Source organism: Henckelia pumila, chromosome 2, assembly GCF_033568475.1.
Source record: "Henckelia pumila isolate YLH828 chromosome 2, ASM3356847v2, whole genome shotgun sequence".
Taxonomy (NCBI): domain Eukaryota; kingdom Viridiplantae; phylum Streptophyta; class Magnoliopsida; order Lamiales; family Gesneriaceae; genus Henckelia; species Henckelia pumila.
Genome location: NC_133121.1, coordinates 93,700,168 through 93,772,256, shown reverse-complemented (window position 1 = coordinate 93,772,256; position 72,089 = coordinate 93,700,168). Strand labels below are relative to the sequence as shown.

The following is a 72,089-nucleotide window of genomic DNA, read 5'->3' as shown; positions in this document are numbered from 1 at the left end:
TGTAATGACTATAGGTCCAAAAAAGTTGCGTTTATTTAGCGAATCCAATTCAACATGGATGATATCTTTCCTTTTACCCAACCCTGCCGATTTTTACATTCACCAAAAAATTTTGGTTCATGATCTTCATTCTCATTTATGATGTCAAATGCCACATTGTAAGAAAATATCTCATCGATTTCTTCTACATCGTTTCGGTTCCATATTTTTCCAGTATTAATATAATTGATAAAGATTTCACGATTCTCGTCAGTTTATGGTTCTGACAGAACATTTTCATCATCATGTGTTTTTTATGGAACATCATTCTCTATTTTGTGATCATCATGTTTATCTATGCATTTTATTTCCCGAGGATTTTTATCCTTGGAACCGACTGGTCTTCTCTGCTTCAAGATTATTATGTAACGCCCCAAATTTATCTTAATTTACTTTATTTGAGATAATCATAGATTATAGAGTTCAAGAGCCGACTTGATCTTGATCAGGAACTATTTTGCAAATTTCAAAATATTTCAGGGACTAAAATGCAAATTTGGGATTTGTTATATTATTTGGCACTTGGTTGACTTCTCCATCACTTCATCACCTTCCCCATTTCGTTCCTTCACCATTGAAGCCGCCCCAAACGCCTTCCAAGCTTTCAGATTTGAGTTTCCGGTCGATCCGTCCGTTGGAATTTATTTCTGAAGGCAGTTTAGCGATCACGGTTGCGAGAGCTTCATTCTATAGTAAGTATTTCTCCGATCAGTTATATTTTATTTTCCGGATGTTGTTAGAATCGATTGAGTTTTGAGTATGTTTTTCTTGGCAGAGTTCTGATCGTTTATTCTCTGTCGATTTCGAAATAGAGCGTCGTTTGGATTTGTTATGAATTTTCAGATGATTTTTGAGAATTTGGGTTTTTAGATTTGTTGGTTTTGAATTGTTATGGATGTTTTGATCTTGATTGGAGTTGGTATCGATATTATACTGTTGTCTGCGTTTCCGATTTGATCAGAATATAGCCGTTATGTCGCCGGTTTGAGTTTTTGGACTATAGTTTGGTTTGGATTGATTTGAACCGTTTTCAGTCAAACGTGGATGTCGATATTGATCTCGAGCCTTTATTATCTCTTTTGCAGATTCGTTTGAAGGTCGTTGAGTTGCGAGGTTGCAGGAGTTGTATCGTTTTAGAGATTGTAGCCGGTTGGATCATCGACGTTTGAAAGAGGTATAAGACGACTTAGACGGGAATGGAACGAGTAACTTGAATTCGATTTGATTCGAGTGTTCCGAATAAATCACATACTTGCATGATAATTGAATTACTTGAAGTTATTGAATGAGTTATGATTTTCATTGCATTCATATTGAGCCAAATGATTTATTTCATTTTGATTTAGACGTTCTGAGAATTATAGCGGGGGCATTGGCAGGCGATTTACTGCAATGACCGACTTAACTCTCTATAGTTGATGCAGAGTTTAGAAGATTGAAATATGAACTATCCACCTCGAAGGGATAGTCGGTGTGATTTGTGTGATATTTTATACACGGGATCCCAATAAGAGGAAGAGAATAACCGGAGTACCTTTTGATTATCCAGACTTGATAATCCCGAATTTTTAAAGTCATGCATATCATTTTAATTCCGCATTTGAATGGCATTCTTATGTATATATTAAGTTGATATATTATGTGGAAGTTGATGCATATCATGTTGTGATATGTTTATGTGAGATTGCATGTTAGTCTCTTTTACTGGGAATACTATTTTCACCGGATTATCCGGCTGTTGTCTTGTCTTTGTATGTGTGCTTGGAAACAGGTGGGGTAGGACCGAGTCATAGATCGCATGGCTAGATCGGGATTGAGACGATAGAAGTGGGACTTTGGTTTAGAGTTGTTTAGCATGTCGAACTCGTAATGTTTGAAAGTTTGAATAACTTGTCAATTCATGTCTAAATTTTATTATCGAAGAATGGAGTCGAGAATTATGTTAGATTTTGGTATTGTATGGAAAGCATGCTTTTATCAATGAATTATTTATTGCATGTATTTTATTATACCTTGAGTAGTTCTTGATTGGATGGCATGTTGAAAATCGAGTTAGGAAGCCTTTGAATTATTCTGGGCATTTTCTGCCCAGGTGGTCTGCGCATGCGCGAGCGCGAGCCTTTTCTTTGGTTGCTGATTTCCTCAACCGCGTGCGCACGCGTTTTTCCCTCACGCGGGAGCGAGTTGATGGCTTGGGTTCTGTTTGATAAGCCTGCGCGCGCGCGTGGCCCTTTTAAAGATTTTTTTTAATTATTTATTGTTTGGACCTTGGATTATTGTATGCATTATTATTAGTATTATCCGAGATTAGATGTTTAGAATCCGAGGTCTCACATTAAGTGGTATCAGAGCGATAACTTCTTGGTTGAACTAGAGTGAGCGGGGTAGATCGAGTCCGCTTGAATTGGCTTCTCGCATGTTTTTGAGTTATTTAATTGATTTATTAAATACGATGAGAGCATGTTTTATTATTGAGAATTATTTGAATTACATGACTATGTGATTTAAATTTATAAAGCATGATCTACTTGAGATATAAATGTTTTTGTTTATCGACTGGTATCCGATTTTCTGAGAGGTTGAAAGGGCACCGATTGGTAGCGATTGAGATATCTTGTGTCCTAACCTCTGATTATCAGATGGGTCCTCGTCGAGTTATTAACAGAAACCCACCGCCAGTTACTCCTCAGAATGAGCAAGCTAGTACTTAACTTGAGCAGATGGATGCCACAGCGACACCTATGGAAACCTTGCTGAAGAAGTTTCAGTCGTTTAACCCGACTTTGTTGCTAGGTACAGAGAATCTTGTTGACTGTGAGAGCTGGTTGGACGACATTGATCGGTTGTTTGATTCCCTTGACTATTCTGATGACCGTAGAACTAGGTTAGTCATTCATCAGCTTCGTGGTGTTGCAAAGAACTGGTGGATCACGACGAAGAGATCTATGGAGAACCGAGGTACAGCTATTAACTGAAATCTTTTTAAATCTGAGTTTTATAAGCGATTTTTCCCAGTTTCGTACCGAAATGATAAGGGAGCCTAGTTTGCAAATCTGAGGTAGGGGAATTTGAATATTGAGGAGTATGTGGCCAAGTTTGATATTTTGCTGAGATTTTCACCGCACATTGCCGACAACGAAGAAGCAAAAGCTGATCAGTTCATTAATGGTCTGAACCCTGATATCTTCACGTTGGTAAATACTGCTAGGCCTGATAACTTTGCGGATGACATGAATCATGCAAAAGGAGCTGAAGCAGGTTTGTGGAGACAGAGAGGGGGTCAGTTTGTGCCTCAACAGCAGCAGGAACAGTTCCAGGCACAACATTCTCAATATCAGAACCAACCGTCCCAATACCATAATTAATCTTTTCAGTTTCAGAATCAACCACCGAGATCTGAGGGTGGAAGAAGTTTAGGTAATAAGAAGGATTACTATCTTCCGAAGGGAAAACAGTTTAAGAAGCACGAAAGCAATTCTTCAAGCTCTAGTGGCTCGAGGCAGTATGGATCAAGACAGAGTTCGGGTCAGTCAGCCATGTCTTGTGCCAATTGCGGAGGTCGTCACTCCAGTGATTAGTGTAGAGGTATTTTTTGAAGCTGTTATATCTGTAACCAGGCAGGGAACTTTGCCAGAGCATGTCCTCGACGTGTCCTTGAGCAAGCACAGAGTGTAAGTTCTTTGAGACAGTCAGCTCAGCCTCAGCGACAAGCATCTATGGTCCACTCTTTCCAACCTCAGAAGCAGAATACACAAGAAGTAATTAGTATGCGAACCAGCCTCCCAAACAGCAGGCACGAGTTTTTGCTCTGTCTAAGGATCCGCAGACTCAGGCTGCACCCGAGAATGACATAACAAGTAAACGTTCAATTTTGGTTTTCCTACTCTTATTGACTGATAGATACTGGTGAGTCTCTTGCCTTCTTATTTAAGAATCTGTTTAATGTTTATCGTGCTCCTTAACTTTGGTTAAGTCATTCGAATTGACGAACACTCCTGTAGTGTTGTTAAATTTATATTAACCGGATCTTACAGAAGAATTAGTTGAGACTATGAATTCTTATCGATGATTTCTTATCTTTTTGGAATAAGAATTGTACTTATCTTTCAGAGCTTTTGAGAATCGTATAGCAGATTGTGGTGCCGAGCAGTTGTATGCTATTCTTCGATGTCTGAATTCTATTTGGATCGAGTGGTCTTCCTCGATTTATGATCTGGTGATGATTAGCGCTCCAGTATACTGATTTTCGATACTGATGATCTTTCAGTACTTGACATTCTTCTTATCGAGATTTTGGGATGTATTCTTATTCAGAGGAATCACGCTCTAGTCTAGCCATCAAGACAGCTGAAGACGCTCGATACTCAATGTTTGAATCTGGACTTTGAGCTTGCAACGATCTTATTGATTAGAAGATCTGTCATCTATTGCCTTATGAGGAGATTTCCGTGATCTTTTCTAATCTTAAGATTTGGAGTAATTGTTTTCGCAGACGGAGCTGATTTGGAGGCAGAGAAGAGGATTAGATTGTATGAGATTTCTGACTGCGAATCTTTATCTGAGGAATTGTATGCAACAACTGATGTTTTAAGTTGTTTTTATTTTATCTACTATCTGATTTCGATTGACCGATTGTTGGAATCTGCTACCGTATTCCATACAGAATGAATTTTAGTCAATACCAGAGGATTGATATTTTGTCAATAGTCGTCAGGTGTCTTGTTTTGCCGAAGTCTGTCAGTTTAGACAGATATCCTCGATGCACTCGTTCTTTCGGCATAGACTTCGAAGAGACTTTTGTTGTTTGATTTAAACTTATTTCAGTTCAATATCCTCAGAACGACGGACAGGCAGATCAGATGAGTCAAACTTTGGAGGATATGCCATGTGTAGTAGGGCTCTACTTAGCACTAGTTGGCAAAATTCTTGTTCTTGTGGAGACTTCGTACAACGACAGCTATCAGATGAATTATTGGAGGCACCTTTCAAGGCTTGTACGAGAAGAGATGAAGATCTCTGTGTTTTTGAGATGATTTTCTGTGTCACATGGGTTGGAACCAGGGATGATTCGATTGTGACTGAGCAAAGGAAGATTATTCTGACGAGAATGAATCGACTTTTGATTGACGGACTTGAAGGAGTAATTTGAGAGACAGAGTTCGTGTTAGAACCATGTTTGATTTCGAGGACGAAGTCTTTTCTTAGAGGAGGAGAATTTTAACGCCCCAAATTTATCTTAATTGAATTTATTTGAGATAATCAGAGATTACAGAGTTCAAGAGCCGACTTGATCTTGATCAGGGACTATTTTGGCAAATTTTGGATTTTTCATGGACTAAAATGCAAATTTAGGATTTGTTATATTATTTGGCACTTGGTTGACTTCTCCATCACTTCATCACCTTCCCCATTTCGTTTCTTCACCATTGAAGCAGCCCCAAACGCCTTCCAATCTTTCAGATTTGAGTTTTCGGTCGATCCGTCCGTTGGAATTTATTTCTGAAGGCAGTTTAGCGTTCACGGCTGCGAGAGTTTCGTTCTATAGTAAGTATTTCTCCAATCGGTTATACTTCATTTTCTGGATGTTGTTAGAATCGATTGAGTTTCGAGTATGTTGTTCTTGGCAGAGTTTTGATCATTTATTCTCTATCGGTTTCGAAATAGAGCTTTGTTCGGATTTGTTATGAATTTTCAGATGATTTTCGAGAATTTGGGTTTTGAGATTTGTTGGTTTTGAATTGTTATGGATGTTTTGATCTTGATTGGAGTTGGAATTGATACTATACTGTTGTCTGCGTTTTCGGTTTGATCAGAATATAGCCGTTATGCCGCCGGTTTGAGTTTTTGGACTATAGTTTGGTTTGGATTGATTTGAACCGTTTTCAGTCAAACGTGGATGTCGATATTGATCTCGATCCTTTATTATCTCTTTTGCAGATTCGTTTGAAGGTCGTTGAGTTGCGAGGTTTCAGGAGTTGTATCGTTTTAGAGATTTTAGCCGGTTGGAGCATCAACGTTTGAAAGAGGTATAAGACGACTTAGACTGGAATGGAACGAATAACTCGAATCCGACTTGATTCGAGTGTTCCGAAGAAATCACATACTTGCATGATAATTGAATTACTTGAATTTATTGAATGAGTTATGATTTGCATTGCATTCATATTGAGCCAAATAATTTATTTCATTTTGATTTAAACGTTCTGAGAATTATAGCAGGGGGCATTGGCAGGCGATTTATTGCAATGACCGACTTAACTCTCTATAGTTGCTGCAGAGTCTAGAAGATTGAAATATGCACTATCCACCTCGAAGGGAGATTCGGTGTGATTTGTGTGATATTTTATCCTCGAGATCCCAATAAGAGGAAGAGAATAACCGGAGTACCTTTTGATTATCCAGACTTGATAATCCCGGACTTTTAAAGTCATGCATATCATTTTAATTCCGTAATTGAATGGATTTCATATGTATATCTTGAGTTGATATATTATGTGAAAGTTGAAGCATATCATGTTGTGATATGTTTATGTGATATTGCATGTTAGTCTCTTTTACTGGAAATATTATTCTCACCGGATTATTCGGTTGTTGTCTTGTATTTGTATGTGTGCTTGGCAACAGGTGCGGCAGACCGAGCCAGAGATCACGTGGCTAGATCGGGATTGAGACGATAGAAGTGGGACTTCGGTTTAGAGTCGTTTAGCGTGTCGAACTTGTAATGTTTGAAAGTTTGAATAACTTGTCAATTCATGTCTAAATTGTATTATCGAAGAATGGAGTCGAGAATTATGTTGGATTTTGGTATTGTATGGAAAGCATGCTTATCATTGAATTATGTATTGCATGTATTTTATTATAACTTGAGTAGTTCTTGATTGGATGGCATGTTGAAAATCGAGTTCGGAAGCCTTTGAATTATTCTGGGAATTTTCTGCCCAGGTGGCCTGCGCGCGCACGAGGGACTCTCTCACGCGAGCGCGAGCCTTTCCTTTGGTTGCTGGTTTCCTCAACCGCGCTCGCGCCCGTTTTTCCCTCGCGCGGGCGCGAGTTGATGGCTCGGGTTCTGTTTGATAAGCCTGCGCGCGCGCGCGCGCGAGATGCTTAGCTCGCGCGAGCGCGTGGCCTTTTTAAAGAATTTTTTTTATTATTTATTGTTTGGACCTGGGATTATTGTATGCATTATTATTAGTATTATCCATGATTAGATGTTTAGAATCCGAGGTCTCACATTTTTTGACATCATGAGTGTCTTTAATTTGTTTCTTTGGAATTTCAATTCGAACAGGAGCATTTACAGCAAGTATATATGATTTAGTTACCTCTATTGTGTCTGCAAATGCATCTGTTATTTGATTTGTTATTCTTTGCAAGTGCACAATTTGTTGTACATCCTTTTCACATTGTTTAGTTCTTGGATCCAGATGTAACAATGATGGTACATACTATGTAATTTTTTTTTCGATGTGTTTCTTTCCACCCCTAACATTGGAAATATTTCTTCATTAAAATTACAATCATCAAAACGTGATGTAACCACATCGCCTGTCTGAGACTCAAGATATCGAATGATTGATGGGATATCATAACCGATATAAATGCTGATCTTTATTTGAGATCCCATTTTTTTTCTTTGAGGTGGTGCAATAGGCACATATACCATACATCCAAAAATTCTGAGATGAGAAATGTCTGGTTTTTTACCAAATGCACGCTGCAATGAGGAGTATTTATGATATGCACTTGTTCTGATGCGAATTAATGCTGCAGCATGTAAAATTGCATGTTCCCATATAGAAATAGGGAGTTTTGTTTTCATAATCATTGGTCTAGCAATCAGTTGTAGACGTTTAATCAATGATTCAGCTAATTTATTTTGTGTATGTACGTGAGCAACAAGATGTTCAACAGTGATTCCCTTTGACATACAATAATCATTGAAAGTTTGGGAAGTAAATTCTCCAGCATTATCAAGTATTATTTTCTTGATTGTATAATCGGGAAATTGATTCCGCAATTTTATTATTTGAGTCATTAATCTTTAAAATGTCACATTTCGAGTTGATAATAAACATACATGTGACCATCTGCTAGAGGCATCGATCAATGTCATAAAGTATCGAAATGGTCCACATGTTGAATGAATTGGTCCACAAATATCACCCTGAATATGTTCAATAAACATGGGTGATTCAGTTTGGATTTTAGCTGGTGATGATCTTATAATAAATTTTCCAATAGAACATGCTTTACATTGAAACTTATTATTCTAAAAGATCTTCTGGTCTTTCAGCAGATGACCATGTGTATTTTCTATAATTTTTTGTATCATTATTGAACCAGGATGTCACAATCGATCATGTCAATTGATTAATATTGAATAATTATTAACCATCATGTTTGATTCAATTTGACTTATATGCGTATAATGCAATCCAGTAAGGAGCATTGATAGTTTTTCAACTGCATATTTTTTTTCTGATTTATATGTGGTAAGACACATATATTTTTGATTTCCTTGAGTTATTGTCTCAGAATCATATCCATGGGATATATGTCATTAAAACTCAACAAATTTTTTTTCGATTGTGGCGAATATAAAGCACCATTTATCAGAAATTTTGTACCATTAGGTAATAAAAAATGTGCTTTACCATAACCTTCAATCAAGTCTACAGGACTTGATATTGTATTCATCATTTTTTTGTTGGTTTTAGTTCGAAGAAATATCTTTTTATCTCAGAGAATAGTGTGCATCGTACCACTATCAGGTATGCAAACTTCCATGGGATTAGTTCCTTGTTTAGCTTTGCTCATACCGTTTTCCATATCGAACTTCAAAAAATATACAGTAAATAAAAATTAATGACAATACATATGCAAAATATAACATATTTCATAATTATACAATAAAACAATAACACATGAATACATGAAAAATACAATATGTTACATTCTTGTTTCACCAATATATTAATCAATTTCCGAGAAATATTAATCAATTTTCGAGAAATCATTAAGAAAATCAGCAGCATCAAAATGAGTTGAATCACTCAAGCGGCCACTTTGTTCAGCGAAATTGGTCTCTTTTTCTTTTTCCTTTGATTCTTTATAGAGCTTACAAAGGTTCTCAGGGGCTCGACAAATACGAGACCAATGTCCTAGAGTGCTGCATCTAAAACAAGAACTTTCAAACCGTTTTGAGTGGTTTTCATTAATACTCGTGTTCTCATGATGCTTTTTTGGTGGGTGGTTCGTGATTCCTTTTTGAGATGAGTTATAAAAGTAACTATCTCGATTGTTTTTAAAAACCACGGTCGCGACCACGACGCGGTCATTTCTACGTCCACGTCCACGTCCCCGACCTCGACCTCGACTACGACAAAATCTTGTCTATAACTTTGATTTTGGTTTCCAAATTTAAATTCATTTTTGCTTACGACATTTAATTACTTCTGGAAATGTCGTTGATCCAGTGGATCGGGTCTGATGATTTCTCATTAGTAATTCGTTGTTCTTTTCCGGCACGAGAAAGCATGCGATGAGTTCAGAATATCTCGAAAATCCACGCACTCTATAATGTTGTTGCAGAGTTATATTTGATGCGTTGAATGTGGAAAATATTTTCTCAATAATTTCCATTTCAGTAACCTCATGTCCACAAAATTTTAATTGTGAGACTATCCAACACATCGCAGAGTTATAATCACTGACTTTTTTAAAGTTTTGGAATCTTAATGTATTATTTCATTCATCACGGGCGGTCAGAAGTATAACTTTCTTTATATGCTCAAATCTTTCCTTCAATCCTTTCCATAAAACCTCTAGGTATTTTTCTGTGAGATACTCATATTTCAATCCTTCATCAAGATGTCGGCGTAAGAAAATCATATGATTTATCTTGTGAGGATGATATATTATTTTTTTTGATAGTATCATTAAGACCCAATGAATCAAGATGCATTTCTACATCGAGAGGACATGGCATATAATTTTTTCCCGTAATATCGAGCGCAACGAATTCAAGCTTTGCCAAATTTGACATGGTGGTACTAGAAAAATAACAATGTATTTTATTAGTTAATTTCCATAAATATAACAATACAAATAACGAATAAAATATGAGTTCAAGCATACTTAAAAATAAAAAAAAAATCACGAGTCGGATATTCACCGATAAATACAAGACTCGTGAGTATGATAATCATAATAGTTATAAAAAATAGCCTTGAAAATGCCATCTTCATTTTTTTTTGAAAATTATAAGAGAAATAATTTTTGAGAGAAATAGTAAGTTTGGTGTGATTGAAATGTGTTTGAGTGATCATATTTATAGGACAAAAACTTACCGTTTATGACTGTTTATGACCGTTAGTATATATACACAATAAAAATATATAAGCAGTAATATATAATATAATCATATCACGTTATTATAATGTGGTGTCATAGTCATCTTTTTATATAATAATAACATGAAATTATACAAATATAGTTAGTATATATACATAATAAATATATATAAGTAGTGATATATAATATTATCATATCACGTTATTATAATGTGGTGTCATAGACATATTTTTATATAATAACATGAAATTATACAAATATAGTTAGTATATATACACAATAAAAATATATAAGCAGTAATAATATATAATATAATCATATCACGTTATTATAATGTGGTGTCATAGACAACTTTTTATATAATAACATGAAATTATATAAATTTAGTTAGTATAGAGTCAGATATTGTATATCGCATCACATTATTATAATGAGTTGTCATAGACTCCTTTTATATAATAGTGTGAAATTATACAAATATAATTAATATATTATAATATATATTATACAATAAAAATATATAAGCAGTAATATATAATTCACATCATGTTATTATAATGAGGTGTAATAGACTATTTTTATATAATAATATGATGTTATATATTAAAATATATACACAGTAAAAATATATAAACAGTAAAATAAATATTCTTACTTGTTGAATATTTTTGTCTTTCCTTGTGATTTATAGCTTGGAAAATTATAGAGAACCTTCGAGCGATCGTGCTGATAACGTGTTATAAAAAGTAAAAATTCATGGTAAAAAGGTAAATCCTCAAAAACTCAAAATATATCAAACTCCACACTTTATAAAATTTTCTCTCTACTCAATTGTGTTTTTCATCACAAATGTTGAGGCCTATTTATAGATCCTTATTTGAGATTAGTCCAAAAATAAATACATCATCACTTACATCATCACACTAATATTCAATATTCAACTCTAATAATTTTCAACATTAAACTCTAATAATATATTTTCAACAAATATGTATATATACCCCAAATTATAGTTTTGTATATTTGGTCAATATGTCTATGGAAAATATTATATTATATTATCTATCTATACTATATATAAAGCTATAAAGCAAAAATAACGTAGTGGTTTCTTGGTATTTTTTTTAAAAAAAAATCCACAAAACTATCAAATTGCAAAAAAATAATAATAATAAAATCAAATACTTGAAAAAATATATTTATATTATATACACACAGGACATATTTGTATATAATATTACAGACACAATGAGTGTGCAGTTTGGCTAATATTATATATTTATACTATTAATTAAGAGAGAGGTGTGAATACTAACTAACTTTTGGTGAAACTTTTTTTAATATATCAATAATACCCTTAATTAGTTTTTTTTCGTTTTTTAAATTTTTATTTACCTTTTTGTTACAAATATTTTTATTTTATAATTTAATTACAAATATTTAGAAAACAAAAATAAAATTATGATTGTACGAACACGCAACGCGTGCTTCAAGATGCTAGTATAACTTAAAACTCTGACTTAAATCTGACGCAATGTCAATCTAACAAGAAAATTCGTTTCAGGTCAATAGAAAATCGCGTTAGGGACAAGCGCTTTTAATTATTTTGTTTATCTTAAAAAAAAATAATTACCGCGAAAGAAACTCTACATTTGGTTCGTCGCTTCCATTCAGACTTATCCGAATTCCAGGGTTCCGTGCTCTGCTGTCGATCATTCATCGAACCCTAGTTCTCGGATCGGGTACGCTCTTTCGTTTCAATTTTGTTTCCAATCGCATCAGATCTCTTCAATTCATCGTAATTCTTCCGTAATCCGTTTAAATTTCTTATTTTTGTTTTCTTTTCTCCAATTGATCAAACTGTTTGGCTTGTTAGAGCTGTTGATTTGTTAAATACTGGTTCATACGGATTTGAATTTCGTTGTCTGTGAGTTCTGTTGACATCTGTTCGTTCATACAGTACAGCGATTTGAATTGTGGGATCTGTGGCAACACTGAATCGTTCTTTCAAGTCTGAAATCGTATTAATCTCCAGGGCTATTCTATTTCCCCTTTCCGTGGTGTTCTCGTCATAAGAATTTCATGATATTGCAGGAACCACTAATTGTTATCTCTTATTTACATTCATGTACCAACTTTGTTTTTTTTTTAAGAAACAAATTATTTGCTCAAAAGTTTATTTTTCCTCTTTGATTCCTAGAGTCTTAGACATAATAAAATCTTCTTGTGGCTCATTTTATATTTGCTATGTTATTTAATCAGGTCTGAACACGTAAGTTTAGTCCAGGGTTGTTGCATTCGTCACATCAACCAAGTTTCATGTCTGATCTTGACATCCAGATACCTACAACCTTCGGTATGTTGTTCGTTACACATGTTTTTAGCAAACTATTATCTGTTGGGAATTGATTAAAGGGGCTGCTTTACTTGGATTCATTGACCTAATCTGTAGATGCTTTTGCTGATGCAAATGCTGAGAATTCTGGTGCCGGATCAAAGGACTACGTTCATATTCGTATACAACAACGTAATGGTCGTAAAAGCCTGACAACTGTTCAAGGATTGAAGAAAGAGTTCAGCTATAACAAAATCCTCAAGGATCTTAAGAAGGAGTTTTGCTGCAATGGAACTGTTGTTCAGGACCCTGAGCTAGGCCAGGTTTACACTTTGCTCGAGTTGGATGAAATCTGTAATTTTTCCCTTCCTTCGATTCTGAGATATGATTGTGACCTTTTTTTGTGAAGGTTATTCAGCTTCAAGGTGATCAACGCAAAAACGTTTCTTCCTTTCTTGTTCAGGTGATTGATGGCTCGGCTCTTCCCCACCCCCTTTACATTTCATGCATGGAACCAAAATAACTCAAATAAACAAGCTTAAATAAAAAATGTCTATGAATATCTGCCTTATTTTAGTCCATTTATCCCATGCAGGCTGGAATTGTGAAGAAGGAGCATATCAAGATTCATGGTTTCTGAGCTGCTTCGACCATCTTTATATCTTGGCTGTTTGCTATCGTGTCTGTGCAGTGTAATACTATCGTCAGTCGCACGTATTTAACTTATACAGGTCGTGTGATGTTAACAAGATGCTTTTGGTTGCAGTGGATGTGAAAAATAGTGATGCTTGTTATTCAAAGTTCTTTATGTATTCCGTTTTACTACATTTGTTCCCATGTCTTATTATGTCCTGCGAACTTAATTTGATGAAAATGGTTGGTACGAGGTTCTTTATTTTCATGCTTATTATTTCATGCAATTCGCATGGAATCGTCTTCTTAGATGATTGATTTCCATAGAAAATTGATCTGGTGGCGAGTTTAATGGATGTTACTGATATTTGTGTTATGAGATTAATAGGTATTGCCAACTGGACAAGTGGTTAGGCGCATGCTTGATTCAGTTTGGTGACGTTTGTTGACTCGATGTGGATATGAATCCAGAGTACATGTGAGACCCATCCATTCCAGATGGAGAAGTATGTTTTCAGAGTATGAGAATTTGCATTCACCTCTTTAACCAAAAAAAACCGCAAATGTAAACAGAAAAGATGGGACATCTAACCGAGTCGAAAACCTAATTTTTTTTATTATGGATACACATGTTAAAAAATTAGAACTTAAAATAGAAGTTTGTATGATTCAATTTCGGACTATGGAGGTACAAATCGAACTAATAAAAAAAATTGAAATTTAATTAGATTAATTAATTTTATTTTTATGTTTTTATACATTTTATATATTTTATAAAATGATATTCAGTTAATTAAGTATTAATTTTTTTTAATTTGTAGATGATTAATATTATTGAATTTATATTTAAATAATTTATGAAAAATTAACTTCAAAGACTGTATTATATTTTAAAACATTTTTTGAATACTAATGTAAATACATATTTTTTAATACTAATTTAAACACTTGGTCTAACCGAATAAACTGAGTCGAATAAGCAACCGTCAGTAAAACCTAACTAAAATTAAATGATCCGGGTAGTGTGTTGGTGAAGCTTATCATTTTATTATCTTTATTTTTCTCCTACTGACCCAAAATAATACAAATTATTTAATGTTTAAGATATTTATATATTTACATTTTATATTTCACCAAATTTAATTAATTATATATGATTACAAAATTATAATAAAAAATAATTTATATATATTATTATTATTAAGTTTGATTCACCTAGAATAACAAATTTTTATTTACGATAAATTTTTAAAATATGGTAAAAAAAAAAACCCTTTCGATTTATTAAAAGTGCTTCATTTTTTAAATAAATAAAATTGAATTTATTTTAATAAATTTTTAACTTATCCATAACTAACATATCTTATTGTCTTTTTTTTTTTGACATCAACATATCTTATTGTCTTATTAAAACCTTTTGAATTATTAAAAACTAGTATTTTCGTGCACGTAAAGTTCGTGTTTTTCTAAGAAAAACAAAGAAAAAAATAAATTATAATTTTTTAAAAAAAAATACAAAAACTATAGTGTTTTTTGTAAATAAATAGTCACTTAAACGTAACAAATGCATTAATTTTATATGTGAATGTCATTTTCGTAAATAAAAAAACACACTAAAGATCACAAATTCAATGTCATTGTGATAAATAAAAAAATATTTACTGTAAAAAAAAGATAAAATCATATAAAATGACGAATTTGCCTAATAATTTGATTTTATTGTGAATTAAGTTAGGATATAATCAAAATTTGATCTCAAGTTTCTCCAATTAATTAAAATTTAATTAATTAAATGGTCTTACTATAATAATATAGTAAGATATTTATTTATCTTGTCTATATTTTTAAAAATTTTAGATGACTATAATACTATTATTAATAGAAAATATATGGAAAATTTTCAAAAATAACAAAATTATCATATATATATATATATATATAAACAGAAAAGTTAATAGAAACCAACATTTTACCACTCAAAATTCTTTTTTTAAAATAGTAGAAACATCAACATTAAATTTTAAAATATAAATAAAGATATAATTGAATTTAAAATCACAGATAAATATAATATTAAAGATTAAAAAATGATATTATGAGTGATAAGCTATTTAAACTAAAAATGTTAAAATATAGAGAAAAATATGTTTGAATTTTCTAAAAAAAATAAAGTTTTTGTAATAAAAAAAAATTGTTATAAATATATTATTATTGTAGATGATTGTCTTATTAAAGATTTGTGATCAAGATAAATATGTCAAGATAATATTTGTAAAAATTTGTATCTTGTAATTTTTTCCTATAAATAGGGGTGATTGAGTTCAATTAAAATTGCACCTCAGTATTGACTCATATTAATTCTCTCTCATCTCATGAATTCTCTCTACTCATCTCTCTATTTCTATTATGATTTATAACACGTTATCAGCACGACGTTGTAATCAACTGAAAATGAAAATAATTGATATATTGGTGTCCATGAAATATCATGAATATGTTGATGACTATAAAGTAGCATAACATGATTTTATGTTGAGAATTTGAAGAAATTCATGATCATGATACAATATACTGAGAATTTTGAATCAGCACGATGTTGTAATCAACTGAAAATGAAAACAATTTATATATTGGTGCCCATTAAATATCATGAATATGTTGATGACTATAAAGTAGCATAACATGATTTTATATTGAGAATTTGAAGAAATTCATGATCATGATACAATATACTGAGAATTTTGAGAGATTCATGATTTCAATTTTGATATATCGAAAGATATTCATAAATTCATGATATAATATATTGAATATTGAGATATTCAAAATTAAGATATGATATAATATCAAATATATTGAAAATCTAAAAAAGATTCCTAGTTATAATATTATATATTGAGAATCTGAATAGATTCATGATAAAGACGTGATATATGATTTCGTATATTGAAAAAGTGAAGAAATCATGATTGATATCTGATATGATATCATGTCAAAATAAATCAATATTGAAATATTGATAAAAATATGCAAGATTTGATCATATTCATGAAGAATATTAATATAAGATCCAAAATTTGGAAATATTCTCGAAAAATATGATTTTTGGTTGTTGAAGATCTTATGAATTAAGAAATTTAATACAATTTCTCAAAGAATATCGATATATGATCTAAACTTGTCAATATCCATAAGAAAAAATTATTAAAGATATATATCAAAAGATATTGACTTGGTATCGATTCAAATCATATATTTGTTTTTAATGCTCTAGAAGAAGCATGATATATTATTTGTCACTATTTTTATGAATAGCGACTTGATGTTCAATGATAAATTGCATAGGATATTGATTGATAATTATGAATGTGCGGTAGTAAGATCGCAACACTATCAACTGAAAAACAAAAATAAATGTTAAACCCAATGAATTGAACCATCATCTATATTGGGCAACGACGATGATGTATTGATGGTAGCCTATGCATGATGATGTCAATGGGTTGATTTCTGATTAACTTCAAGTCATTTTATTTATTTATTAAACTAATTTATTTTTGATAAATTAATTTTGAATTTGTTTAAACTAAATTGTGAAAAACTCTAGCATGTGTTTTGATTAACATAAATTATTTTGATGATATAAAATAGATCTACAAATTTTGTGAATATATTCTATTGGTCAATATATTGCATTAAATATTAATTATGAAATTTGATGATTTGAGAATTTTTATATTTTAAGGATATATCGGGTTGTTACATCTTTATTCCATAAAATTTGATAATGAATTTAAATTACTCAATTTTGATTGTGGATATAAATTTTGAACTCTTTCAAAATTATTCTATTAATTTATAAATGGATGATAAAATATTTTACCACATATTATCTTACATGTTTTGCAAATGTAGGAATAAAAATTCAATGTGAAATGATACTCGTAATAGATCGAATGTTATTGTTAAATGTAAAAGATCTACTTGGTGCATACAAGAATTTAAAAAAGGTACATTTGATTTTTCAATTTCAATTTTTCTAATATCTTATTTATTATATTTTGTTCAAGAAAAACAATTATAAAAGATGTCTGATTAATGGTGTCCGTTCTTTTAAGAGAATGTGACAGTGCCAATGAACACAGTTGAGACACTGTAGTTTAATTCTTCAAGGAAGAATATGTTATCTCGGGCTAATTGCATAAATATCCCCTGTGAAAAGTCTAAAAGTCATAAAACCACCTAAGAAATATTAATTGGCTAATGCATCCCTCAGTTTTCTAAAATTTAGCGCATTTCACCCCTATGTTATACAAACTCGGGCACATTATACCCTTTCATAGGGGTTTTTATGCTAATTTTTTTAAAACATAGGGTATAACATGCTATTAATTTTACACATGGTGTTTTATGCCTTTTTAACTTTTCACAGGGGATGTTGATGCAATTAGCCCATGTTATCTCATATAAAAAGAGATATGAATCATGAATGTCACAAATTATTGAAATATACGTCATAATCAAGTATTGTACTAAACGTACATCGGTATCTCATATCACTATCGTACCTGAAGTATGTAAAATATTTATTGATATCTATCAAGCAAGATATAAAAGTTTGTGGAGACCGTTATGTCTACCCAAATCATATGTTTCATCGTATGTTGATTGAATGTTTGAAAGATTTATAAAATCGCTTGATTAACGATGAAAAAATATGATGTGCTTCATATTATAAATAGTGATACATAATAATGACGTATAGTTATTTTTAAATCTAGTAGATATTCGTTTGGTTTAAATAGTATATTACAAATCAATATTTCTAGAAGAGCTAAAGAGCTCCAAAAGTATCATTGATACAAATACTTTCAAAGTTTGACATAATTTATTGAATTGAGAATTCAAATTATATAAATAGTTGAAAAACTATTGATAGTGCACAAAGATATTGATGAATAAGCCAAAAAATTTTGGATCAAAAGATCCAGAAGATTTTATGAATTCTTATTGGCTTATCAAATTTGATATCACTATCATTAGCTCAAATTGATAGAAAATCCCCATATTATCTGGAATAATAAATAATGTGGGCCCACAAAGCGCAACATGATGTTTGCGAAAATACGTATTGAGAAAAAATTCCAGAATATATAATCACAAGCTTGATAAAAAAAGAGGATATGCATATCAATTTTATGATTATAAATACGTTGGTTTAGTTGATTTATTTTGCCTTCAATCAACTACTAAACCATGAGAATAAATACGTCATAGTTGGGGATATCTGAAATATATTATGTCAAATGATTATGTATAGAAAGTTAATGTTTGTGCGAGAAATGTACTACATAAATCTTTTGAAGAGATTTTAAATATGTTGGAAATAAATTGGATCTTATGATCAATTATTTTGAGCAATGAGATTTTATGACGCGAAATTCTCATTTGTTATTCTTGTAAAACAATGTTTCCAACATTGAGGGGGAGAAATTAGAAGCTACAAAAATATTTTTGAGATCGATCCCAATTAAATATAAAGTGAACATGATGTTCAAAGTTTAAATCTCGAAATATATTATTTGATCTTGTGTATAAGATCATTTATACTGTTTAGCTTCATTTATGTTCAAGTTGAACAATTTAAATCGTCTTCAGTGGCGAAGAACCCCTTAAAGAAATTGAGTGAATATCTCAATGTGAAAAGAATAATGGAGGCTGGTCGTTGTGAAAAGAAATTAATGTCCTGCAGGACCATATCTTATATTACTTGCAAGTAAATGAAAAAGATGCTAGAAGCATGAACGACCAATTATTTCAATGAATCCAAGTTTGATTATATTATTCCTGAAGAATAACAATTATATTTAAAGATAAGATTTCACAAATTATTTGGGATCGAAATGATATAATCATTAATGTGTTTTTTGCTATTTTGCAAAATAATGACTGTTAATAACAAATGATTGACTAGTGACATGTGACATATGAGCAAATATTAGCAAAGTTTCTTAAATTATTTCAAGCGGATTATGAGAAAATATTCGCACCTATCATGGATGCACTTATTTGATAGTGCTATATATAGAATCATCTTCGAAGGATTTGATGCTCAAAATATTATTTTTGTCAACTTGAAAAAGAATAAAATATATTTGGTTTTGAAGTATAATATCTTTGACAAAATCAGCATCTAAATCAATTTTTGGCAAATAAGTGCATAAGATTGAAATATTAAGAATTAGTAATTTCAAGTGATGCTTGCAAGAGGGGAAACAATCAAAGTTGTACTCTTTTTCTCTTGTCTATGATTTTTCCCGCGTGGTTTTTTATAACAAGGTTTTAGTGAGGCAATTAACAAGTATCGCGAGATGTCTTACTCTTTTCTCCTTCATTAGGATTTTGTCCCACTAGATTTTTCCTGATAAGGTTTTAACAAGGCGCATCTATCGTCGGGAAGACATCCAAAGAAAGTATATGTTGTTGTACTCTTTTTTCTTCGTTCAGATTTTTTCACGGGGTTTTACTGTCAAGGTTTTAACGAGGCAACACTTAAGTCCCGATGAAGTTCCCAAACATACATCTTGCCAAATTGAGATTTTGAAGAATCGATTGCTTGTGCAAATAATCATCTAAGGGGAGTGTTATAAATATATTATTGTAGATGATTATCTTATTAAAGATTTGTGATCAAGATAAATATGTCAAGATAATATTTGTAAAGATTTGTATCTTATAATCTTTTCCTATAAATAGGGGTGATTGAGTTCAATGAAAATTGCACCTGAGTATTGACTCATATAAATTCTATCTCATGAATTCTCTCTACTCATCTCTCTATTTCTATTATGATTTATAACAAAGTTTTAATTTTTGCCTTTAATAGGCGGTTGTTTTGCCTATACGTATATGTACATATAAACAACAGAAATTCAAAAAAATGATATCATGGCTGATACAATATTTAATTTAAAAATTATAAAATATAGATAATCATAAATTGAATTTAAGCAAAATTTAAAATAGACTTTGTTGGGATCGAAATGTGTGTAGAGGTGGGTGAATACGCACTTTTAAAATATTTTCAATTACAATATCTCGTTCTTGAAATGTTCATAAATGAACGGCGAGTATCAAGAGATTATATTGAGTTTGGTTACAAAACCAAGCGAAGAACACTCAACATAACCCTCTAAAAACCGGTTAAATATTTTGAAAATTGTTTGAAAATATTGCAAGTTAAAACAATAAATCATTTTGTTTTAACCATTTATCAAACACTTTGTATGCAAGATTTTGATATTTTAAAGAACACATAAAATACTTTAAAAAATCATCCAAATTAAACAGTAACAATAAATAAATTCAATGAAAGAAAGAAACGCGAATTTGTTTCTGGAAGTTCGAAAGTTAAATCCTTCTACATATTTACTTCTTTGGTTTCAGAAAGATTGGACTAGAAATTTTGATTTATACAAGCTTGTTAGAATCAAGTGCTTACCATTAGACCAAAATATATAGCTGTTGATCTCAAAAAAAAAAAAAAAGATATAGCTGTTAGCCAAAGCACAACTTTATTTCTTATATGTTGGGATTCGTGATTCTCGCATCCAAGAACGCAACAGAATTTATTGAATATTTGTCATACAAATATCTCTTGGATGTCGTATGTATCTAATAATCAATCCATTCATAAGGTATTTAGAACTAAATTACCTTAAGCGATAAACGCTTGACACCAACTATTTCGATTTTAAAGCGGATATAGTTCTTCTTGTAAATATCTACGAACGATCAACTGGATACGCCAAACTTTCAATCAATCAAGTCCACGATTGATTATCTTGTTCATCCTCTTGATCGAACTAGAAACCAAAAGGATGTTTTTCGTAAAGATTTAAAAATCGAGCGGCACACAAATTCCAACACTTGGAATATGGGTGGCCGATATTTGGTTTACAAGTGGAGTGAGTTCTGACTTGCATGCGCCCATATATTTATAGATGAGAGATTATCCTAGTCCTACTAGGAATCTTTCAAACTCTAATAGGTTTCCTACAATTTATTCTAATTCAACTAGTATTAATTATATTCTAATGTGATTTGACTCTCTAAGCACATGCATTTTTAACCCATAAATAAAATATCATCATAATTCTGATCGACGATTCACTATCACCGATATGACGAGTTTAACTTACTCGTTATTATGACACCAAGTCCAAAATTTCAAAATCACCGATCCAAATTAGTCAACTTCATAATTTGATCATTTCAACTGAAAAATTCCAAAAATGGAATTTATTTATAAATTCTTTTTGTTTTAACCATTTATCAAACACTTTGTATGCAAGATTTTGATATTTTAAAGAACACACAAAATACTTTAACAAATCATCCAAATTAAACAATAACAATAAATAAATTCAATGAAAGAAAGAAACGCGAATTTGTTTCTGAAAGTTCGAAATTTAAATCCTTCTACATATTCACTTCTTTGGTTTCAAAAAGATTGGACTAGAAATTTTGATTTATACAAGCTTGTTAGAATCAAATGCTTACCATTAGACCAAAATATATAGCTGTTGATCTCAAAAAAAAAAAAAAGATATAGTTGTTAGCCAAAGCACAACTTTATTTTCTTATATGTTGGGATTCGTGATTCTCGCATCCAAGAACGCAACAGAATTTATTAAATATTTGTCATACAAATATCTCTTGGATGTCGTATGTATCTAATAATCAATCCATTCATAAGGTATTTAGAACTAAATTACCTTAAGCGATAAACGCTTGGCACCAACTATTTCGATTTTAAAGCGGATATAGTTCTTCTTGTAAATCTCTACGAACGATCATCTGGATACGTCAAACTTTCAATCAATCAAGTCCACGATTGATTATCTTGTTCATCCTCTTGATCGCACTAGAAACCAAAAGGATGTTTTTCGTAAAGATTTAAAAAATCGAGCGGCACACAAATTCCAACACTTGGAATATGGGTGGCCGATATTTGGTTTACAAGTGGAGTGAGTTCTGACTTGCATGCGCCCATATTTATAGATGAGAGATTATCCTAGTCCTACTAGGAATCTTTCAAACTCTAATAGGTTTCCTACAATTTATTCTATTCAACTAGTATTAATTATATTCTAATGTGATTTGACTCTCTAAGCACATGCATTTTTAACCCATAAATAAAATATCATCATAATTCTGATCGACGATTCACTATCACCGATATGACGAGTTTAACTTACTCGTTATTATGACACCAAGTCCAAAATTTCAAAATCACCGATCCAACTTAGTCAACTTCATAATTTGATCATTTCAACTGAAAAATTCCAAAAATGGAATTTATTTATAAATTTTTTTATAAGTTTTTTATATTTGATCCTATCAAATTTTTTTCGCCAACTTCAACTCCTTGAATTGACCATCTCAACGGAAACAAGAAAACAAATACTTGTGTGACCCTCAATGATTCAGGGATACAACTAGTCGTGAGTTCACAACTCCTTGTGATTCAGGACACCGTTCTTTATGCGGGATTATCCTGATTGGCCTCATCCTACACATCAACTCTTTGATTATATAATGTCAGAACTCATTTCTGATTGAACTCATCGAATCATGGTAAGAACGTCTAGTATCATCGCACCATGATTCCCTAGGTATCACTGACAGTGACTGCAAAAACCTTTCGAATACGGTTATAGTACAGTACGGTCTCTTCATCTCATATATCTTGATCGAATCTTCAACCATTGGTGCATTGAGGATGTTTGGCTAAACGTATTAAAAATAAACTATAACTTAAAAAACTTATAAGCTGTTTTAGGAGCTTTTAAGGTGTCAGATCTTATTCTAAATTTTTTTTAAAATTTTTTGGATGAATTTATTTTAAATAACTCAAAGATGTTGATGTGTTTGGTATTATAAGACTTTTTATTATTAAAATTAAAAAAAAATGTTTTAATAATATGAAGGTAATGTAAGTAATTGTATATATGTAAATAGTTTTAGAATTTTATTATAAATGTTAAACTTGTATTAAAAAAAATAATTATTTTTTTAATAAAAAAATAAAATTATTTTATATATTATGTTAATGTGATAAATGAATGTCCTCTAAGTTTTTAAATTAATGTGAAAAATGGGTGGATGGCATGGTGGGCATGTAACAAAATGCACAAGGATAATATGGAGAATAAATTATTAAGATAAGAATTTTTTTTAAAAAAACAATAGATGTTGAATTTTTTTCTTTTAAAAAAAACACTTTATTAAGTTGTTAAACAATTTATTTTGATAACTTGTAAGCTAATTTTTTTTAAAATAATAAATTAGCTAAACAATTTAAAGAGCTTATTGGCTTCGCCAAACACACTCTAACCATAATGAATTTCAAATGATTCCAACATTCTAAGAATTTGAAATTTATTAATTTATGATTACCTCGATCATTGTGTAAATAAATATAAAATGAATGTACCTGTAAAAAAAATATAAAGATGAACTTGAATTTTTTGTTGTAAGTCATATAAACAATAAAAATAAATTTAAATTCATTGATTCAAATTTTTTCATCCAAACGCATCCTCTTAATTTTTTTATATTTTAATTATTTATTCAAACATTCAAACTTACTAATTTTTATCACTAATTATATAAAAATAACACTTTGTGTATCACACATATAAAATATTATTTTAACTGTACAATCACTCATCGCGTAGATGGATATTGTTTATCTCTACTATCTGTACTATTTTATAATAGTTGAGGGTATTAGAAAAACTGTTTTTGGGGTGTCGTGAACACACTAAAAATTATTTTCCATTTTACCCTTCTCTTAAGTTTTTTTAAAAAGTCTCTTAAATAAATTTACACAAAACTTCTCCACTAAAAAAACTCAACGATAGTAAAAAATTAAAAAAAATATATAATTATTTTATAAAATTGGATTTTCGATTCAAAGTTATATATATATATATATATATATATATATATATATATTATGTTACACACGCAACGCGTGTGCTGTAGTGACTAATTTATCATAAAACAAGAGAACCTTAAATTACATTTGGTTTCTTTTATATAATATATCTTATCCACCTTAAAAGAATCTTTTAAATTTATAAAAGTGTATATTTATCTTTTTCTATGTAATATCTATGCCATTAAAAGATTTTAGATAACATTAATAATATATATATATATTGCAAAAATAAAATAATTATTAATCCAACTGTAAGCACATTACGTGCACTAGGACACTAATAATTAATTTTATTTTTATTTTTTTTGTTGCGGTGGGTTTTTCGGTACGTGGTGTAGTTGCAGAATATTATTAACGATGATAATATGAAAATTTTCGTTTTTATGCATTTAGCTTTAAATTTCGTTACATAGATTATACACACACATATATATATATATATATATATATATATATTCTTGAAATAATTAAAATTAAACTAAAAACTATTTCTTTTATTACTAGTAAAAACATTAATGTTTTAAAAGCTCTAGACGGTAGGCTGACGGCGGTAAACTAAAAACTATTTCTTTTATTGCTAGTAAAAACCATTAATGTTTTAAAAAGCTCTAGACGATAGGCAGACGGCGACCTACCGCTTAGCGCCTAGCTACCTAGGCAGGCCTAGGCGGTTTTTTTTAAAACTTAAATAATAAATAACTTGAAATATTTATGAATTTTACTATAAAATCTAATTTTTATGTCTTATGTTTTTCACTTTTTGTACGAAAATCTTATAAATTTTAATAATAATAATAATAACAATAACAACAACATAAATATTAATAGATATCAAGTCTTCGGGCTAATTGCATTAATTTTCCCTGTAAAAAGTCTAAAAGTCATAAAACTCCCTAAGAAATATTAATAGGTTAATGCATACCTCAGTTTTTTAAAATGTAGCACATTTCACCCCTATGTTATACAAACTCGGGCACATTTATACCCTTTTATAGGGATTTTTATGCTAATTTTTTAAAACATAGGGTCTAACATGCTATTAATTTTACATAGGATGTTTTATATCTTTTAGACTTTTCACAGGGGTCTGGATACAATTAGCCCCAAGTCTTCATATGTAATATGAGATTTAATTTTTTTGATTGATTGATTTTCTGCGTTTTTTTTTGTGTGTTTGTTTCTCGGTTCGCGTTTTTTTATACTTTTTTATTTTTAATTTTTTAAATAAAAAATAATAACCAACCGCCTAGGAGGATTTCTGTTAGCTTAGACCGAAGGCAACGCCTAAATGCATATCGTAGCAAAATTTTGTTTGTTATCCGAAAGGGAAAAAAAATATTTCCTAAAAGAATTCTTTTTTTTTTTTCCCTTTCTTTTTTCTGGAATGGTTTCCTACAAGAATTCAAGTTCTCTCTCTTTCTATATAAAACCCTGCGCTTCTGATTTCTGGGTACTTGCAAAATCCTATGTTAGTTGAACTTCTGTCATACTCCATAACTAAAAATCGATATCCACAGTTTCTTTTCCAACGCAGAAGCAACTGTTTCTTTTCTTGGATTTTTTAGGCGCCAGCCGACTTTCAAAATATTCTTGAAGTTTTCGCCTTTTGTTCCATTCCACCTAGTTATTAACGAAACGGGATTGCAATAATTAAGTTTCTTCGAAATCATCGAGTTTTTCCCGGTCAAACCCCTGCCGTGATTTTCGCCGGGAATTTCATACATTGTTTTTGTGATATTAATTCTTCTCCATCTATCACTATGATCTCTTCTTTCAAGCACCCGACTTTATCGATTCATGGGTTAAATTTGGTCCAACATAGGACGAAGTTTCTCCCCCGCACGTCGCCGGTTTTCGCTTCTCCGCTGGCGGAAACTACTCGCCGGAGATCAAATGTTTCCATCTCTAAACCTCTCTACGTCTCCAAGTTTGATTCATTTTCCGTTCGTGACGAGAAGGAGCGAACTCTCGTCAGGTGCGAGGCGTATGAGGCCGATCGGTCGGAGCCCATTAGCAAATCTCCGGCGGAGAAAGTGAAGATCGGAGTGTACTTCGCGACGTGGTGGGGTTTGAACGTGATCTTCAATATATATAACAAGAAAGTGTTGAATGCTTATCCTTTTCCATGGTTAACTTCCACTATCGAGCGCAACGAATTCAAGCTTTGCCAAATTTGACATGGTGGTACTAGAAAAATAACAATGTATTTTATTAGTTAATTTCCATAAATATAACAATACAAATAACGAATAAAATATGAGTTCAAGCATACTTAAAAATAAAAAAAAAATCACGAGTCGGATATTCACCGATAAATACAAGACTCGTGAGTATGATAATCATAATAGTTATAAAAAATAGCCTTGAAAATGCCATCTTCATTTTTTTTTGAAAATTATAAGAGAAATAATTTTTGAGAGAAATAGTAAGTTTGGTGTGATTGAAATGTGTTTGAGTGATCATATTTATAGGACAAAAACTTACCGTTTATGACTGTTTATGACCGTTAGTATATATACACAATAAAAATATATAAGCAGTAATATATAATATAATCATATCACGTTATTATAATGTGGTGTCATAGTCATCTTTTTATATAATAATAACATGAAATTATACAAATATAGTTAGTATATATACATAATAAATATATATAAGTAGTGATATATAATATTATCATATCACGTTATTATAATGTGGTGTCATAGACATATTTTTATATAATAACATGAAATTATACAAATATAGTTAGTATATATACACAATAAAAATATATAAGCAGTAATATATAATATAATCATATCACGTTATTATAATGTGGTGTCATAGACAACTTTTTATATAATAACATGAAATTATATAAATTTAGTTAGTATAGAGTCAGATATTGTATATCGCATCACATTATTATAATGAGTTGTCATAGACTCCTTTTATATAATAGTGTGAAATTATACAAATATAATTAATATATTATAATATATATTATACAATAAAAATATATAAGCAGTAATATATAATTCACATCATGTTATTATAATGAGGTGTAATAGACTATTTTTATATAATAATATGATGTTATATATTAAAATATATACACAGTAAAAATATATAAACAGTAAAATAAATATTCTTACTTGTTGAATATTTTTGTCTTTCCTTGTGATTTATAGCTTGGAAAATTATAGAGAACCTTCGAGCGATCGTGCTGATAACGTGTTATAAAAAGTAAAAATTCATGGTAAAAAGGTAAATCCTCAAAAACTCAAAATATATCAAACTCCACACTTTATAAAATTTTCTCTCTACTCAATTGTGTTTTTCATCACAAATGTTGAGGCCTATTTATAGATCCTTATTTGAGATTAGTCCAAAAATAAATACATCATCACTTACATCATCACACTAATATTCAATATTCAACTCTAATAATTTTCAACATTAAACTCTAATAATATATTTTCAACAAATATGTATATATACCCCAAATTATAGTTTTGTATATTTGGTCAATATGTCTATGGAAAATATTATATTATATTATCTATCTATACTATATATAAAGCTATAAAGCAAAAATAACGTAGTGGTTTCTTGGTATTTTTTTTAAAAAAAAATCCACAAAACTATCAAATTGCAAAAAAATAATAATAATAAAATCAAATACTTGAAAAAATATATTTATATTATATACACACAGGACATAATATTTGTATATAATATTACAGACACAATGAGTGTGCAGTTTGGCTAATATTATATATTTATACTATTAATTAAGAGAGAGGTGTGAATACTAACTAACTTTTGGTGAAACTTTTTTTAATATATCAATAATACCCTTAATTAGTTTTTTTTCGTTTTTTAAATTTTTATTTACCTTTTTGTTACAAATATTTTTATTTTATAATTTAATTACAAATATTTAGAAAACAAAAATAAAATTATGATTGTACGAACACGCAACGCGTGCTTCAAGATGCTAGTATAACTTAAAACTCTGACTTAAATCTGACGCAATGTCAATCTAACAAGAAAATTCGTTTCAGGTCAATAGAAAATCGCGTTAGGGACAAGCGCTTTTAATTATTTTGTTTATCTTAAAAAAAAATAATTACCGCGAAAGAAACTCTACATTTGGTTCGTCGCTTCCATTCAGACTTATCCGAATTCCAGGGTTCCGTGCTCTGCTGTCGATCATTCATCGAACCCTAGTTCTCGGATCGGGTACGCTCTTTCGTTTCAATTTTGTTTCCAATCGCATCAGATCTCTTCAATTCATCGTAATTCTTCCGTAATCCGTTTAAATTTCTTATTTTTGTTTTCTTTTCTCCAATTGATCAAACTGTTTGGCTTGTTAGAGCTGTTGATTTGTTAAATACTGGTTCATACGGATTTGAATTTCGTTGTCTGTGAGTTCTGTTGACATCTGTTCGTTCATACAGTACAGCGATTTGAATTGTGGGATCTGTGGCAACACTGAATCGTTCTTTCAAGTCTGAAATCGTATTAATCTCCAGGGCTATTCTATTTCCCCTTTCCGTGGTGTTCTCGTCATAAGAATTTCATGATATTGCAGGAACCACTAATTGTTATCTCTTATTTACATTCATGTACCAACTTTGTTTTTTTTTTAAGAAACAAATTATTTGCTCAAAAGTTTATTTTTCCTCTTTGATTCCTAGAGTCTTAGACATAATAAAATCTTCTTGTGGCTCATTTTATATTTGCTATGTTATTTAATCAGGTCTGAACACGTAAGTTTAGTCCAGGGTTGTTGCATTCGTCACATCAACCAAGTTTCATGTCTGATCTTGACATCCAGATACCTACAACCTTCGGTATGTTGTTCGTTACACATGTTTTTAGCAAACTATTATCTGTTGGGAATTGATTAAAGGGGCTGCTTTACTTGGATTCATTGACCTAATCTGTAGATGCTTTTGCTGATGCAAATGCTGAGAATTCTGGTGCCGGATCAAAGGACTACGTTCATATTCGTATACAACAACGTAATGGTCGTAAAAGCCTGACAACTGTTCAAGGATTGAAGAAAGAGTTCAGCTATAACAAAATCCTCAAGGATCTTAAGAAGGAGTTTTGCTGCAATGGAACTGTTGTTCAGGACCCTGAGCTAGGCCAGGTTTACACTTTGCTCGAGTTGGATGAAATCTGTAATTTTTCCCTTCCTTCGATTCTGAGATATGATTGTGACCTTTTTTTGTGAAGGTTATTCAGCTTCAAGGTGATCAACGCAAAAACGTTTCTTCCTTTCTTGTTCAGGTGATTGATGGCTCGGCTCTTCCCCACCCCCTTTACATTTCATGCATGGAACCAAAATAACTCAAATAAACAAGCTTAAATAAAAAATGTCTATGAATATCTGCCTTATTTTAGTCCATTTATCCCATGCAGGCTGGAATTGTGAAGAAGGAGCATATCAAGATTCATGGTTTCTGAGCTGCTTCGACCATCTTTATATCTTGGCTGTTTGCTATCGTGTCTGTGCAGTGTAATACTATCGTCAGTCGCACGTATTTAACTTATACAGGTCGTGTGATGTTAACAAGATGCTTTTGGTTGCAGTGGATGTGAAAAATAGTGATGCTTGTTATTCAAAGTTCTTTATGTATTCCGTTTTACTACATTTGTTCCCATGTCTTATTATGTCCTGCGAACTTAATTTGATGAAAATGGTTGGTACGAGGTTCTTTATTTTCATGCTTATTATTTCATGCAATTCGCATGGAATCGTCTTCTTAGATGATTGATTTCCATAGAAAATTGATCTGGTGGCGAGTTTAATGGATGTTACTGATATTTGTGTTATGAGATTAATAGGTATTGCCAACTGGACAAGTGGTTAGGCGCATGCTTGATTCAGTTTGGTGACGTTTGTTGACTCGATGTGGATATGAATCCAGAGTACATGTGAGACCCATCCATTCCAGATGGAGAAGTATGTTTTCAGAGTATGAGAATTTGCATTCACCTCTTTAACCAAAAAAAACCGCAAATGTAAACAGAAAAGATGGGACATCTAACCGAGTCGAAAACCTAATTTTTTTTATTATGGATACACATGTTAAAAAATTAGAACTTAAAATAGAAGTTTGTATGATTCAATTTCGGACTATGGAGGTACAAATCGAACTAATAAAAAAAATTGAAATTTAATTAGATTAATTAATTTTATTTTTATGTTTTTATACATTTTATATATTTTATAAAATGATATTCAGTTAATTAAGTATTAATTTTTTTTAATTTGTAGATGATTAATATTATTGAATTTATATTTAAATAATTTATGAAAAATTAACTTCAAAGACTGTATTATATTTTAAAACATTTTTTGAATACTAATGTAAATACATATTTTTTAATACTAATTTAAACACTTGGTCTAACCGAATAAACTGAGTCGAATAAGCAACCGTCAGTAAAACCTAACTAAAATTAAATGATCCGGGTAGTGTGTTGGTGAAGCTTATCATTTTATTATCTTTATTTTTCTCCTACTGACCCAAAATAATACAAATTATTTAATGTTTAAGATATTTATATATTTACATTTTATATTTCACCAAATTTAATTAATTATATATGATTACAAAATTATAATAAAAAATAATTTATATATATTATTATTATTAAGTTTGATTCACCTAGAATAACAAATTTTTATTTACGATAAATTTTTAAAATATGGTAAAAAAAAAAACCCTTTCGATTTATTAAAAGTGCTTCATTTTTTAAATAAATAAAATTGAATTTATTTTAATAAATTTTTAACTTATCCATAACTAACATATCTTATTGTCTTTTTTTTTTTGACATCAACATATCTTATTGTCTTATTAAAACCTTTTGAATTATTAAAAACTAGTATTTTCGTGCACGTAAAGTTCGTGTTTTTCTAAGAAAAACAAAGAAAAAAATAAATTATAATTTTTTAAAAAAAAATACAAAAACTATAGTGTTTTTTGTAAATAAATAGTCACTTAAACGTAACAAATGCATTAATTTTATATGTGAATGTCATTTTCGTAAATAAAAAAACACACTAAAGATCACAAATTCAATGTCATTGTGATAAATAAAAAAATATTTACTGTAAAAAAAAGATAAAATCATATAAAATGACGAATTTGCCTAATAATTTGATTTTATTGTGAATTAAGTTAGGATATAATCAAAATTTGATCTCAAGTTTCTCCAATTAATTAAAATTTAATTAATTAAATGGTCTTACTATAATAATATAGTAAGATATTTATTTATCTTGTCTATATTTTTAAAAATTTTAGATGACTATAATACTATTATTAATAGAAAATATATGGAAAATTTTCAAAAATAACAAAATTATCATATATATATATATATATATATAAACAGAAAAGTTAATAGAAACCAACATTTTACCACTCAAAATTCTTTTTTTAAAATAGTAGAAACATCAACATTAAATTTTAAAATATAAATAAAGATATAATTGAATTTAAAATCACAGATAAATATAATATTAAAGATTAAAAAATGATATTATGAGTGATAAGCTATTTAAACTAAAAATGTTAAAATATAGAGAAAAATATGTTTGAATTTTCTAAAAAAAATAAAGTTTTTGTAATAAAAAAAAATTGTTATAAATATATTATTATTGTAGATGATTGTCTTATTAAAGATTTGTGATCAAGATAAATATGTCAAGATAATATTTGTAAAAATTTGTATCTTGTAATTTTTTCCTATAAATAGGGGTGATTGAGTTCAATTAAAATTGCACCTCAGTATTGACTCATATTAATTCTCTCTCATCTCATGAATTCTCTCTACTCATCTCTCTATTTCTATTATGATTTATAACACGTTATCAGCACGACGTTGTAATCAACTGAAAATGAAAATAATTGATATATTGGTGTCCATGAAATATCATGAATATGTTGATGACTATAAAGTAGCATAACATGATTTTATGTTGAGAATTTGAAGAAATTCATGATCATGATACAATATACTGAGAATTTTGAATCAGCACGATGTTGTAATCAACTGAAAATGAAAACAATTTATATATTGGTGCCCATTAAATATCATGAATATGTTGATGACTATAAAGTAGCATAACATGATTTTATATTGAGAATTTGAAGAAATTCATGATCATGATACAATATACTGAGAATTTTGAGAGATTCATGATTTCAATTTTGATATATCGAAAGATATTCATAAATTCATGATATAATATATTGAATATTGAGATATTCAAAATTAAGATATGATATAATATCAAATATATTGAAAATCTAAAAAGATTCCTAGTTATAATATTATATATTGAGAATCTGAATAGATTCATGATAAAGACGTGATATATGATTTCGTATATTGAAAAAGTGAAGAAATCATGATTGATATCTGATATGATATCATGTCAAAATAAATCAATATTGAAATATTGATAAAAATATGCAAGATTTGATCATATTCATGAAGAATATTAATATAAGATCCAAAATTTGGAAATATTCTCGAAAAATATGATTTTTGGTTGTTGAAGATCTTATGAATTAAGAAATTTAATACAATTTCTCAAAGAATATCGATATATGATCTAAACTTGTCAATATCCATAAGAAAAAATTATTAAAGATATATATCAAAAGATATTGACTTGGTATCGATTCAAATCATATATTTGTTTTTAATGCTCTAGAAGAAGCATGATATATTATTTGTCACTATTTTTATGAATAGCGACTTGATGTTCAATGATAAATTGCATAGGATATTGATTGATAATTATGAATGTGCGGTAGTAAGATCGCAACACTATCAACTGAAAAACAAAAATAAATGTTAAACCCAATGAATTGAACCATCATCTATATTGGGCAACGACGATGATGTATTGATGGTAGCCTATGCATGATGATGTCAATGGGTTGATTTCTGATTAACTTCAAGTCATTTTATTTATTTATTAAACTAATTTATTTTTGATAAATTAATTTTGAATTTGTTTAAACTAAATTGTGAAAAACTCTAGCATGTGTTTTGATTAACATAAATTATTTTGATGATATAAAATAGATCTACAAATTTTGTGAATATATTCTATTGGTCAATATATTGCATTAAATATTAATTATGAAATTTGATGATTTGAGAATTTTTATATTTTAAGGATATATCGGGTTGTTACATCTTTATTCCATAAAATTTGATAATGAATTTAAATTACTCAATTTTGATTGTGGATATAAATTTTGAACTCTTTCAAAATTATTCTATTAATTTATAAATGGATGATAAAATATTTTACCACATATTATCTTACATGTTTTGCAAATGTAGGAATAAAAATTCAATGTGAAATGATACTCGTAATAGATCGAATGTTATTGTTAAATGTAAAAGATCTACTTGGTGCATACAAGAATTTTAAAAAAGGTACATTTGATTTTTCAATTTCAATTTTTCTAATATCTTATTTATTATATTTTGTTCAAGAAAAACAATTATAAAAGATGTCTGATTAATGGTGTCCGTTCTTTTAAGAGAATGTGACAGTGCCAATGAACACAGTTGAGACACTGTAGTTTAATTCTTCAAGGAAGAATATGTTATCTCGGGCTAATTGCATAAATATCCCCTGTGAAAAGTCTAAAAGTCATAAAACCACCTAAGAAATATTAATTGGCTAATGCATCCCTCAGTTTTCTAAAATTTAGCGCATTTCACCCCTATGTTATACAAACTCGGGCACATTATACCCTTTCATAGGGGTTTTTATGCTAATTTTTTTAAAACATAGGGTATAACATGCTATTAATTTTACACATGGTGTTTTATGCCTTTTTAACTTTTCACAGGGGATGTTGATGCAATTAGCCCATGTTATCTCATATAAAAAGAGATATGAATCATGAATGTCACAAATTATTGAAATATACGTCATAATCAAGTATTGTACTAAACGTACATCGGTATCTCATATCACTATCGTACCTGAAGTATGTAAAATATTTATTGATATCTATCAAGCAAGATATAAAAGTTTGTGGAGACCGTTATGTCTACCCAAATCATATGTTTCATCGTATGTTGATTGAATGTTTGAAAGATTTATAAAATCGCTTGATTAACGATGAAAAAATATGATGTGCTTCATATTATAAATAGTGATACATAATAATGACGTATAGTTATTTTTAAATCTAGTAGATATTCGTTTGGTTTAAATAGTATATTACAAATCAATATTTCTAGAAGAGCTAAAGAGCTCCAAAAGTATCATTGATACAAATACTTTCAAAGTTTGACATAATTTATTGAATTGAGAATTCAAATTATATAAATAGTTGAAAAACTATTGATAGTGCACAAAGATATTGATGAATAAGCCAAAAAATTTTGGATCAAAAGATCCAGAAGATTTTATGAATTCTTATTGGCTTATCAAATTTGATATCACTATCATTAGCTCAAATTGATAGAAAATCCCCATATTATCTGGAATAATAAATAATGTGGGCCCACAAAGCGCAACATGATGTTTGCGAAAATACGTATTGAGAAAAAATTCCAGAATATATAATCACAAGCTTGATAAAAAAAGAGGATATGCATATCAATTTTATGATTATAAATACGTTGGTTTAGTTGATTTATTTTGCCTTCAATCAACTACTAAACCATGAGAATAAATACGTCATAGTTGGGGATATCTGAAATATATTATGTCAAATGATTATGTATAGAAAGTTAATGTTTGTGCGAGAAATGTACTACATAAATCTTTTGAAGAGATTTTAAATATGTTGGAAATAAATTGGATCTTATGATCAATTATTTTGAGCAATGAGATTTTATGACGCGAAATTCTCATTTGTTATTCTTGTAAAACAATGTTTCCAACATTGAGGGGGAGAAATTAGAAGCTACAAAAATATTTTTGAGATCGATCCCAATTAAATATAAAGTGAACATGATGTTCAAAGTTTAAATCTCGAAATATATTATTTGATCTTGTGTATAAGATCATTTATACTGTTTAGCTTCATTTATGTTCAAGTTGAACAATTTAAATCGTCTTCAGTGGCGAAGAACCCCTTAAAGAAATTGAGTGAATATCTCAATGTGAAAAGAATAATGGAGGCTGGTCGTTGTGAAAAGAAATTAATGTCCTGCAGGACCATATCTTATATTACTTGCAAGTAAATGAAAAAGATGCTAGAAGCATGAACGACCAATTATTTCAATGAATCCAAGTTTGATTATATTATTCCTGAAGAATAACAATTATATTTAAAGATAAGATTTCACAAATTATTTGGGATCGAAATGATATAATCATTAATGTGTTTTTTGCTATTTTGCAAAATAATGACTGTTAATAACAAATGATTGACTAGTGACATGTGACATATGAGCAAATATTAGCAAAGTTTCTTAAATTATTTCAAGCGGATTATGAGAAAATATTCGCACCTATCATGGATGCACTTATTTGATAGTGCTATATATAGAATCATCTTCGAAGGATTTGATGCTCAAAATATTATTTTTGTCAACTTGAAAAAGAATAAAATATATTTGGTTTTGAAGTATAATATCTTTGACAAAATCAGCATCTAAATCAATTTTTGGCAAATAAGTGCATAAGATTGAAATATTAAGAATTAGTAATTTCAAGTGATGCTTGCAAGAGGGGAAACAATCAAAGTTGTACTCTTTTTCTCTTGTCTATGATTTTTCCCGCGTGGTTTTTTATAACAAGGTTTTAGTGAGGCAATTAACAAGTATCGCGAGATGTCTTACTCTTTTCTCCTTCATTAGGATTTTGTCCCACTAGATTTTTCCTGATAAGGTTTTAACAAGGCGCATCTATCGTCGGGAAGACATCCAAAGAAAGTATATGTTGTTGTACTCTTTTTTCTTCGTTCAGATTTTTTCCACGGGGTTTTACTGTCAAGGTTTTAACGAGGCAACACTTAAGTCCCGATGAAGTTCCCAAACATACATCTTGCCAAATTGAGATTTTGAAGAATCGATTGCTTGTGCAAATAATCATCTAAGGGGAGTGTTATAAATATATTATTATTGTAGATGATTATCTTATTAAAGATTTGTGATCAAGATAAATATGTCAAGATAATATTTGTAAAGATTTGTATCTTATAATCTTTTCCTATAAATAGGGGTGATTGAGTTCAATGAAAATTGCACCTGAGTATTGACTCATATAAATTCTATCTCATCTCATGAATTCTCTCTACTCATCTCTCTATTTCTATTATGATTTATAACAAAGTTTTAATTTTTGCCTTTAATAGGCGGTTGTTTTGCCTATACGTATATGTACATATAAACAACAGAAATTCAAAAAAAATGATATCATGGCTGATACAATATTTAATTTAAAAATTATAAAATATAGATAATCATAAATTGAATTTAAGCAAAATTTAAAATAGACTTTGTTGGGATCGAAATGTGTGTAGAGGTGGGGTGAATACGCACTTTTAAAATATTTTCAATTACAATATCTCGTTCTTGAAATGTTCATAAATGAACGGCGAGTATCAAGAGATTATATTGAGTTTGGTTACAAAACCAAGCGAAGAACACTCAACATAACCCTCTAAAAACCGGTTAAATATTTTGAAAATTGTTTGAAAATATTGCAAGTTAAAACAATAAATCATTTTGTTTTAACCATTTATCAAACACTTTGTATGCAAGATTTTGATATTTTAAAGAACACATAAAATACTTTAAAAAATCATCCAAATTAAACAGTAACAATAAATAAATTCAATGAAAGAAAGAAACGCGAATTTGTTTCTGGAAGTTCGAAAGTTAAATCCTTCTACATATTTACTTCTTTGGTTTCAGAAAGATTGGACTAGAAATTTTGATTTATACAAGCTTGTTAGAATCAAGTGCTTACCATTAGACCAAAATATATAGCTGTTGATCTCAAAAAAAAAAAAAAAGATATAGCTGTTAGCCAAAGCACAACTTTATTTTCTTATATGTTGGGATTCGTGATTCTCGCATCCAAGAACGCAACAGAATTTATTGAATATTTGTCATACAAATATCTCTTGGATGTCGTATGTATCTAATAATCAATCCATTCATAAGGTATTTAGAACTAAATTACCTTAAGCGATAAACGCTTGACACCAACTATTTCGATTTTAAAGCGGATATAGTTCTTCTTGTAAATATCTACGAACGATCAACTGGATACGCCAAACTTTCAATCAATCAAGTCCACGATTGATTATCTTGTTCATCCTCTTGATCGAACTAGAAACCAAAAGGATGTTTTTCGTAAAGATTTAAAAATCGAGCGGCACACAAATTCCAACACTTGGAATATGGGTGGCCGATATTTGGTTTACAAGTGGAGTGAGTTCTGACTTGCATGCGCCCATATATTTATAGATGAGAGATTATCCTAGTCCTACTAGGAATCTTTCAAACTCTAATAGGTTTCCTACAATTTATTCTAATTCAACTAGTATTAATTATATTCTAATGTGATTTGACTCTCTAAGCACATGCATTTTTAACCCATAAATAAAATATCATCATAATTCTGATCGACGATTCACTATCACCGATATGACGAGTTTAACTTACTCGTTATTATGACACCAAGTCCAAAATTTCAAAATCACCGATCCAAATTAGTCAACTTCATAATTTGATCATTTCAACTGAAAAATTCCAAAAATGGAATTTATTTATAAATTCTTTTTGTTTTAACCATTTATCAAACACTTTGTATGCAAGATTTTGATATTTTAAAGAACACACAAAATACTTTAACAAATCATCCAAATTAAACAATAACAATAAATAAATTCAATGAAAGAAAGAAACGCGAATTTGTTTCTGAAAGTTCGAAATTTAAATCCTTCTACATATTCACTTCTTTGGTTTCAAAAAGATTGGACTAGAAATTTTGATTTATACAAGCTTGTTAGAATCAAATGCTTACCATTAGACCAAAATATATAGCTGTTGATCTCAAAAAAAAAAAAAAGATATAGTTGTTAGCCAAAGCACAACTTTATTTTCTTATATGTTGGGATTCGTGATTCTCGCATCCAAGAACGCAACAGAATTTATTAAATATTTGTCATACAAATATCTCTTGGATGTCGTATGTATCTAATAATCAATCCATTCATAAGGTATTTAGAACTAAATTACCTTAAGCGATAAACGCTTGGCACCAACTATTTCGATTTTAAAGCGGATATAGTTCTTCTTGTAAATCTCTACGAACGATCATCTGGATACGTCAAACTTTCAATCAATCAAGTCCACGATTGATTATCTTGTTCATCCTCTTGATCGCACTAGAAACCAAAAGGATGTTTTTCGTAAAGATTTAAAAATCGAGCGGCACACAAATTCCAACACTTGGAATATGGGTGGCCGATATTTGGTTTACAAGTGGAGTGAGTTCTGACTTGCATGCGCCCATATATTTATAGATGAGAGATTATCCTAGTCCTACTAGGAATCTTTCAAACTCTAATAGGTTTCCTACAATTTATTCTATTCAACTAGTATTAATTATATTCTAATGTGATTTGACTCTCTAAGCACATGCATTTTTAACCCATAAATAAAATATCATCATAATTCTGATCGACGATTCACTATCACCGATATGACGAGTTTAACTTACTCGTTATTATGACACCAAGTCCAAAATTTCAAAATCACCGATCCAACTTAGTCAACTTCATAATTTGATCATTTCAACTGAAAAATTCCAAAAATGGAATTTATTTATAAATTTTTTTATAAGTTTTTTATATTTGATCCTATCAAATTTTTTTCGCCAACTTCAACTCCTTGAATTGACCATCTCAACGGAAACAAGAAAACAAATACTTGTGTGACCCTCAATGATTCAGGGATACAACTAGTCGTGAGTTCACAACTCCTTGTGATTCAGGACACCGTTCTTTATGCGGGATTATCCTGATTGGCCTCATCCTACACATCAACTCTTTGATTATATAATGTCAGAACTCATTTCTGATTGAACTCATCGAATCATGGTAAGAACGTCTAGTATCATCGCACCATGATTCCCTAGGTATCACTGACAGTGACTGCAAAAACCTTTCGAATACGGTTATAGTACAGTACGGTCTCTTCATCTCATATATCTTGATCGAATCTTCAACCATTGGTGCATTGAGGATGTTTGGCTAAACGTATTAAAAATAAACTATAACTTAAAAAACTTATAAGCTGTTTTAGGAGCTTTTAAGGTGTCAGATCTTATTCTAAATTTTTTTTAAAATTTTTTGGATGAATTTATTTTAAATAACTCAAAGATGTTGATGTGTTTGGTATTATAAGACTTTTTATTATTAAAATTAAAAAAAAATGTTTTAATAATATGAAGGTAATGTAAGTAATTGTATATATGTAAATAGTTTTAGAATTTTATTATAAATGTTAAACTTGTATTAAAAAAAATAATTATTTTTTTAATAAAAAAATAAAATTATTTTATATATTATGTTAATGTGATAAATGAATGTCCTCTAAGTTTTTAAATTAATGTGAAAAATGGGTGGATGGCATGGTGGGCATGTAACAAAATGCACAAGGATAATATGGAGAATAAATTATTAAGATAAGAATTTTTTTTAAAAAAACAATAGATGTTGAATTTTTTTCTTTTAAAAAAAACACTTTATTAAGTTGTTAAACAATTTATTTTGATAACTTGTAAGCTAATTTTTTTTAAAATAATAAATTAGCTAAACAAATTTAAAGAGCTTATTGGCTTCGCCAAACACACTCTAACCATAATGAATTTCAAATGATTCCAACATTCTAAGAATTTGAAATTTATTAATTTATGATTACCTCGATCATTGTGTAAATAAATATAAAAATGAATGTACCTGTAAAAAAAATATAAAGATGAACTTGAATTTTTTGTTGTAAGTCATATAAACAATAAAAATAAATTTAAATTCATTGATTCAAATTTTTTCATCCAAACGCATCCTCTTAATTTTTTTATATTTTAATTATTTATTCAAACATTCAAACTTACTAATTTTTATCACTAATTATATAAAAATAACACTTTGTGTATCACACATATAAAATATTATTTTAACTGTACAATCACTCATCGCGTAGATGGATATTGTTTATCTCTACTATCTGTACTATTTTATAATAGTTGAGGGTATTAGAAAAACTGTTTTTGGGGTGTCGTGAACACACTAAAAATTATTTTCCATTTTACCCTTCTCTTAAGTTTTTTTAAAAAGTCTCTTAAATAAATTTACACAAAACTTCTCCACTAAAAAAACTCAACGATAGTAAAAAATTAAAAAAAATATATAATTATTTTATAAAATTGGATTTTCGATTCAAAGTTATATATATATATATATATATATATATATATATATATATATATATATTATGTTACACACGCAACGCGTGTGCTGTAGTGACTAATTTATCATAAAACAAGAGAACCTTAAATTACATTTGGTTTCTTTTATATAATATATCTTATCCACCTTAAAAGAATCTTTTAAATTTATAAAAGTGTATATTTATCTTTTTCTATGTAATATCTATGCCATTAAAAGATTTTAGATAACATTAATAATATATATATATATTGCAAAAATAAAATAATTATTAATCCAACTGTAAGCACATTACGTGCACTAGGACACTAATAATTAATTTTATTTTTATTTTTTTTGTTGCGGTGGGTTTTTCGGTACGTGGTGTAGTTGCAGAATATTATTAACGATGATAATATTGAAAATTTTCGTTTTTATGCATTTAGCTTTAAATTTCGTTACATAGATTATACACACACATATATATATATATATATATATATATATATTCTTGAAATAATTAAAATTAAACTAAAAACTATTTCTTTTATTACTAGTAAAAACCATTAATGTTTTAAAAAGCTCTAGACGGTAGGCTGACGGCGGTAAACTAAAAACTATTTCTTTTATTGCTAGTAAAAACCATTAATGTTTTAAAAAGCTCTAGACGATAGGCAGACGGCGACCTACCGCTTAGCGCCTAGCTACCTAGGCAGGCCTAGGCGGTTTTTTTTAAAACTTAAATAATAAATAACTTGAAATATTTATGAATTTTACTATAAAATCTAATTTTTATGTCTTATGTTTTTCACTTTTTGTACGAAAATCTTATAAATTTTAATAATAATAATAATAACAATAACAACAACATAAATATTAATAGATATCAAGTCTTCGGGCTAATTGCATTAATTTTCCCTGTAAAAAGTCTAAAAGTCATAAAACTCCCTAAGAAATATTAATAGGTTAATGCATACCTCAGTTTTTTAAAATGTAGCACATTTCACCCCTATGTTATACAAACTCGGGCACATTTATACCCTTTTATAGGGATTTTTATGCTAATTTTTTTAAAACATAGGGTCTAACATGCTATTAATTTTACATAGGATGTTTTATATCTTTTAGACTTTTCACAGGGGTCTGGATACAATTAGCCCCAAGTCTTCATATGTAATATGAGATTTAATTTTTTGATTGATTGATTTTCTGCGTTTTTTTTTTGTGTGTTTGTTTCTCGGTTCGCGTTTTTTTTATACTTTTTTATTTTTAATTTTTTAAATAAAAAATAATAACCGCCTAGGAGGATTTCTGTTAGCTTAGACCGAAGGCAACGCCTAAATGCATATCGTAGCAAAATTTTGTTTGTTATCCGAAAGGGAAAAAAAATATTTCCTAAAAGAATTCTTTTTTTTTTTTCCCTTTCTTTTTTCTGGAATGGTTTCCTACAAGAATTCAAGTTCTCTCTCTTTCTATATAAAACCCTGCGCTTCTGATTTCTGGGTACTTGCAAAATCCTATGTTAGTTGAACTTCTGTCATACTCCATAACTAAAAATCGATATCCACAGTTTCTTTTCCAACGCAGAAGCAACTGTTTCTTTTCTTGGATTTTTTAGGCGCCAGCCGACTTTCAAAAATATTCTTGAAGTTTTCGCCTTTTGTTCCATTCCACCTAGTTATTAACGAAACGGGATTGCAATAATTAAGTTTCTTCGAAATCATCGAGTTTTTCCCGGGTCAAACCCCTGCCGTGATTTTCGCCGGGAATTTCATACATTGTTTTTGTGATATTAATTCTTCTCCATCTATCACTATGATCTCTTCTTTCAAGCACCCGACTTTATCGATTCATGGGTTAAATTTGGTCCAACATAGGACGAAGTTTCTCCCCCGCACGTCGCCGGTTTTCGCTTCTCCGCTGGCGGAAACTACTCGCCGGAGATCAAATGTTTCCATCTCTAAACCTCTCTACGTCTCCAAGTTTGATTCATTTTCCGTTCGTGACGAGAAGGAGCGAACTCTCGTCAGGTGCGAGGCGTATGAGGCCGATCGGTCGGAGCCCATTAGCAAATCTCCGGCGGAGAAAGTGAAGATCGGAGTGTACTTCGCGACGTGGTGGGGTTTGAACGTGATCTTCAATATATATAACAAGAAAGTGTTGAATGCTTATCCTTTTCCATGGTTAACTTCCACTCTGTCTTTAGCCGCTGGCTCACTCATCATGCTCATCACTTGGGCTCTGAGGATTGCTGAGGCCCCAAAGACAGATCTTGAATTCTGGAAGACCCTTTTCCCCGTGAGAATTTTCACTGCTTTTGCTTTGTTTTTTCTTGGACTTTTCTGATTTGTGTTTGATATTATAAATGAGTTGTTCTTGTTTTATAAGTATTGTTTTCATATTGAATTCTTGTGCTTATAGGTTGCTCTTGCACATACAATTGGACATGTGGCTGCGACTGTGAGTATGTCAAAGGTTGCAGTTTCATTCACTCACATAATAAAGAGTGGTGAGCCTGCTTTCAGCGTTTTGGTCTCGAGGTTCCTCTTGGGAGAAACATTCCCACCAGCCGTTTACTTGTCCCTTCTTCCCATCATCGGCGGCTGCGGCCTCTCCGCCCTCACCGAGCTCAACTTCAACATGACTGGTAATTCCTAACCTACAACTTGAATGAGCCTAACATTTTTTTGCCCGTGTCTTGTGAAAATGTTAAAGGTGGAAAGAAGGAGTGACTCAGTGTCACTTTAATGAATATCATCTAACTTTGAGAGGTTAAATTAGTATTTCTTCACAGAATCACGTGATTATTGCCCAGGTAGGTGATCACATAGGGAACTTGGTTATTAGAGGCTTGCAAATAGACATATAGTAGGTATCAGGCCCAACGATAAATACGTGTGCTTCCTTTAAAGCACACCAATACGTGTTCTTTACATCCCAGTCACTTACTTTCATAACCTTTCAAAAACAATGGATCAAAAAGTACTTGTATTTATGCAATCTATGCTGAACAACATGAGTTAATTGGATGTGAATTGACAGCGTTTGCCTGTTTGCTGTCAAAATCAGGTTTTATGGGCGCCATGATATCGAATTTGGCGTTTGTCTTCCGGAACATATTTTCCAAGAGAGGCATGAAGGGCAATTCTGTGAGCGGGATGAACTACTACGCCTGCCTATCGATGCTGTCGCTCTTGATACTCACCCCGTTTGCAGTTGCTGTGGAGGGACCGCAGTTGTGGGCAGCTGGATTTAAAGAATCCTTGTCTCAAATTGGACCTCAGATCATATGGTAATCACTCGATCATCCCATTTGTTTTCTTGTATACTAGAGACCAGATGCATTAGATAGGCAAGCCTTTTGTGATCTTTATTCTTCTGCTTAGAAAGACTATAATACCATCAGATAATAGCATCAATGCATAAGCAATGTTAGTTTCTTGCTAACAATAAGAGGGAACCATTTCTAAGTCCTAATCAGAAGTAGAGTTATGCAAAACGTTCAAATCATGCATGGCGATTATCTATTTCTCTGCATTTTGATTTCATATCCGGCCTTGTAACAGATTCTGATAAATGATTAGTAACGGCCTCCAATAAGAACTAGATTATATATGGATTGATTGTCTCTAATCCAACCTTGTCGCGCAACTCTTGTCAAGGGCAGCGACTTGAGGAGGTTCCTAAGCTTAGTCTTTACGAGCACTTCATTGATCATTTCTTGGTTGTATACATGTAGGTGGATGGCGGCTCAGAGCGTATTCTACCACCTCTACAATCAAGTATCGTACATGTCACTGGATGAGATATCTCCATTGACGTTTAGTGTCGGAAACACGATGAAACGTATTACCGTTATCGTTTCCTCAATCATTATCTTCCAGACGCCTATTCGACCTGTCAATGCTCTAGGAGCTGCAATAGCTATTCTTGGAACCTTTATGTACTCACAGGTGATTTTAAGTTTCTGGTCTGCATGAAATACTGAATATTCCACTCACTAAAGTTCATTTTCATTGCTTTAGCTCACCTTTTTTGGCTTTTCTTTTTCCTGCAGGCGAAGCAATGAAGGCATTCAAATCGTGAATCCAGTATTATTAACCAAAAAACAGAGAAGAGGGGAGGTGGTACAATAATTTTTGAGAATAAATTACCCAACCAGTGGAGGACTTGCTTCACTTTTTACAAGGAAATAAGATTTAATCATCATTATTATTTTCCAAAGTATATTGTTAGTTTTAGTCAAGTTCAAAATAGGCATATTCTCTCGGTTTTGTAAGGATTGAGAATTAAAATAATAGATTTCGAAGTTATGGTTTCGATATTTTGCTCTTCTGGATGATTTGGATATTTACTTCCCAACGTCTCAGAGGACTCGTTAATCACCCTCGGATCCTGCAGTCATAACTCATCCATCAGACTTAATTTCAAGTCTCCTTAGAACTCAAGGACACAGAGGCTGGCTAGGCTGATTTTGCGTTTTATTTATCAGATGTTTGTTTCATTTTAGATACTTTCAAAGATCTAAATGTTTAATGGCTGTGTGAACGTCCTTGTCTCCTCTGCCACTGCAGTTGAGCACAACCTTAGTTCTGTTAGGTAGTCCTGGGCATAGCTTCTCTAAATAAGCAAGAAAATGTGAAGTCTCCAATGCTGGAATAATGCCCTTTAGTTTAGATAGTCTCTTAAATGCTGCACATATGGCTGGAACAAGACGTACCAGAAATCGAATGTGCACTGGCCAGAAGCACGGACGCAAAATACCACTTTAAACCACAGACCTAATAAACAAAAGCAGCAACATGATGCCCCTAAGGCGGTGTCCAAGTTGGTGGAGTAGGTGAACTCTTGGCCATAGGTCAGTAGTTCGATTACCCCTTCCAACACCTTATTGGACTAGTCTGTCATACAGGGCTTGCCTAGTGTGGTATACTTGACTAGTATAGTTTGCAGGCTATTGCGTTAGTCCGAAAGTTTACCCAGAACGCACCGAAAGTTAACGGCTGCGGATTCCCACGTCAAAAAAACAAAAACAAAGCAGCAACATGATATATTACCTTAGCTCAATTTACGGATTGATGGGTTGGGTTGAGTTTTGACACTCCTACATTAAAGACTATACAAATTAGATTTTTAATCTGGACCTAACTCATCTCAAAAGGGGAGGTGTGGACATCTATGGGACGGAAGACTTGGATCTAACTCACCTAAAAAACTAGTTCAATAGGGGAGGGTAGAGTGTCAATTCGGGTGGGTTCGGGTCGGGTTGACGAAAATAATTATAAAATTTTTCCAACCCGAACCCGAATCAACCCGAAAATGTCCAACCCAAACCCGAACCCGACTAACCCGATCAACCCGAACCAACCCAATTTAATTTTTTTATTTTTAAAAAATTATTAAATAAAAATTCAAAATACACAATAATAATAATAATATTTAATTTAATCACATAATAACAAAATCTAAGTTTATATATAATTGAAATTTGAACTTTTAGTTATAGAAAATTTAAAGTATACTTATTAAAAAAAATAAAAAAAATATTTTAAAAAATAAAAATTGTACAAAATAAACATTAAATGAAGAAAATCTATTATATCAATATATAATAATTTTTTTTTCAAAAATACAACGTATAAAAATATAGTAAATTTATCTTAATTCTATATAAAAAATAATAATAATTAAAAGTTTCGGGTCATTTCGGGTCAACCCGGGTTGACCCTAACCCAACCCAAACCCGATTAATTTTTTCGGGTTAGTTTTTGGGTCAACCCGATTAAACCCAAACTCACAAACCCCCAACCTTAACCTGATATTTTTCGGGTTGAATCGTGTCGGATTGACGGGTTGAGTTGAGTTTTGACACCCGGGAGGATTTACCCTTGTCTATAGAAAGGACTCCCAGATTATTTAGCCAACAGATATAGGACACAAATTAATACACTAATAGTTTGGACGTAAGGAGAAATTTTTTATTCCTTTTTTATTCATATTTTTGTTTTGGCCTTTTTTCTAATAATAATAGTTATTAACAACATTAACTTATAATTTATATTGTATTTTGTGTGCGTGCGTGCGGGTACACGTGAACTTAGGACACGAAAAATATATATAATTTAAAAAACTAATACTCCCTCCGTCTCACATCACATGTATTAAGAAGTGTTTAGAAAAATTTCTCATTTTATTCTTATTTAATTAAAATTTTAATAAAATAAAATAATTATACAATTAGTTAATGATATTAATATAATTGGATAAATTTGTAAAATATATGAGAGATAACATTAAATATGAAAACTAGACATATATTTGGAACATATGAACAAATAAATGTAACTTAATAAAATATTAAAAAAAATAAACATTTTTTTAATCTGAGTTTACTGATTTATATTTTTTCATTTAAAATTTTTATCGAAATATTATATTAGAAAATGGTGATGTAACAATCTAAATCTACTAATTTATATTTTGTTTCGATTCTAATTATTTTCATCAAATCGATGAAATGATATAAAAATAATAATGATGACGTTACACATATTGAGTCATTGACTCTCACTTAAAGTGTTTTAAAATATAAACTTAGAATTTATCCAATGTGGAAGACGTGAAAAATGTTAAAGATGGGACTTTTTAATATATTTTTAGCGTGAAAAGTATTTTTCGCTTCCCACAAGTCACATGATCTTTTTTTAAAAAAAGAAAAGAAAATCGTTTGAACAGGACTAGACAGGCAACTATTGCATCCAATAAAAAACACAATGTAAACGAGGTTCACAAACCTAGTTAGAAGATCAATTTTCTCTCATAAACCTACATATTATTATTTACAAAAGTCGAAGCTAATTTCACTAATTTTTGTTACATTGCGATTTTATCGACTACTTATTAATAGTCGATGATGGGTTCGCCGATGGTCAAATTTCTCTCAAGGGTCCAGGGCAAGTTAAAGAGCTTGGCCATGACGAACTTGAAAATCTTGTTTACGTTGATGTTATGTGTTGAGCTCGAAAAGAAAAGAGTCGCTTTGATCGCTTTTGCGTATGCTCTTGCCTGCATTCATCGCAAATCGTTAGATTCGAAATTCTGAATTGTGAACCGTTTGTACAAATACTCATAAAATTTTTTGAGGCATTAAATAATCTAAGAAAGTTTTAAATATCATTTGTGTAATATAACGAAGCTCGCATATCTCTACGATTGTATGATATTATCCACTTTGGACATAAACCCTCGTGATTTTGTTTTTGAACTTTATGTTAACTCTTTGATCCCAATATTTCAATGACGATTTTACATGCTCCAACACAGACGTTTTACCCAATTCAACAAAATGTATTACATGACAATCAGAAAAAATAAATTCTTGGTATAATGGAACGAGACAATGATAAAAAATATTTGACCAAAATTATTTCGCTAACTAGCAATTTAGTTACTAATATTACCTGAGTAATAATGGTCCATTGAATATCCGGTGGCATTTGGACGAAATCATCAAATTTGGTTCCTATTAAGATTGGAATTGCGTTCTGCAAATACAAATGCCAAGAAGAAAATATTAGATCCACATTCTAAATTATCTCCTTATAAGTAGGATACAACATTATTATCCATCTCATTTAGAAAAAATTATTTTAAATAAAATACATTTTTAATTACATCTATTATATATATATATATATATATATATATATATATATATATATAATAGATAGATAATCTCACTTTCGAAAATCAAGCATATATTAATTATTGCCCTCTCATGATTTCAATTATTCTTAGCTCAATTTACGTCGATATTAATTCATATTACAACAATATGAATTTTGCACTGATTTCAAATCTTTGACAATATGCATATACATATATTTAAAATTTAATAAATTACCCATCCTCGAAATTATGAATTTTGCTTTAAATTTCCGACAGGTAAACAGTGGAAAAAGGCCATAAAACGTCCTCGAAGCTTAAACTTTATAGAAAAGTAACTAAAAGTAAAAGTAATGTAATTTGGTACCTGATTCCATCTTCTTGCCTCACTGTACCATCCAATAATACTGCATTCAACAGCATACGAATATTATTAATATACTAGCTTCTTCAAAAAAAATAATTATAATATAATTAACCCAAACACAATGTTCTTAGTTATATTGAACTAGTTTTTTTTCTTATTTAATTTTACATTCGAGTGTTCTTTCAGTCTTTCTTAACACCACTTGAATGATATGGCCTTTGACAAGTCCAGTACGACAGACTTGATTTAAAAATATTGGTAACTTGAATCGAGCTCGTGATTATTTAATTCTAATTTCTTTGTTCATGTATTCGACCAATTCAGACATATACTTCATGTGGGGGCATATTTGAGGTTTTTTATATATACTTTATAAAGATAATGCTGGTGAAAAAAAGTATTTTAGAATAAAAAATTGGTATATTTAAAGACAAAAAGAAGTATATATAAATTTTTTTTTTGAACAAAAAGAAGTATATATAAATAAAATACCTGTTCAATGTACATCGACTAGTAAGATCAAACATAAACAAAATGGCCACAGCATCTTTACAGGCAATTGGGACTTGATCCAACGATCTCCTATCACCTGCATCAATATATATATTTTTTCAAAAACTTTAAATCACATTTATTAAAATGAAATAAATTAGGAATTATATTCCAGCAAAATAGACATGCCACCTAAAATTGACCCATCGACAATAACTACTAAAATAAAGACTCTTGCTTTTGCCTTCTCTTTACGTTTTTACAAGTTTAGTATATTACTTTGCTTTTATTATAAGTCACGTAAATACTATGTGATTCACAAAATTGGTCATTTTTGCTGATGTTTACACTCCAATTCCCAAGCGTAGGACTTGAATTTAGACAAAAGTAATTTATCAATATCAATAATGACCAAATGAACTGGTTGAAATTATTATCTACCAAAACCATTAAATTTCTTGGCACTGTACTAAAAAAAATATTGAAAATAGTGTATAGTTGATGGGACACGTATTTGCTTTACACGACAAGATACATCGGGTATGATAAAAATCTTGATAAACATGATAAAACCTCGTGGTATTTAGTATGTCTTGTGATCAGTTTGGCAAAGAGCGAGACAGTTTCGCAAATGAGTTATTGTTTTTATAATGAAAAATAATAATTTCCCATAAATTGAATAAGAGATTTCGTATTATAAAATTAACTACATTGTTTCGTTTGTGGTGTTTGAAAACTCCGAGCTTCACAAAATTAAGTGAAAAGGGTAAATAAACATAATTATATTATCGAAAATAAATAAAGTAAGGCATAAATACCTCCAACATCCCATATTTTGCAGGCGATTCTAGCTCCTCCAATGTCGAATGTCTTGTCCATCAAATTTAAACCTTTCATTTGGAGACTCCTCTGTTCTTGTAAATCTCCTACGTACCTTATCTTAAAATATAAACAATAAAATACCAAGAAAACATCAATATTTAATTTAAATCATAAAAGAAACAAATCACATGCAAACCAATAAATTTACACTTATTTATTAATTACGGTTGGTGAAGGAATTAAAAAAGGTTTTAAAAGGTACCAACAAGAATCATACTGTTTTTTTTTTTTTAATTCTTAGGTCTCGCATTATAGATTATACAATAAACATTAAAAACATATTTTATTAACTACGTGCATAATTTATACGTTCATTAAATCGACACAAATTAAGAAAGAGGGAATAATTAAATTTTAAATTAAATATTATTAATAAAGCTCTTTACCGCAAAGCTTGTTTTCCCAATCCGACAATCCCCCAGCAGACTGATCTTCAAGCAGACTAAATCGGAATCACCGCCGCTAAACGACGCCGTGCTGGGATCGCAGCCGGGAAACTCCAACGCCGCCATTGATGACGGGGAAGAGCTTCTTCTGGAAGACAACCTCGTGTAACGAGGAGAAGCGGGAGGCCTTATCGAGCAGGCGAGGAATCTGTGCCACAAGAACTTGAAGAACCGCCGGAAAACCGTCACCTTCTCCGATAAGCTCCACCGGAGATTGACCTGCACTATTTTCCGGCAGAGCTGCGTCATCTTCCCGGTGGCGGGCTGGCGTTTCTGGGTAGCCAGTTGCTGGTTTATGGGTGTAGGGATTGTGGATCGATGGCCGGAAGAGTCCAAGTTGCCGGCTTTCTTGAAATTTACCAAACTGGCTTGCAAGGTAGAAAATTTGATGGAAGAGTCAAGAGCAAGATGAAAAGCAGAGAATGAAATCATATATATGTTTATAATTGTTTATTTATATTTATATTTTAATGTATTGTATTTGTATACAAATAATATATAATAATAATAAAAATAATAAAGTATGGAGACTCATCTAACTCTATCATGGTGTACTTGTATGGTCAATTTGCCGGCTTCATTTACTCGTCTTCTCATGGCTACAAGTCACAAATCTTTTTGTTTTTATCCCAATGTTTTTATAAGATTTCGGGTCAATACATATCTCAATAACTAAACAGATAGAACTCTCAAAATGAGATGATGGAGTAATCGGAGTGTAATACACTATAATCTATTATTTGGGAGACAGAGCGGGCTTGAAAATTTTTAGGTCAATCTACTTGTTTGACGAGATCGGGAAGACCAATGTACATCTTACTATATTATTATAGTCGAGACTCTCTAATTAACAAACTTTCAATTAATTGGTGAAACTTGATTTGATATTACCATTAGCTCTCAACTTAATTTTCAATAAAATCAAAATTATTAGACAAAATAGTCAATTTATATTGCTTCCTCTTTTTTAGCCATTAGATGTTTTGTTATTTATCAAAATGACACCATTTTGTGCCTTTTGATGTTCTTTTATTTATAAAAATGACACTCACTTTATATGATGTATCTATTTTTTGTAAATATATGTTTAGAAAAACGTTATATTTTTATTATTATTTTTTTAATTTTACAATTTATTATTTATTTTTTTCGTTAAAAAAACGAACTGTACGAGCACGCAACGCATGCAGCGGAATACTAGTTGTAAATAACACATGTATCTTGACTTTCTTGTAATTTCAGGTCTCTCACCAATTTGAATTAATATCTTTTTCTCAATTGACTCTCAAACATGAGGTATGAAATTTATTTATCTATAATTTTAGGAATTTTTTTTTTCATGTATGTTTGTCATTTTGCGATTTCGATTCTTTATATTTTCAGATTTCAGTTATAGTCCGCTATCTTTGTTTTTTTTTTTTTTTGGCAATTTTAGTACTTTTTCGATTTGCACTGATGTGGCATCAATGCAATGTTGATGTGGATTTGACGTGTATAGTGTCACGTAAGCATTTTCGAAGAAAAAATATTTCAATTGCCAAAATAAGAACATGTATGACTAAAACTGAAATTTGAAACATAAATGACCGAAATCACAAAGTGGTAAACATACATGATTAAAATTGTAGTTTTTCGATAATTTTATTTTAGATTTTAAAAGTGGAAATTAAATCAATTATTCGAAAAGCTTAATTTGTTAAGGGATAATTCCCAATTTAGTCCATCGTTTTTAATTGACCCAACTTCGTCCTTCAATTTTCGAATGTTTTTCGAAATCGGTCATTTCGTCCAATGATTTGTTAAAATAGATGGAATGAAAATAGCTAACATGTTTAACACATTTCTCATTTTTTTATTTTTTATGGATAATTCCCAATTTAGTCCCTCATTATATGACGCGGGCCCGATTTCGTCCCTCATTTTTTAATCGACCCAATTTGGTCCTCTAATTTTTGAAAGCTTTTCGAAATCGATCATTCTATCCCATTAGATGTTAAAATATATGGAATAGAAAGACCTAACATATTTAACACACCTCCCTCATTTTTATTTTTATTTTTTGCGTAATATCTTAATCTATTTCTTCAGATTTGTTTGTGATACGTCTTTAATTTTTTGTATTTTGAAATATAATTTTGCTTCGTTTTTTTTATTTATTATTTTCTTGAAGAATATGCTACTTTCATTTTTTTTTTTTATTTTCTTGAGAAATATGTTGTTTACGTTTTTGTATTAATTAATTTGATTTGAAATTTTTTATTTTTCATTGAACGTTATATTTTGAATTCGTATTTATATTTTTTTATGCATAAATTGGATGGATTATCTAGTTTTTCTCGATTGATGTTAAACCATTGCTATTAATTATTTTTATGTTTCATGTGCGAATTTTCATTAAATTCGTAAAATATAATGAAATATGTTTGATTGGACTATTGTTTTGTTGTAAAATTGTAGTTTGTGTGTACATTTGTAATTCTAACGGTGGAATATTGACTATATATATATTATTCAGACATATTTATATTTGTTAAATGACTCATGTTAAAATGGGGTTTTTTTTTTAATTTTTAATTTAAAAAAATACAATATTTCAAAAATAAGGCGTGTAGAAAATCATTTCAAAATTAATTTAAAATGCTCGGACGCTGCCGGCAAGTTCCCATGCCTTTTTTCTTTTTTTTTTAATTTTTTTATTTTTTAATTTGTTTTTATAATTTTTTTAATTTATAAATATTTTTATAAAAATTATTATGTATTTGATATTAAAAAGTAATTTTTTTTCAAAAAACCCAAACTTTTAATTTTAATTTTCGATTGATTATCAGCTAAAAAATTATTAAGATAAAAATTAAAAATTTAACAGCTAAAAAATTAAATTGATTAAATAATTTTGTTTGCAATCAGTTATACTTATAAAAAAATTGATTAATTTAAATAAACATATTTTGATTTATAAATATTTTTATAAAAAATAATTATGTATTTGTTATTAATACAGTAATTGTTTTATCAAAAAATCAAACTTTTAATTTTAATTTTGAACTTGATTACTAGCTAAAAAAAATTTTAAGACAAAAATAAAAAAAATTAATAGATAAAAAATTAAAATTAATAAATAAATTTATTTGTGATCAGTTATATTTATAAAAAATTGGTTAACTTAAATAAACATATTTTGATTAAAATTTTTGATTTAATATTAATATTAATATTGTTTGTTGTAAATTGTTATTTAATTATTTTTTTAAAAAAATCAAATCAGATTGATCGGGTTAGTCGGGTTTGAGTTCACATTTTCAAGATGATTCCGGTTCGCCTCGAGAAATTTTCTATCTAATACTAATATTAAATCAAAATTTTTAATCAAAATATGTTTATTTAAGTTAACCAATTTTTTATAAATATAACTGATCATAAATAATTTTATTTAATCAGTTTAATTTTTTATTTTTGTCTTAATAATTTTTTTAGCTGGTAATCAAGTCCAACATTAAAATTAAAAGATTTATTTTTTGAGAAAAAAATTATGGTATTAATAACAAATTCATAATTTTTTTTATAAAAATATTTACAAATCAAAATATGTTTATTTAAGTTAACAAATTTTTTTATAAGCATAACTGATTACAAATAAATTTATTTAATCTATTTAATTTTTTACCTGTTAGATTTTTAATTTTTATCTTAATAATTTTTTTAGTTGGTAATCAAATCGAAAATTAAAATTAAAAGTTTGATTATTTGAGAAAAAATTACCTTTTAAAATCAAATACATAATCATTTTGTATAAAAATATTTACATATTATAAAAACAAATTTAAAAATTTTAAAAAAAAGAAAAAAGAAAAAAGGCATGGGGACTTGCCGTGTGGCAGTGTCCGCTTTCAGTGGCAGCGGACGCTGCAAAATTATTTTGCAGGGTCCGCTGTCACCGACAACGTTTTAAAATAATTTTGAAATGGTTTTCTACACGCCTTATTTTTGAAATATTTATTTTTTTAAAATTAAAAATAAAAAACCCGTTAAAATGATGAGTTGTTTAAAAATTTTAATCTTTTAATTAGTGTAAAAAGAGTCAACAATAAAAGGGAAAAAAATACATTTTTAGTCCGTAAGTAAACTTATTTTATAAACTTTATTCAATATTTTTTATAATAAATAACTTATTTGATATCAAATCTAATTAATTATTTACTTTTATTTAATAGTAAGATACGAACTAGATGAATTTTAATTTTTTTAAGATATTAAATATAAATATGTAATATATATTTATGTTTGTAAATAATAAATTACAAAGAATAAAAAAATACATATTATATAAAAATTAATCTTGAAACTTTATTTTTGATTTTAGTTTTAAAATATCAATTTAAATATAAAAATAAAACATAAAAATATTATTTTTTTAAATGAAAGTTTCAATAAAAACAACTCATTCAATAGATCATTTTTACCTGTTAAACAAGTTATTTAATCTATTTTAACATCTAATTGGACGGAAATATTGATTTCGAAAAGCGTTTAAAAATTGAAGGATTAAATTGAGTCATCTAAAAAATGAGGGACGAAATCGAGACCACGTAAAAAATGAAAGACTAAATTGGGAATTATCCCCAGAAATACAATGAAATCTATTATTTGAAAATTTTAAAATATTACATATAAAAAACAACATATAATATTTCTATCGTGTTCTTATATCACCGACTACTGACTAGATCATCATAGTGATATAATTTTATTGACTATTGAGGACTATAGGATTTATTTTTTTTCATAGTGATATAATTTTATTGACTATTGAGAACTATAGGATTTTTTTATTTTTTATTTTAATTTTTACCGTAGGGGTGCAGAAAGTCTCGAACCAAGATATCTTCACATTTTGTGAGAATAACTGATCAGTGGCCAAATGGCTAGTAACATGACTATGGTACTGTTTCAGAAATTTTTTAAAAAGTATTTTTTTAGCTTTTGTTCACAAAATTTTAAATTTTTGTGAATTTTTGTGAAAGAAAAGTTGAAAAGTGCTTCCTATAAGCTTTCTCAACACTACCTATAACGGTATATAAGTGATTCCAATATTAATTTTGTTAGGGTGTAATAATTGTTCCTATTGGATAGAGCAATCAAACCACGACGCTTGGACTATTATGTGGTTTAAAAATTTTGAGTTGCACCATTACCATCAGCTATAACTTTTGGTAAAGTGACAAGCGCTCGGTCTTACAATTGATATCAGAGTCATGTGTTCGATTTTCATTGATCGCAATGAGTGCAATTATTGAGAGAGAGATTGTTGATGTGTAATAATTGTTCCTGCTGTATAGAGCGATTGAACTATGCCGTTTGAAATGCTGTGAGGTTTACAAGATTTGAGTTGCGACTGTTTCCGAACTTCAATTAACGAGTTGGTCTCTTGTGAGATTGTGAGACAAGTCAAACTCACTCATATTTACAACAAAGAGTTATATTTTTGGCTTGTGAGACAGGTCAAACTCACTCATATTTACAACAAAGAGTTATACTTTTGACATAAAAAATAATACAATAGCATGAGTGACCCAATTAAGAGATCTGTCTTATAAAATTTACCCGTAAGACCGTCTCACAAGAGTTTTTGTGTAAAAATAATCAGAAGCTAATGCAAGAAATATAATGTTGGGGTGATTGTCTCTGGGAACTCCATGACGCTAGGGCTGCTGTGCGGTTAACGAGTTGGTCTCTTGTGAAATTGTGAGTAGACTTGTCAAAATAGGCTGAGCCCGCCGGGCCAGCCCACCCCGCCGTAGAAATGGGTTGGGTTGGGCAAATCTTAGCCCGTTTGGAGGCGGGCCAAACGGGCTGAGCCCGCCCGGGCCGTGGGTTAGGGCGGGCTGGCCCGCCAAATTTTTTTTTTATTATTTTTTTCAAAATTGTATTTTTTTTAGTGTTTTTCATACATATTTTTTAGTTTTATTGAACTTATTTTGAATGAATTTTATGATAATTAACTATGTAGTATGTTTTTAAATTTTTTTCATATTTTATTTTACTAATTAATTTTATATATTATTAATTTTTCATAGTAATAAATTTTAATATTGATTAAACTATTTGATTAAATTTTATTTTATTAAAATTTCAAGTGTTTTTATAATTTTTTTTAATTAAAAAAATAACATTTATTTTTTTAACAAAATAATAAAAAAATTAGGCGGGTTGGGTTGGGTTGAGCATTTGGAGGCCCGCCATCCGCCTAAAGGCGGGTTGAGGCGGGTTGTGGGCAGGCCCGCCCCGCCGGCCCGTTTTGACATGTATAATTGTGAGACTGGTCAAACCCACTTATATATTAAAAAGTGATATAATATCATGAGTGACCCAATTAGGAGATCCGCATAACAAAATTTACCCGTGAGACCTTCTCACAATAGTTTTTGTGTAAAAAATAATCAGAAGCTAACACAAGATATAATTTAAGAAATACAATGTTGGGATGCTTGTTCCTGCGAACACCATAACGTTTGAATTGCAGTGAAATTTAAAAAATTTGAGTTGCACAATTATTATTAAACGATAACGCTTATTCCTACGTATAAAAAACTGAATTTTTTAAACCAAAAGTTAATAATCATTTTCTGTAGTAACGGGCTAACGGCAAACACTCCGGAAGTATTTAGTAACTAACTAATGACTCTTGCATTTTTAGAAGATGAAGTTTTAGTTGTTATTTTTTTAGCATGGCCATTGTCACAACATTTATCATATTAATGTTATGGTATCTCATAATTCTATAAGCTCTTGAACTCTTTAAATATTGGTTGCAACAAGATACACTTTCCACGATTGAACTTGTATATTTCTTTTATTAAATTAAATTAAATAAAACACAATAAGAAATAACAAAAAGTATGATAAAACAACAAAATATTATGAACAATTTACTGAATAAATGTTTTAAAAAACACGATCAATAAAGAATTATAAAGAAAAAGATGAATTTTTGAAATTTTAGATTTCTGACTGATAGTCTTCCACCCGAAAGAGTGGATGCTGGCATCAGGGTAGTATCCCGGATGCCAGATCAACAATCCGGATCTTGTTTGCAAGTCAAATCATTTGACCTGCAACAAAATCTGGGCCGTTGCTACCCCACCCGGGCACTATCCGAGTGGGGTAGCATCGACTCTTCCCTCCCACCCATCCCATTTGCAGTCATTGAATGTGTAGGTAGGGCAAAAAGAAGAGAGGGGGAACCCGTAGGACTTTTTAGGCCCAAACTCTTGAAAGCATTCAACTTCCTTCACCAAACCACAAATGAAACAAAAAAAGATCCCATCCAACTTCATCAAAAAATAATATGATAATAATTGGTTTTTTTTTTAAATATGAAAACAAAAGTGATATATTGGAGATAATATGATAATAACTGGGTTTTTTAAAATATGAAAACAAAAGTGATATATTGGAGTTACGAGGTAGTTTTTGAGATTGTTCAAAAAAAATCTCATTCACAAAATTTCAAAAAACTTTATCGAAAAGCTCAAACACATTTTTTCATGCAATCTCAAACATTATCTCTTCAATATGATTCATTCATATTTTGAAGAATGAAAATATTACGTACATCTCAATTATATAAGTTACATTTCTTTTTTCGTTTGTCTCAAATGTATAAGCATATACTATATTTAACACTCCTTCCGTCCCGATTATATAATCTTACTTTTTTCACACGAATTAAGAAAAATCATTGAAAAAACAAATTATATACAATCTTTTTATTTTATCCTTATTTAGTTCAAATAAAAAAGAAAACATGACCTATAAAATTGAGATGGAGATGGAAATATTTTTCTTACCTTTTACTAATACCATATAATGCGTCTCTATTAATCACGTCTTGAAAAAACGTGCAACTTTTTGTATGAATTAAATTGAGACAAATAAGAAGTTTGAATATAATTTAAATAATTGATATTCCAATGATTTTTCAAAATATTTATGAAAAAAATGTTTGACTATATAATAGGAACAAATGACTAGATTTTAAAAGCATTTTTGCCTCAATTTTCTGGTAGATGAGATCCTAGCATATGAGTAATACCCAAATCATGCATCCAACGGTTCATATTTTTTACATATAGGCGTAATTAATTATATATTGTTGACGTGACAAATCATGGGACATTAGATCTATCATTGAGATATTACCCATATGCTAGGTTGAAATCTACCCAATTTCCTCCCCTTGCATCTTCATGGGGCCCACTGCAACCGAAATAGGTCAACTATGTGATGTGGGCGCAGTAGCATTATCACAATTTCATAATTCCCCATAATAACCACCTACCAAAACTTAAGAGCAAGAGCTTATAAAAAAAGAAAAAAAGCAAAAGAGAGTGAATGCATTAGATGTGACAAGACACAGAATTTAAATGGTTTTAAGAGAATGGCACATGAATCCAGTGACCACATCACAACAATTGAAAGCCTTTGTTTCAAGACTCTACTTTTGATCAAGGATATAAGGTTAAGATTTGCACGAAACAACCAAAATGAAATAAGCCCTTACAATTATGTCTCGAACTCCAAGCAAATTTACGAAAAACGCCTCTATTCAACCACCGGCACCCGCATTGCCCTTCAACATGCCGAAGAAAGAATGTACATCTGACGGTGTTGGCTCAACGGTTACTGATAAAACGGCTGCAACATCAAAAGCAGCAGCTGTTGGGACCAGAGGTACGGTTGCATCCCTGATCATGCAAGAAATTAAGTACTTTACCCAGCTCGAGTTAGATGGTCCGAGCAGCTCCAACAAGCCAGGTAAACTTGTGATGTGTGAGTTTTTGGGACTCAATATAGGATCAGTTGTCAATACATCAACTAAGAAAAAGAAAGGAAACAAATGGAACATTCCGAGGATGTGTTCTACAGCAGAAGTAGCGGATAGAAACCAGCCGAGTGAGTTTTCACGATTCAGTTACCGGAATCTGAAAGCTGATCTTAAAAAGTCAGCAGCTTTAGGCCATGTTATCAGATAATTTTGAGAAGCCAAGTTTCTTAAGACGATTTGTGATAGGATTCACCCATGTCCTGTCGGGATTCCCACATTTCACGTCCACTATTTCAACCACGCTCGATCCTTTCTTGATCGGTTTTTTTCTTATAGGGGTTCCATCTATCGAAATATCACAAGATGTAAGCATTGGGATATGATGTGTACCTCCAGAGTTGAGCTTTGGCCTCCTAACATTTTCAGGGCATTTACGATTTTTTGCAATGTTTGGGCCACTGCTGCTTGCTTCATCTTTTGATGTTTTCGATTTTGGTTCTCTTGGAGTCGACTCCCCTGTTGGAGCAGAGACAGGAGTGCATGACTCCGGCACCTTGGTAGCATATTTTGCAGAGTCTAATTCTCTGGACATAAGGGCACCAATCGTCCCGGTCGTTCCTATTTTAACGGATCCGCCCCCGCCCCTGATAGCTTCTAATGTCTGTACCATAATGTAGCAACTAGTGCACAAATTCGATACAAAATTTTCTACGATAGAAGATGGTGTATTTTTCAGTTGGTTCTACTAGATATTGAATCAAGCAATTGAAGATCCTGCATCAAGGCGTGTTTTTCGGTTAGCTCTAATAGATATTGAATCAATCAATTTAAGATCCTACACCAAAGCAGCGGTGTATGCAGCATGCGTTCCTGAACAATATTACATTTCTCTAAATACTATTCAAACAGCATCAGGTAGTTCTAAACGTCTAAATGCAGTTGCATCTAAATGCAGTTGCATAACAGAAAACAACATAGAAATAAGAACTCCAATTGTGATAATATGTATGATGTCCACAAGTGTTTAGATATTTTCATTGTTTCATTAGAATAACTTCTAATTATTTTTTATTTATAACACTAACGATAACATTTTGTTCAACGAGCATTATCTTAATATCTTCAACAGAACCGTAGATCTACCCAAGGACAGACAAAGTGGAAGTCTGAGGTCCATGAAAGAACATCCCAGTTCAATCATATAATCCATATTGAAATTTGACGATTTGTTAAAAAAGGTAAAAAAAAGAAGAAGATGAAAACAACTAAATCCCTTCATTACCGAAAAGCGACTAGGTGAATGCAGGATGATAAATCTGAAAAGCCTAATATAATAACGTTCGATGCTTATTGCATTGGCTCATAATGGTTGGATAATTAACTTTCATAAGTGACCTACTTAACAAAATAGATGCTTCACTGCTAAAAGGTGTAGGATAGGCCGGACTCATTTAAGTCAGTCGCCACTAACTAACTGTTCAAGCATTTGAGCTCATAAATAACGGTCTTGATCGCAGACTAATAAGTATCAACCAAATCCAAATGCCAAAACCAACCACCCGAAACTCTCCCCCCAAAATAATAAACACAGTCATTAAAGCTAAGAATGAGATGAAAGATTCATTTTTTGCACGAAAGAGGGGTCAGTGAGAGATCCAACACCTTGTGTTAGAGCTTCAAGTTCATTTGCAAATATGTATGGTTTAGGTCTACGAACATCAGAAAATTGCATGAGATATTTGCCACAAAATCAACATCTTCTTCCTTATTTTCAGGAGGCATTGGCTCCTCGAAGTTGCCCAAAGTCTTCACAATTCGATTCTTAACACAGTGCTAAGTGCTAACCATACAACCGTAGCATCAACACCACCCACCTCACATATAGCCCAGAAATCACCAAGAATCAAGATTATCAGCAGAAACTGGGACGGGTGGCAATTCAAATTAAAAAAAAATGCAAATTTCAACTCTGGTTTTTCTAAAAATATAACCAAACAAAGAATTTAACACACGGCATCTAATAACACACATAATCAAACAAGACATAAATGAACCATGAACGATTTCAAAATTCAAGAAATGGACAATGATTAAGAGTAGAAGTTTACCAACGAACTCGGGCATCAAGAACTTCGGTTCTGAAAGACACAAATGAGGGTTCGTATGAAATGAGTTTGAATGATTAAATCTTGCATAAAGCCAGAATCTTGGATAAAAATAGCGACGTGGGTTGTACTAACGCCATCGAGAAATCAATCAACTCTTACTGAAGTGGGTGAGTTTGGAGAACCTTTTATTCTTTCAAATTCAAGAAAGTGGAAACAAGATCCGACATAGTTTCTTGCGTTTCGGCTCCCCGACACCTCTTGCTCACAATAAAGGGCCCACTATTGGGTTTGGTTTGGTGACTTTGGTCTATGAAATGAAATTTCATGTATATTTTACACTCAAATTAACAAATTTTTTATATTTACTAGCGATAGAGACGCAAGGTGCGTGTGTAATAAATAAAATGTAATATATAATTTAATATAATGATCTGTTTATATTTATTGCAGTTTTTGTTATATACTAAATTTTTTTTTCCTTTCAACTGTATGAATATATATCGGTGAATTAGAGAAAAGTCCCCAAACCAAAACAAAAAGTTGTGTTCAATCCCTTAGTCAGTAAAATAAATTCTGCAATCTCCGATCCATCATAAAACTTATTTTTAACTCCCTAGTCAACCAATTCACATGTTTTTCCCTTTTTCTTTTATTTTTTTACTATTTTTCCTTCTCCTTCCTTACGTCTTTCTTCCATTATATATATATATTTTTTACTTTGTTCAAGCTGAAGTTGGGAATCTCAAATTCATAATTTTTTTTTGGAGAAATTGCATATATCACTCTTGTGAAATCCCGTGTTAGCTAATAACCTCCCTGTGAAAATTTTTTAAGCTAATAATCCCCTATGATTCTAGATTTGTAGCATACACACCCTTTTGAGCTAAAAAATGACGAAAATACCCCTACATAAAATAAATGATAAATTAAATAGTTCATAAAAGTCAAGGGCATTTTCGTCATTTTTTAGCCAGAAGGGGTGTGTATGCTACAAATCTAGAATCACAGGGGTTATTAGCTTAAAAAATTTTCACAGAAAGTTATTAGCTAACACGGGATTTCACAAGGGTGATATATGCAATTTACCCATTTTTTTTTCAAAAATAGCGTGGGTTTTGAGTGATTTATACTGTGCTTCCTAAATTAGTGAGATATTGAAGTGCCCCTCGTTTGTGCTTCTTGTTTGTTCTTGGTTCATCTTTGATCGTTGATTATTTTCATTGCTCGAGTTTATCCCTCGGTTGTTCCTTCTCCGATGATTATGTTGTTGTCATTCGCCGAAAATGAGTGTTTCGTGATTCGATCATGCGTTTGGATAGATTTTGGTTCGTGGATTGCTACACCGACTGTGGTTTGATTATGGTTTTTGTGTATTTTCTTAGTTGTTTGGATGCTTGGCGATTCTCGTGCAACGAGCTTTTTCATCTTCATCGATCCAATATTTGCTCAAAATTTCTACACATACACTCACTTTCTAGCTTTTTTTTTTTTTTTTTTTTTTTTTTTTTGCATTTTGACTTGGGGTGGCTGCAAGAGGTGTTTTGTCTTATGTTTTGGTTCATTAGTCTCCTTGTTGCATTGGTGAGTTGTTTTTGGGTGGCCTATTTCGTTCGAAATTCTCCAAATTTTTTTATTTTTTTAGCTGCTCACCAAGTGTTCGACAGTGTGCTTGAGAGGCGTTTTTGTGCCATTTTTGGAATTCTCTCGGCTTTTCATTTAGACATCATGCCCAAGAAGAAGAAGCCTGAGAAGGGGAGTCTTGTGCTTCAATATAGATTGATAAAGCCATTTTTAAGGGACCTAATGTTCAAACTTGTTGCTGAGTTAGTGCATGGTGACACGACAAGTGTGCTTGGTGTTGCGTCGGGTGTGTCGGTTGTTGTACTTTGATATCCGGGCAGCAAGCCGGATAATTTTTTTTGTGTTTTCAAATGGCTATCAAATTTTATTTTTTAATCTTATACTATATGGCTATCAAACTTTTATTTATAGTTTCAATATCGGGGCTTAATGGTTGTGGTTGTGATATGAATAAAACTAATGATTGTGGGAAATAAATTTCATATATTTTGATCGTAAATTCGTATGAAAAATGAGTAAACAATATTATATGGTACGAAATAAAATGATTCGGGCATAAATTATATATGATCGATAATAAAGTACATAACGTGGTAAAACAAGCACATTGCAACAAAGTGAGACTTGATGAATTTAATGTCTAAGATAGTAAAACCATTTGGTATCTACTCAATAGAGTATAATTGACGTATAATCACAAGTATGTCCTCGAATTTATTTCACTAAGTTGATGAGGTGAATATAGGACATACATGTGCACTTTGGGTAGTCACTATAATTTGGTGACAAATAAGAACTTACCAATAAATATTGAAATAGTAGAGTACATATTTAAGTAAATCAGGTACATCCAAGTCTATCTTGAAGTAATATGACCGATAATAAAGTACATAACGTGGTAAAACAAAGACATTGCAACAAAGTGAGACTTGATGAATTTAATGTCTAAGATAGTAAAACCATTTGGTATCTACTCAATAGAGTATAATTGACGTATAATCACAAGCATGACCTCAGATTTATTCACTAAGTTGATGAGGTGAATATAGGACATACATGTGCACTTTGGGTAGTCACTATAATTTGGTGGCAAATAAGAACTTACCAATAAATATTGAAATAGTAGAGTACATATTTAAGTAAATCAGGTACATCCAAGTCTATCTTGAAGTAATATGACCGATAATAAAGTACATAACGTGGTAAAACAAACACATTGCAACAAAGTGAGACTTGATGAATTTAATGTCTAAGATAGTAAAACCATTTGGTATCTACTCAATAGAGTATAATTGACGTATAATCACAAGCATGGCCTCAGATTTATTCACTAAGTTGATGAGGTGAATATATGACATAGATGTGCACTTTGGGTAGTCACTAAAATTTGGTGGCAAATAAGAACTTACCAATAAATATTGAAATAGTAGAGTACATATTTACGTAAATCAAGTATAGTCAAGTCTATCTTGAAGTACATATGACCGATAATAAAGTACATAACGTGGTAAAACAAGCACATTGCAACAAAGTGAGACTTGATGAATTTAATGTCTAAGATAGTAAAATCATTTGGTATCTACTCAATAGAGTATAATTGACGTATAATCACAAGCATGGCCTCACATTTATTCACTAAGTTGATGAGGTGAATATAGGGCATACATGTGCACTTTGGGTAGTCACTATAATTTGGTGGCAAATAAGAACTTACCAATAAATATTGAAATAGTAGAGTACATATTTAAGTAAATCAGGTACAGCCAAGTCTATCTTGAAGTACATATGATCGATAATAAAGTACATAACGTGGTAAAATAAGCACATTGCAAGAAAGTGAGACTTGATGAATTTAATGTCTAAGATAGTAAAACCATTTGGTATCTACTCAATAGAGTATAATTGACGTATAATCACAAGAATGACCTTGGATTTTGATAAGTGCATTTTATGCGCTTAATTTAGTTATGATTTAAATTGAACTTTATGTTGTTTCGAGCAGATTTATGCGGTTTTGTTGTTGTTTATGTGTATGTAGGAGGATTTGTGAGTTGGTGAAGTTATGGATAAAAAGAAGAGGAAATTGAAGAAGAAAGAGTATGATGTGCTAACTTGTTTGCAGCTGTGTCAAAGTGTTCCGAGAAATTGAGGAAGAAAACGTCGTATGTGCACGAGAATTTCACGCTTATGCGTGAAATGGCAGAGAATTGAAGAAATTGAAGAAGCAAGACGACGCATATGTGTGAGATTTCGACGCAGAAGCGTGAAAATGCTGAGATCTGAGAATAAAAATTTCATGCATCTGCTGGAAAAAGTCATGCATCTGCGCAAAAGGGCAGAGATTTGAGAACAAGAAGAGGCGCATATGCGGCCTTATTTCATGCATCTGCGTGAATGTTTAGAGATTTGAGAAACAAAAACACACGCATTTGCGCCTGTTGTTAATGCATCTGCGGGAAATTCCAAGATTGTGCGTATCCGAATATTTTGGGAAACAAATCATAAATTTTGGAAAACAATTGTGGGCTTTTCTGGGCTTGGAAGCAAGATATAGAAAGAAATTTTTTTAGAGGAGCAGAGATGGAGAATTTTGCAGGGGAACAAGTCGGATTTGGATTATTGGAAAGAAAACAAGAGCTCGAGAACCCGGTATGAAGACGGAAGACGGAAGACGGAAGACGGCGACATTTATTTACTCGTCAACTAACTATTTATTTACTAGATGCAACTTATATTTTTAAGTTCATTTATAGTTAATAATGATGATAGAAACTTATATTTTTATTTATTTACTCGTCAACTAACTATATATGCAGTTGCATCAAGATCATGATGGTGGTGTCACTCAAATTTTATACTCAGATTCCTTTGTTGTGTACTCAATTTTTAATATTTTATGTTCAAATCGGGATCATGTATACAGAAATTATCATATTTTGTGCCAATAGTCATCTCGCAATTGACATTTCCTTGGTAGTTAATAGTAATGATACCAACTTGTTTTTCTACTTATTACTCATTAACTAAGTATATGTGTCGTTGCCTCAAAGATCATGGTGGTATCACTCGAACTTTACACTCATATGTATTAGTATTGTACTTGATTTATAACAATTCATACTCAAATTACGATAATGTACTTAAAAATAATGGTTGTATGTTATTTTCTTATTTATTTATTCATTAACTAACTAATTGCTCACTTTAAGCTTGAGACTCTTCTTCTCGTGCTTCTTCTTCTTCTTGGCCATGATGCGTAAAGAAAAATTCGAGAGAATTTCAAATATGGCACAAAAACACATCTCAAACAAACGATCGAACACTTGGTAAGTCGCTGAAAAATACATTTTTTGTGGAGCAATTTGAACGAAACAGGCCACCAAAAAAAACTAACCAATCCAAGAAAATTAATAAAGAACCAAAATAGAAGACAAGTCACCTCTTGCAACCAACTCAAGTAAAAAAATGCGAACAAAAAAACAGCTAGAAGAAAGGGCGTGTGTAAAAATTTTGAGCTTTGGCTGGAAAAAAGATGGATAAACTAGATGCACGACAATCACCAACTATCCAAACAACTAAGAAAATACACATGATAATCAAATCACAGCCAGTTGGTGCAGCATCGGCAATCCACGAACCAAAATCTGCCCGAACGCATGACCAAATCATGAAACACTCACTGTCGGTGAAGGGAAGCAGCGGGATCACCGAAGAAGCAACAACCGAGGGACAAACTCGAGCAATGCAAGAAATCAAAGATCAAATATGAACCAAAAACAAACAAGAAGCACAAACAAGGGGCATTTCTATCTCTCATTAATTTAAGAAGCATCATTATAAAATCACTCGAAACTCACACTGATTTTGCCACAAATTTTATGGATTACGTTTCCCAAATTCATCTTGAACAGAGGAAAAAAAAAACAAAATGGGAGAAAAACGTGATGAAGGAGAAGGAAAAATAAAAATACAAGAGAAAGCGAAAAAAATACGTGAATTGGTTGACTAGGAAGTTGAAAACAAGTTTTATGGTGGCTCAGGGATTGCAAACTTTATTTTACTCACTAAGGGACTGGATGGGTTAAGCTTAACACTGATGGCTGCTTCAAGGCTACCTCTAATAATAATAATACTTAAGATTTTTATGTCAAGTCACTTGGGCATATAGATTTGTATGTATGTCTACTCTATTAAAGAGTTAAGTGAAATAGTATACCAAATAATACGTAAGATCTATATGTTAAGGCATATAGATTGTAAACTATATTATCATGGCAAATAATAAGATTTAATATAACAATTCTTGATATCTGGTTCTCGCTGAAATACACAATTATAGGTTGATATAGAAGTGATGTGAAAAGAGACGAATCTATGTATGGGCTGTGCTAGGCTATAGCACATTCCATTTTTTTTGGGTTATATATATATATATATATATATATATATATAATTTCAAAAATAATTAATAGTGTAGTAAATTTTAAATCTTGTATGCTTATTGTTTAAAACTTTTCTATACAATTTTGCTTATGACTTCGGCTTCTCAAGTCTTAAATACAGATACAAATGAAATATCTTTTTTCTTTCAGATGAATTTTTAAAATTATAATAGTTGTGTGATATGATTGTATTAAAAAGTCATATTTTTTATGATTTGAGAGAAAAATATATTACTTGAATAATGAAATTATTTGTTTTTGCATTAAAATAAATTATAGTGGTTGAAAAAAATGAAAATGTTGAGTTTTATTTATTGTTTTATTACTATAAATCATGAAATTTTCAAATGAGTTTCAAAATATATTATAAATAAAATATATTATGTTTTATTATAATAATATATAATTTATGAAATTAAGTTCAAGCCCACCCTAATTCTAATTACTGGATCCGTCATGCGAATAATTTAATCTTGTGGAAATAGGAAGATAAAGATATCGAAATATAAATAAGTAAAAATTTGACAAATATATATGGTATAAAATGTGAAACAAAAATATTGAATGTTATTCTAAGAAAATAATATGGAAGGACCTTGTCATTCTTTATTTGTTTGAAAAATAAATTTCAAGAAGTAAAGTCTTTATATCAGAGTTGAAAATGATGAAGAATAGAAAAAAGTAAATATTATTTTGTAACAGTAAAAATGAAGACGTAGTAAATAAGATATTATATTGGATAGAGATTGTGAACCCAGACGTAGGTAGTTAATTAATTCCATAACCGCAGAAAACCAGAAATCTCAGTCTGGTCACATGGAGAGAGATGAGAGAGAGAATACAAAATTACAATCTCCAATATAATGGTCATCCTAATTGTTAATACTCATGATAAAACAAACTAAAAGTGATGAATATAAAAAAAGTCTAAAAAAATATCAAGCATATTTACGTGGTTGCACAATTCAATCAGGTTGGTTAAAAAAAATCAATCAGGTGAGAAATTATAAGTCATACAACATTTTCATTTATATAAACTATTAAGTACCATAAACATTAAACACTAACTAACAACCTTTTTAGATTCAAAAATTAAATCAAAATCATCATTCCACTATGTAATTTATATGACCGATCATACGGGAAAAAATATAAAAAAATATCCAAATTTATGTACGACAACATTTAAATAATCAATTTCCAGAGGAATAAAATTGTGCGATTATATGAATAAATATAATCTAAAGAAAAAATTTAAAAAAATTATTCACACTATCAGTAGCAATTGCTTCACCTTTTTTTTTTCATTCGAGCATATCAACCATTTTTTCAATTGCCTACAGACAAATCATCATATCAACCATTTAAATACCTCTTTAACACTCAGCCTTTTTGGTATCTCCACATTGGTACTTGCGCTTAACCAAATGCTTATATATATATATATAGCTGCAACAATAAATTACAAAAGTTTCAGCAAATACAATTAAGGAGTCAATAAAAATCACACAGTACAATGAATTACACAATAACACTAATTAACTCGTAACCTAATTTAGATAATTAGTCTCACCCACAATGAGGAGTTGAATCCTCGCAGCGAAAGCACGGGGCAACCAAAAATCATTATAAATTCATATCATGTATGGAAGTTTAGAACAATGAATACCTTAATTTAATACCTGTGCTACTATATATCTATATGAAGTCCGTGTGTAAATAAAGTGACCTAGACAAAAATGTTTTCTTATCAAACAATCCCCAGAAAAATGTGAAGTAAATTAAAAGAAGAATCAAATTTCCCGAGACCACCCAATCCACAACAAGAAGAGTGATGTCAGGCAGAGTACCCAAAACAAATGTCATACGAATGAAACGGGTAAAAAAAGCATCATACCTGAAAAATACAATAGGGAAATACAAAAATACTGTGAATGACACAAATCATAAATTTATTAAAATCAGGTATACAAATCTGACTGAGATATGGAAGAAGAAACACCAAAAGAAACTTGCGATCTTTATTTTCTATTTTGATTCTAGAAATGACTATCTAAATTTTTTGGTTTGGAGAAAAGAACGTATGTGGGAGACATGGAAGAGAGAAGCAAAAACATGGGACGATGAATTAAAAGTATGGAAATTATCAAAATATTTATTTGCCCCTTGCCTTGAAAGGAAAGGACAGAAGGCATACAGAGAATTCTCATGGTAGAAGGGTAAAATGAAGAAAAAAATTGGTGTGATCTTGACACAACAAAAATAGTTATTAAAAAATACGCAAGTTTAATAAAATAGTAAAGATAAATTTATTAAAATCAAGTATACAAATCTTACTGAGATATGGAAGAAGAAACACCAAAAGAAACTTGCGATCTTTATTTTCTATTTTGATTCTAGAAATGACTATCTAAATTTTTTGGTTTGGAGAAAAGAACGTATGTGGGAGACATGGGAGAGAGAAGCAAAAACGTGGGACGATGAATTAAAAGTATGGAAATTATCAAAATATTTATTTGCCCCTTGCCTTGAAAGGAAAGGACAGAAGGCGTACAGAGAATTCTCACGGTAGAAGGGTAAAATGAAGAAAAAAATTGGTGTGATCTTGACACAACAAAAGTAGTTATTAAAAATTACGCAAGTTTAATAAAATAGTAAAGATAAATTTATTAAAATCAAGTATACAAATCTTACTGAGATATGGAAGAAGAAACACCAAAAGAAACTTGTGATCTTTGTTTTCTATTTTGATTCTAGAAATGACGATCTAAATTTTTTGGTTTGGAAAAAAGAACGTTTATGTGGGAAACGTGGGAGAGAGAAGCAGAAACGTGAAACAATGAATTAAAAGTGTGGGGACCTCAGGAGCTAATCTCACTTCTTAATCACAATCAATATTAATCTTATTAATCCAATATGATTTACAAGTAATCAATTTGATCTAGCAAGCAAAATAATAAGCCATAAAAAATTATTATTTTTTAAAACGGGCGCGGGTGCGCTCAAACGGGCAGAAATAATTTTCATTTTTGCTCTTTTGCTGTCAAGTGCCATTTCTGATGTACTTTCAACAATCAAACACTTCAAATCCATTCTAATGTAATCTGTATACTTGATTTAAGGTAGAACATGAAGTTCAAAACATACAATCTCATACATGAATCGAGAAACACAACAAGAAGTTCAAGTCTAGTTTTCAATTCTCAAAACCAAACTAACACTTTCTAAACATGAATTTTGACAGCAACTCTACTTCTTAACCTGAGTCTCCACTTCTAATTCTTTATCTAGAGCTACCCCAAGTCATGTCTGACCAACTCTTGTCCACCTGATGCAATGCACACATACAAACAAAGCAACAATCGGATAAATCCGGTGAGAATAAATCTCAGTATGAACGACATGCATATACATCATTTAAGCATATTGAATCTATATGCCATAATAATCTTAAATCACAAAACATGTATTAACATGTAGATCATGAAAACATAATCGATTCTTAAATCTTAACGCATAATTGTTCTTCTATGGCAACATCATACCAATCTTATAAGCACAATCACATCTTGAATGACATATAATAACATGCTATCATTTATAAACGCATATTCTAAACCATAGAAATCTCTAGGTTAATGCATAAATGCAATACATGGTGAAAACATAAGGGGTTCTAAATTCTTGGAATCAGATCTGATTTAGTTTCTTTGGGATCCTGAAAAAGAAGACACAACATATCTCCAACCTACTTACCCGATCGTGGTGGCGTTGAGCTTCTTATTCCTGGATTTTGGTACACTATATTGAGTAATCTGGCTCTAGGAAAAAAATCTATCTCCAATACCACTCAAATATAAGCCCAAACATCCACTAGACTCTTGGCGGATCTGCCCTTAAAATCTCAAAGGAATTGTGGCTCAATATTATGCAAGAATAATCTATAATCTTTCCACCACAATTCAATAGATGCATAAATGTTCTTTAAGCATCATATTATCATAAAATAAATGCATAAAGAATCTACATGCATCAATATATATCAATAAACATGCTAATCAAACAAGATCATAATCACATATCTTAACAATCAAGTCTTAACAAAATCATGCCGGTATGTGGTGAAAGAACATGTCGTGCACATGTCTTTTAAATTATTTTCTTATTGTATTCAATTTCTATATTTAGGATTTTGCCTTTCTTAGACTAATTTTAAATTGGTAATATTTGTTATATCTTTATTCGAAATATTTGATTTCTGATGATATATTGTTTCTATGCCTTGAAGGGACTTATTTATGGAAATATATTGAAGATCTATAAAAGAGAGTGCATGGACCGATAAGAGGTACAACGATTGAGAGAGTGAAACGTAGAGAGCAAAATACATAGAGAATTACTGAAAAAATTTTGGAGTATTGAAGATCGATCATTGAAGAATTTCTGAAGAAAATATTACTGCTAAGTTTTGTTGG

General features: G+C 30.4%; 5 protein-coding genes across 9 annotated transcripts; 3 read left to right on the top strand and 2 right to left on the bottom strand.

Annotated features, from left to right (window-relative positions):
- Window positions 1-12,010: 12,010 nt before the first annotated feature.
- Window positions 12,011-13,622, top strand: LOC140881474 (protein translation factor SUI1 homolog). Of its 3 annotated transcripts, none has more exons than XM_073286812.1 (5): window positions 12,011-12,134; window positions 12,655-12,748; window positions 12,845-13,050; window positions 13,137-13,190; window positions 13,323-13,622. In XM_073286812.1, the coding sequence occupies exons 2-5, from the start codon at window positions 12,712-12,714 to the stop codon at window positions 13,365-13,367; spliced, it is 342 nt and encodes a 113-aa protein (XP_073142913.1). In that variant the 5' UTR covers window positions 12,011-12,134; window positions 12,655-12,711; the 3' UTR covers window positions 13,368-13,622. The 3 variants fall into 3 exon arrangements, with proteins under 3 accessions (XP_073142913.1, XP_073142917.1, XP_073142918.1); XM_073286816.1 differs by lacking the exon at window positions 12,011-12,134 and adding an exon at window positions 12,367-12,413; XM_073286817.1 differs by lacking the exon at window positions 12,011-12,134 and adding an exon at window positions 12,499-12,520.
- A 14,852-nt stretch (window positions 13,623-28,474) lies between these two features.
- Window positions 28,475-30,086, top strand: LOC140881500 (protein translation factor SUI1 homolog). 3 transcript variants are annotated; one of them, XM_073286859.1, is made up of 5 exons: window positions 28,475-28,598; window positions 29,119-29,212; window positions 29,309-29,514; window positions 29,601-29,654; window positions 29,787-30,086. In XM_073286859.1, exons 2-5 carry the CDS (start codon window positions 29,176-29,178, stop codon window positions 29,829-29,831), a joined length of 342 nt encoding a protein of 113 aa, XP_073142960.1. In that variant the 5' UTR covers window positions 28,475-28,598; window positions 29,119-29,175; the 3' UTR covers window positions 29,832-30,086. The 3 variants fall into 3 exon arrangements, with proteins under 3 accessions (XP_073142960.1, XP_073142961.1, XP_073142962.1); XM_073286860.1 differs by lacking the exon at window positions 28,475-28,598 and adding an exon at window positions 28,831-28,877; XM_073286861.1 differs by lacking the exon at window positions 28,475-28,598 and adding an exon at window positions 28,963-28,984.
- Window positions 30,087-42,341: 12,255 nt separating this feature from the next.
- Window positions 42,342-45,108, top strand: LOC140883276 (glucose-6-phosphate/phosphate translocator 1, chloroplastic-like). The gene is made up of 5 exons (XM_073289684.1): window positions 42,342-43,105; window positions 43,229-43,454; window positions 43,877-44,099; window positions 44,547-44,760; window positions 44,865-45,108. The coding sequence occupies exons 1-5, from the start codon at window positions 42,623-42,625 to the stop codon at window positions 44,874-44,876; spliced, it is 1,158 nt and encodes a 385-aa protein (XP_073145785.1). The 5' UTR covers window positions 42,342-42,622; the 3' UTR covers window positions 44,877-45,108.
- Window positions 45,109-47,545: 2,437 nt separating this feature from the next.
- Window positions 47,546-51,089, bottom strand: LOC140882934 (septum-promoting GTP-binding protein 1). The gene is made up of 6 exons (XM_073289198.1): window positions 50,600-51,089; window positions 50,150-50,270; window positions 49,332-49,428; window positions 48,840-48,879; window positions 48,268-48,351; window positions 47,546-47,872 (listed from the first exon to the last, which is right to left on the bottom strand). Exons 1-6 carry the CDS (start codon window positions 50,906-50,908, stop codon window positions 47,708-47,710), a joined length of 816 nt encoding a protein of 271 aa, XP_073145299.1. The 5' UTR covers window positions 50,909-51,089; the 3' UTR covers window positions 47,546-47,707.
- A 7,982-nt stretch (window positions 51,090-59,071) lies between these two features.
- LOC140884496 (uncharacterized) lies at window positions 59,072-61,871 on the bottom strand. The gene is made up of 2 exons (XM_073291271.1): window positions 61,592-61,871; window positions 59,072-60,257 (listed from the first exon to the last, which is right to left on the bottom strand). The coding sequence occupies exon 2, from the start codon at window positions 60,151-60,153 to the stop codon at window positions 59,671-59,673; it is 483 nt and encodes a 160-aa protein (XP_073147372.1). The 5' UTR covers window positions 60,154-60,257; window positions 61,592-61,871; the 3' UTR covers window positions 59,072-59,670.
- Window positions 61,872-72,089: the final 10,218 nt, after the last annotated feature.

Coding starts and splice junctions, on each gene's coding strand:
- LOC140881500 (XM_073286859.1), top strand. CDS start 29,176: ATGTCTGATCTTGACATCCAGATACCTACAACCTTCG. Junction 29,213..29,308: donor CCAGATACCTACAACCTTCG/GTATGTTGTTCG, acceptor CCTAATCTGTAG/ATGCTTTTGCTGATGCAAAT. Junction 29,515..29,600: donor AGGACCCTGAGCTAGGCCAG/GTTTACACTTTG, acceptor TTTTTTGTGAAG/GTTATTCAGCTTCAAGGTGA.
- LOC140882934 (XM_073289198.1), bottom strand. CDS start 50,908: ATGACGCAGCTCTGCCGGAAAATAGTGCAGGTCAATCTCCGGTGGAGC. Junction 49,429..50,149: donor CAAAATATGGGATGTTGGAG/GTATTTATGCCT, acceptor ATATTGATGCAG/GTGATAGGAGATCGTTGGAT. Junction 47,873..48,267: donor AATGGACCATTATTACTCAG/GTAATATTAGTA, acceptor CGATGAATGCAG/GCAAGAGCATACGCAAAAGC.
- LOC140883276 (XM_073289684.1), top strand. CDS start 42,623: ATGATCTCTTCTTTCAAGCACCCGACTTTATCGATTCATGGGTTAAAT. Junction 43,106..43,228: donor TCTGGAAGACCCTTTTCCCC/GTGAGAATTTTC, acceptor TTGTGCTTATAG/GTTGCTCTTGCACATACAAT. Junction 43,455..43,876: donor GCTCAACTTCAACATGACTG/GTAATTCCTAAC, acceptor TGTCAAAATCAG/GTTTTATGGGCGCCATGATA.
- LOC140884496 (XM_073291271.1), bottom strand. CDS start 60,153: ATGGTACAGACATTAGAAGCTATCAGGGGCGGGGGCGGATCCGTTAAA.
- LOC140881474 (XM_073286812.1), top strand. CDS start 12,712: ATGTCTGATCTTGACATCCAGATACCTACAACCTTCG. Junction 12,749..12,844: donor CCAGATACCTACAACCTTCG/GTATGTTGTTCG, acceptor CCTAATCTGTAG/ATGCTTTTGCTGATGCAAAT. Junction 13,051..13,136: donor AGGACCCTGAGCTAGGCCAG/GTTTACACTTTG, acceptor TTTTTTGTGAAG/GTTATTCAGCTTCAAGGTGA.